Raw genomic sequence first — 72,089 nt, forward strand, 5'->3', positions numbered from 1 at the left:
TAACATGCTTCTGTAAAGATTTACAGCCTCGGAAAGCCTGTACACGGTCACTATGAGTTGGAACGACTCCACGGCACATAACCACTACCACCACCATGATCCCAGGTACAGTGCCAGATGCTGGCACACAGCTGTGAGCAAAGTCATTGTTCCTTTTCATTAGCACTTCATTCTAGTGGGAGCGGGACACAGTACAATACATTTAAACAAATATAGATATATGTGTGTGTGTATGTATATTGTTGTTAAGTGCTGTGGAGTTGGTTCTGACTCATAGTGACCCTGCATATAGTTTCCACTATGAAGATCCAAAGACAGCTGCCTTTGGATTGTACTCAGTGTAAAGAAAACAAAATTCCTCACAACTCAACCAATAAATAACAGCATCAAAAATGGAGAAAAGATTGAAGTTGTCAAAGACTTCATTTTGCTTGGATTCACCATCAACACTCGTGGAAGCAGCTGTCAAGAAATCAAACAACATATTGCGCTAGACAAATCTGCTGCACAAGACCTCTTAAAAGTGTTCAAGCTCAAAGGTATAAGTTTGAGGACTAAGGTGAGCCTGACCCAAGCCATGGTATTTTCAGTCCCCTCAAATGCATGTGAAAGTTGGACAATGGTAAGAAAATGGATGAATTTGAGTTATGGTGAAGAATTTTTTTAAAGTACTATGGACTGCAAGAAGAAAAAACAAATTTGTGTTTGAAGAAATATAGTCAGATTGTTTCTTGGAAACCCAGATGGTGAGTCTTCATCTCTCATGCTTTTGACGTGTTATCAGGAGGGACCAGTCCCTGGAGAAAGACAAGTGGAGGTAAAGTGGAGAGTTAGCAAAAAAGAGGAAGATGGATCGGCACAGCAATGGGTTCAACCATAGCAATGAATGTGACGATGGTGCGGAACTAAGCAGTGTTTCCTTCTGTTGTCGGAACCAACTCCATGACACCTAACAACAACAACAGTAAGGTTTCTGAGGAGCAGCTGGTGAGTTTGAACCACCAACCTAGCATTTAGCAGTCCAGTGCGTATCCTATAGTGCCACACCAGGACTCTATACACACAAGATATAACAAGTGGTAAAGGAGCTCTGGTCCCATAGTAATTACAACTCGGGCTGCTAACCTCAAGGTCAGCAGTTCTAAACTACCAGCCTTTCCAGGGGAGAAACATGAGGCTTTCTGTTCCCATAAAGATTTACTTATTTTTATTATTATTTTTTATTGTGAATTGAGTGATAGTTTACATCCCATAAAGATTTATAGCCTCAGAAACCCTATGCAGGGTTGCTATGAGTAGAAACTGACTCCATGGCACTTAACAAGAGCAACAACAACAAAGTACTGTGAAGAAAAAATAGATTAAGGTACTAGGGAGGCTGAGTATGTGGGGAGAATCAGACTGCCATGACCCATAGGGTTTGGGTTTGAAATCTGTTCAACATCAAAACAACATGCAAGTCTTTACTGCCAGACAGGTGGGGGTGGCACATGAGGAGCATTGAGTGGGAATTGAACCTGGGACTCTCACATGTAAGGCTAGAATTCTACCAGTGACCCACCACTGCCTTATTGTGAGTATGTATAGGGGTGATTAGTTTATATCCAGTGGCCCAGAGAGACATCTCTGATAAGATGACCTCTAAAGAGGTGAGAGGGGAGAAATTGCAACTTTTGGAGGGGAAAAGAATGTGCTCTGTGGAAGGAACAGTTATCAGAGAAGGAACATTCCAGAAAGCAGCTATAAGGTCAGAGTATGCAGCAGTCCTTGAGGTCTACTCCTTATCGGCATTATCAGCGGCTAGTTCTTCTGAACCATGTGGGCTAGGTAACCAGTCTTCACTAATCAAACATGGTGCATGCTATGACCAGGAGCCAAGTCCTAGAATTCACTCCCAGTGGAACCACTTTGGTCCCTTTTGACTAGTGCTGTCTTCTTCACTAGTACTGTTTTAGTGTCTTAGTACTGCTATAACACAAATGTCACAAGCTTTAAAGAACTGAAATGTGTCGTCTCACAGTTCAGGAAGCTAGAAGTTCAAATTCAGGGTACCGGATCTCTCTTTGTTTGCTCAACTGGTGTCTCAGTTTCTCCAGCTGATCATCCTTGGAGTGTCTGGGGTTATAGGCTGGTCAGCCTTCTCAATCTTCAGCTACTGTTGGTCTTCCTTGTGTCTGTTTTTTTTCTGTGCCCTGTGGAACAATCTGTTATTTTTTTATCTCCAAAGTGGCTGGTTTATAATATACTGATATGACCTCATTAGAATAACAAACAAAATCTATTCCCAGAAGGAAGTACAGTCACAGATAAAGGGGTTAGGATTTAGTTAAAACACATTTTGCAGAGACATAATTCAATCCCTAAGGATCTCTGGTAGCGTAGTGGTTACGAATCAGTCAGCTAATCTCACAGTCAGCAATTCAAAACTACCAGCTGTTATGCAGGAGAAAGATGAGGCTTTCTGCTCCCATAAAGATTTATAGCCTTGGAAACCCTGTACAGGGTCACTATGAGTTGTAACCGACTCAACAGCACATAAAAACAACAACAACAATTCCATCCCTGCCAGTTATACAAATAACACTGACCTCTGTTTAGCCTCTCCTCAGCGTAGATGAGCAGATGCCCTGATACACTTTGAAGGCCAGCTGGATGACTTAGAATCACACATCTGTCCTCCTCCTCAGTTGTAGCTTCTCCAGGGCAGGGGCATTGCAGGGGTGCATCTGTTGGAGCCTCTGTACCCCTTGACCTACACAGAGAGCAGGTACAGAGGATTACCTGTGCTCCTGTTTGCCTGTCAGATCATACATAGACTGTTGGTTAGCTGCCTGCTTTCACCAGTATTAAGTCATTTACCTCTTACAGTAGCCCGGTGGGATGGTGTTCTGCTATCCTCATTTTACAAAGATACACACATGTTAGTACCTTTCCCACAGCTAGAGAGGGGAAGGACCCAGCCAGTCTGGCTCCTGGGCACTTGCTGAAAATCCCTTTCTTTAAGGAAATAAAGTACTATTATGAAAAGCTTAAAGGTTTAAGATTTAAATAATGCTTCAAGTGTAGTCACAAGGCAACGTGGGTGACTAAAGATAGGAGAGTGGACTTAAGGACTCTTAAGGGCTGACTGTGGGTGAGCACAATGAAAGAAGTGCAGTGAGTCATGCAGAGAATGAGCCACTCAGGCCCAGAAGAGAAAGGAGATTGTTAAGAAGGCTCTGCGTGGTTTTGTTCACTAGACTTGACCACTAGCCAAGTGTGGAAGACAGAATGCTTCCATGGAGATTACAGCTGAGCAAACCCTATAGAGCAATTCTACTCTGCTTACAGAGTGTTGCTCTGAGTCGTAATCGAGTCAATGACAACAAACTTTTTACATATTTTTCTGTTGCTAAAGTAAGTTGTGGGATCTATGAGTTCTTTGAATGTAAAACTGATATGTTTGTAAACCTTCACCCAATTCACAATAAAAAGTTAAATAAATTTGTAGAAATTCAGAGGAAGGTTAGCAAAAATGTGTTTGAGTCACCCATAATCCATCTCTCAAGGATCACCACAATTAATATGCTTGTAACATTTTTCTTTGGTCAAATATGTTGGGTGGTTTTTATCTATGATAAAAGATTTATTTTTAATCATTTTCCTGGCAGTCAGTAGAAACACACGAGTCTCAATCATAAAAGGACAAATATTGTATGATTCTACTTACATAAAATATCTAGAATAGGCAAATGTATGTAGACCAAAGTTTAATAGGAGATTCTTGTTGCTGTTAAGTGCTGTGGAGTCGGTTCCAACTCACAGCGACCCTGTAGAAGGTTTCTGAGGCTTTAAATCTTTATGGGACCAGAAAGCCTCATCTTTCTCCCATGGAATGGCTGATGGTTTTGAACTTCTGACCTTGAGGTTAGCAGCCCAACTCGTAATCACTACAATACCAGAGTTCCTTTGATACTACATTAGAGTTTAAATTATAAAGCACTTGGCATGTGGGAACCCTAAATCCATTTTGAGTCTTGACCTAAGTTCAGGCATCTCTAGCTGTGGGAAAGGTACTAACATGTACCTGCAGGTCAAAAGGTTCTAGAATTGGCTCTGAGGCTTTGATCACCTGGCTACAAGGTGGTGGGGACATGATTCATGATATGTAACCCTGAGTCATAGTCACAAGACAATACTAGACCAGAATCTTTAGCTTAAATTGGATAACATACATCTGATTGGTTATTTTCAGTAAATGAGCAGGCAAATTCTCCAACCCTCTATGTGAGCATCTTTCTGCATACTAGGCTTGCCCAATGCTTGCCCACCACTGGCCATGCTTAGACAAATCATGTTGCCACCACCTTGTAGCCAGGTGCACAACCCAATCAGGATCCATTCCCTGAGTCTGTTACACTGATGGCTTGACTTGCCACCAGGCCTTGTCTTGTGATGAATTTTTTGTCCTCTCTCATATATAGTGACCTCTGTGACTTCCATCCAGCAGATTCCTTCAGCCTCTGTACTGGCTAATGCAAACGGTCTCTCTCATCTGGATGCCTGCGTTTATTTTTGTCTTTGTCCAATTGAAGGTTTAAGGTCCCTTTCCCTGAATGATTTTGCAAAAGAACCTTCTTTCCCCAGAAGTGCTGACTTTCAGAAGCTGCCAAACATATTCTCTGTTTTAGAATATACTCCATTTTAGAATGGTTTACTTCATGCCAGTTAAAATGAATGATACAACTATCTGACTAAGAAATTTATTTATTCTTCACTCAGCTTTTGAAGAAAAAAAATATTAACAGACATCTTACATTGTTTTTAAGGGTTTTCTTACTCATGAAACAAAATTTTAACTGTAAAAATTTCCTGAGCCAAAAATTAATCCTGTAGTGTTTCACCCAAATTTGCTCACCTTTCCTTTACTATTTGAAGTCAGCCTACTTATTTCAAGTTTCAAAAGGTATTATGGCTACAGATGGGTGGAAGGCTGGAGACTACCATATGACCAGAGGGCAGCTGATCTCAGTAAAAGGAGAAGGCAGCGTTCAACCAATCATGTTACGATAGTGAATGGACTTTTGGCGTGACACTGTAGGATAAGCACCAGATGGCTAACCCCAAGGTCAGCAGTTGAAATCCACCAATTGTTCTTTGGAAACCCTATATGGGGTCACTATGATTCAGAACCAATTTGACAGTACTTAACAACAAAGCTCATACAATTTGAGGACTTTCCTTTAAAAAAAAATTTTTTTTAGCTTTTTATTATGAATTGAATGAAAGTTTACAGACAAGATCATTAGTTTCACATTCAACAAATCCTATACTTTGTTTCATCTCAATGATTGTAATCCCTTCCATTCAACAATAGTTATCCCACTTCCTCTCTGTGGCTCCCATCTCCATTCCATCCACCTTCCCATCCCTTCTCACCTTTGTCCTTAGGTATATGTTGTCTCTTTGATAACTTTGAATGACGACCGTTCCATCTTTCATGAGGACCATACCTTATTAGTGTTGTTCCTCCCCCTATATAACTGTCTACTGCTTGGCTGAAAGTTGGGCTACAGGGTTGATTTCCTTTCTGTACCAGAAGGGTGGTCGAGAGCCATAGTCTCAGGTTCCTCCAGTCTCTTTTGGACCAGTAAGCCCAGTCTTTAAAAAACAAATAATTTTGAGTTTCTGCATATTCAGCTGTACTCTCCGGGACCTTCTAATGTGATCCCTTTCAGAGCAGTTGATAATGGTATCTGGGCACCATCTAGTTCTTCTAGTCTCAGAGTCATGGAGACTAGTGTTCACATTGGACTGATTCCAAGCATCTTCAGTTCTTATCACTTTTCTATCTTCTGCACATGGAGATACCAATAGCTGCACCTTAGATGCCCACTTATCAACTCTTAATATTCCAGATGCTACTCACCAAAGTAGGATGTAGAGCATTGTCTTTGTGGACTGTGTTGTGCCAACTGACCACGGTGTCCCCTGAGACTATGGTTTGAGGACCTTCTTCTAAAAAGAAGGTTAATGTGTTTGACTGCTGGCTGAAAGGTTGGAAGTTTGAGTCTACCTAGGGGATCTCAGAAGAAAGACCTGGTGAAAAATTAGCCATTGAAAACCCAATGGAGCACAGTTGTACTCGCATACTCATGGTGTTACCACCATGAGACAGAGTCAGCTCGAAGACCATTGACTAACCAGTCTTCTAGAGAAAAGAGCACAAATGGCCACAAGAATCCATGGGTAGGGCTTCTCCCAGGCCCTTGATAGGGACTTGTGTTAGAGAGGATCTCTAAAACATCTGTTTATTCAGCACCCCAGCTACTCTGTTCCTGGAATGAGGATGGAAAGTGGTGGACCACAGATGGTGTGTAATATCACTAAGGTGGCGTAGCAGATTGTCAGCACCCCTCCTATCCACTCAGAGCACCTGCACATAATTCTCCTGTGTTTGGCAGCCAGTCCTGAGTCTCTGCCTGTGGTCCTTCTTGGATCCAGGAGCCTTACCCTTCTCCTCACCTCCATCCCAGTAATGGGAGTGTCCCAGGACCAGTCCTCAACCAAAGAGGGACAGGAATTTGTGAAGCATATTCCACAGCTTCCTCATCCCATAGATTTTTTTTTTAATCTTGAATTGTAGGATTCTGTTCAGATACAGAAAAATACACGTGATAAATATACAGTTTAGTGAATTACTCAAAGGCAAACAACTCTGTCACCACTGGTGAGACTATTATAGGATGGGGTCCCCACTTATTCATGGGTTTTGTGTCATGGCAGCATGAACACTTCCCTTTGGGTCACCTTCTATCTTAGTCTGGGTTCGCTAGAGGAGCAATGCATACACGAGTGTATATATATATATATATATATAAAGACTTCCGGTATGGCATTGTAGGATCAGCACTGGACTGCGAACCACAAAGTCGGCAGTTCAAACCCACCAGCTGCTCCTCAGAAATCCCATATAGGGTCAATATGAGTCAGAACTGACTAGAATGCACTTAACAATTGGAGTTCTGGAGTAGGACTGTAGGATAAATACTGGACCTTAAGGTCGGTTTGAACTGCGAAGTTGAGAGTTCAAACCCACCAGCAGCTCTTTGGAAACCCTATGCAGGGTCGCTATGTGTCAGAACCAACTCAAGGGCACTTAACAACAGCAACAACAATTGCAGTCCTGGAAACATGGTGGCTTCATACAATAAGCACTGGATTGCAAACCACAAACTCTGTGGTTCAAGTTCGCTAGCTACTCTGTGGGAGAAAAATGAGGCTTTCTGCTCCCTGGAAGATTTTTTTTAAAGCCTCAGAGGCCTTTTAAGACTCATTAACAATCTGTGATATGCAGATGCTACAACGTTGCTTGCTGAAATTGAAGAGGACTTGAAATACTTACAGATGAAGATCAAAGACCACAGTGCTAGGTATCGGTTGCACCTCAATGTAAAAAAAAACAAGAATCCTCACCACTGGACCAATACATAACATCAAGGTGAATGGAGAAAAGATTGAAGTTGTCAAAGACTTCTTTTTTTCAGATCAACCATCAGCACTCATGGAAGCAGCAGTCAAGAAATCAAAATGACATATTGCATTAGGCAAATCTGCTGCACAAGACCTCTTTAAAGGGTTCAAGAACAGAGATGTCAGTTTGAAGACTAAGGTGCGCCTAACCCAAATCATGGTATTTTCAATAACCTCATATGCATGGGAAAGTTGGCCAATGAATAAAAAGACTGTAGTAGAAAAATCGGTACATATAAGTTATGGTACCATGGACTACCAGAAGAACAAACTGTTGTTAGAAGCACAGCCAGAATGCTCCTTGGATGATCAGACTTCATTTCTCGTACTATGGACATGCTATCAGGAGGAATCAGTCCCTGGAGAAGGACATCATGCTTGCTGAAGTGAAGGGTCAATAAAAAAGAGGAAGACACCCAAGGAGATAGATAGACACAGTGACAGCAGCATTGAGCTCAAGCACAACAATGTTGTGAGGTTGGCCCAGGACCAGGCAGTATTTCATTCTGTTGTGCTCAGGGTCGCTATGAGTCTGAGTTGGTACTGACTAGAAGGCACCTACCAACAGCAACAACAATTAGAAAGAGGATCCTGAATTAGAGGAAAATGTTCATTGCACGATCTTTGTTAAGAAATGCAAATGTAATGAACTCTTTTTTTTTAACCAATAGATTATCAATTTATTAAAATAGATGAATTAAGCATGTGCAATGGTGGCTTCTACCACTAGTCCAGGCTCAGTGCTGATGGAAGTGATTTGCTTAACCTTTTCAGAAGAACTATGCAAGTCAATGAGTCACGTGTAGATTCTCATCTGGAAATGTTCCCAGGTCTTAAGAATCTTTGCCACAGGTTTTCCTTGTAGTGATTGTGCGTCTTGGCAGGCATCCTTACCAGTTCCTTCATTTTCATGTTCTTCTTCTTTGTGCCTCTAATCAAGTCAGCACACCCATTTTTAGGGACTTTACATTGCGGCATGTTAGAAAGATTCTAATCAGATGAATGGTTTCATGGGTGTGTTTCCTTGTCCTTAAAAGCTATGGCGGTTGCACAGCTTCCTGGCTTATTTGTTCCTCTGGAATTCTAACAACATTGAGTCAGGAGCAGCTGCAACCACGTTTCCTCAAAATGCTGTCAAGACTTTTAATTTAGACACAAGTTTAGATATTTAGCCATGTAAGTTTAGACAAATTACTCAATTTGTTTCCTTGACTGCAAAATGAGCATAGTATCGATGTGAGATAAAGTAGTTCATACAAAGATTAGCATAGTGACTGGCATATGCTAGTAAGTTATTTACCACGGAGTTGGTTCCAACTCATAGTGACTCTGTCTAGGGTTTCCAAGGCGGTAAGTTTTTACAGGAGCAGAAAGTCTCACTTTTCTCCTGCAGAACCGCTGCTAATGTCAAACTGCTGACCTTGTGGTTAGCAACCCAACTGGTAACCACTACACTACCAGAGCTCCTTGGCATATAGTAGGAGGCCCATCAATATCATCAGTTCCCCAACTAGAACAGTCTGGTGTACGCAGGCTCATTTCTACACATGGTTCATTAGTCTTCAAAAATAGTTCAATTTCTTAACATGTAATTAATTCTATAAGGAACTCTGTAGCGTAGAGGTTACAAGTCGAGCTGCTAACCTCAAGGTCGGCAGTTCAAAACTATCAGCTGTTCCACAGGAGAAAGATAAGGCTTTCTGCTCCCGTAAAGATTTACAGCCTCGGAAACCCTGTATAGGGTCATTATGAGTCAGAACCGACTCCATGGTACTTAACAACAACAATTAATTCTATAAGCTATGTTAAAGTTCTTCCTATACCATTGTTTGTTTTGTTACTACACTCAGCTAACTTTTACAGAGCCAAGGTAGTCTTTAGCTGGCCAAGTCAAAATGGGCCTGGAGCAATGTTTCACCTTTCCCCTAACAGCGCAGCAATGAACTCAGCTGTTTGAGGAAGGCAATTATTGTGTCAGAAGCAGTTTCTCCAGGAATGTGGAGAGGTGACTGTGAGTGGCAGGGGGACAGACACTCTCCAGGCCAGCTCTTCTCAAAGAATGTCCTCTCAGTCACAGCCCTCAGGAGAGCATTCACAGACTGCAGGACTGCACTCTCATCTCCTATGAGAATACTCAGAAGTCCTCCACTGATAAGTGTTTAAAGGGAGTGATAGCAAGGACTAGGGCTTAGAGTGAAGCTAGTTCAAATCTGAGTTCTGGTTTTGCCACTACCTGATGATCAAACTGGCCCAGCAAATTAGTCTGACATCTTAGATTCTCAGTTTTCTCCTCCATGAGATGGAATAAGATGATCTACTTTACATTGTGTGTTATGAAAGGAGATAATTATGCTAAATTCTACTAAAATAAAAAGTCTTTCCTACAATACATGATTAAATTTGTTTCTGACCCTGTTTTTTAAAAAAAGATAAAAGAATAAAAGAAATTTGTCGAGTCCACAGCTGTCTACCAATTTCTTTGATTCTTTTGGTAGAGTTCACTGCTGTCAGTTCACAACTCGTCTGTAAGTTTGTTGTACTGTGTTGGCCTGTGTGTTGCTACGATTCTGGAAGAGATGTCACACTTAGTTTAAATACCAGCAGGGTCACCCATAGTGAACAGGCTTCAGCTGAGCTTCCAGGCGAAGCTAGCATAGGAAGAAGGAGAGATGGACTACTTCCAAATATTAGTCACTGAAAACCCTATGAAAGTTCAATATTCTGGTAGTTGAACACTGACAGCACCAGAATATTGAATACTGAAACAGGATGAGGAGCACCAGAATATTGCCAAATACAGTGCCGGAAGATGAAACCCTCAGGTCAGAAGAGCTGCCTCCTCAAAATAGAGTTGACATGAATGGAGTAAAGCCATCAGTACCTTCATTTGTTGATGGGGCACAACTCAAAATGAAAAGAAAGAGCTGTAAACATCCATTAATAATTGGAGCATGTAATCATCCATTAATAATTGGAGTATTAAGTACGAGTGTAGGAAAATTGGAAAATGTCAAAAATGAAATGGAATGCATAAACATCGATATCCTAGGCATTTGTTGTTGTTGTTAGGTGCCATCAAGTCGGTACCGACCCATAGCGACCTTATGCACAACAGAATGAAACACTGCCCAATCCTGGGTCAACCTCACTGTCGTTGCCATGCTTGAGTCCATCGATGCTGCCACTTGGCCAATCCATCTCATTGGGGTCTTCCTCTTTTTCTCTGACCCTCCACCTTACCAAACATGAACTCCTTCTCTAGTGACTGGTCCCTCTGACAACAATTTCGAAGTATGAGAGATGAAGTTTGGCCATCTTGGCCTCCAAGGAGCACTCTGGCTGCACTTCTTCCAAAATGGATCTATTGGTTCTTTTGGCAGCCCATGACACTTTCAATATTCTCCAACACCGTAACTCAAAAGCATCAATTCTTCTACGGTCTTCCTTATTCACTGCTGGAGATCACATGATAGTGTTTTGAAAACGTATTCATTGCGAATACCTTTTTTAAAAAACATAAAAAATGACTATACACATGGACCTCATCAGATGGAATACACAGAAATCAAATTTACTACATCTGTGGAAAAAGAAGTTGGAAAAACTCCCTATCATCAGCCAAAACAAGGCAAGGGGCAAACTGTGGAACAGACCATCAGTTGCTCATATGGAAGTTCAGACTGAAGTTGAAGAAAATGAAAACAAGCCCACAGGAGTTAAAATATGACCTTGAACATGGTGTGGTGGTGGTTATGTGCCGTGGAGTTGGTTCCAACGCATAGCGACCCTGTACAGGGTTTCCGAGGCTGTAGATCTTTACGGGAGCAGAAAACCTTATCTTTCCCCCACGGAACAGCTGGTAGGTTTAAACTGCTAACCTTGCAGTTCGCAGCCCAATTCGTAACCACTGCACTACCAGACTTAGAACATATCCCACCTGAATTTAGAGACCATCAGAAGAACAGATTTGATGCTTTAGACACTAAAGACCGAAGAAGACCAGAAAAGTTGTGGGATGACATTGAGAACATCATACAGGAAGAAAGCAAAAGATCATTAAGAAGACAAGAAAGAAGGAAAATCCCAAAATATATTTCAGAAGAGACTCTGAAACTTGCTCTTCAATGTAGAGATGCTAAACCAAATAGAAGAAATGAGGATGCAAAAGAGCTGAATAGAAACTTTCAAAGGTCAGCTCAAAAAGACAAAGTCAAATATTGTAACGAAATGTGCGAAGACCTCAAGTTAGAGAACCAAAAGGGAAGAATACGCTCAGCATTTCTCAAGCTGAGGGAATTTAAGAAAAAAATTCAAGCCTCAATTTACAATATTGAAGGATTCTATGGACAAAATATTGAATGATTCAGAAGATGGAAGGAATATACAAAGAAATGGTTGGTGTTCAGCCATTTCAAGAGATAGCCAATGATACTGAAGGAAGAATTCCAAGGTGCATTAAAGAACAAGGCACCAGGAATTGATGGAATACAAACTGAAATCTTTCAACAAAATGATACAGCACTGGAGGCACTCATTTATGTATGCCAAGAAATTCGAAAGACAACTCTCTGGCCCACTATCTGGAAGAGATCCATATTTGTGCCCATTCCAAAGAGAGGTAACCCAACGGAATGTGGAAATTAATCTCATTAGTAGCACATGCAAGTAAAATGTTACTAAAGAAAATGCAAAAATGACTGTAACCATACATTGACAGAGAAATTCCAGAGTTTCACGCTGGATTCAGGAAAGGACATGGAAGGAGGAATATCATTGTTGATGTCAGATAGATCTTGGTTTAAAGCAGAAAACACAAGAAAGATATTTATCTGTGCTTTGTTGACTACACAAAGAATTTAGATTATGTGGATCATGACAAGCTATGGACAGCACTGCAGAGAATAAGTATCCCAGAACACTTAATTGTGCTCATGAGGAACTTGTACATAGACCAAAAGGCAGTTGTTTGAACAGAACAAGGAAACTTCGAATGGTTTAAAATTAGGAAAGGTGTGTGCCAGGGTTGTATTCTTTCACCATACTTATTCAATCTCTATGCTGAGCAAATAATTTGAAAATTTGGGTTCTATGAAGAAAAACATGGCATCAGGATTGGAGGAAGACTCATAAACAACCTGCAATATGCAGATGATACAACCTTGCTTGCAGAAAGGGAAGAGGACTTAAAATACTTATTGATGAAGATCAAAGATTCCAGCCTTGGGTATGGGTTGCATCTCAATGTAAAGTAAACAAAAATCCTCCCCACTAGACCAATAAACAACATCCATGTAAATGAAGAGAAAATTGAAGTTGTCAAAGACTTCATTTTGCTTGGATCAATCAATACTTATGAAAGCAGCAGTCAAGAAATCAAGGGATGAATTGCATTAGGCAAATCTTTTATACAAGACCTCTTTAAGGCGTTCAAGAGCAAAGATGTCAGTTTGAGGACTAAGGTACATCTAACCCAAGCCATGGTATTTTTAATCTCATATGCACATGACAGCTGGACAGTGAATAAGGAAGACTGTAAAAGAATTGATGCATTTGAGTTATGGTGTTGGAGGAGAATATTGAAAGTACCATAGACTGCCAAAAGAACAAACCAATTTGTGTTGGAAGAACTACAGCCAGTGTTCCTTCAAAGCCAGGATGGCCAAACTTCATCTCTTATACTTTGGACATGTTATCAGGAGGTACCCGTGACTGGAGAAGGTGATCATGTTTAGTAAAGTGGAGGGTCAATGAAAAAGAAGAAGATCCCCAATGAGATAGATTGGCACAGTGGCAGCAATTGTGAGACTGGTGCAGGACCAGGCAGTATTTCATTCTGTTGTGCATAGGGTCACTATGATCAGTACCGACTTGATGGTACCTAACAACAACTACACAGCTGTCAGTTCCTGCCCTCCAGGAGCTCAGTATTGTGAGAAGTGTTGTCAATACCCCAGACACTGCCTTGGTCCCTCTTGGTTCTGTGGTCACCAATGAGTAATCATGAGTGCTTACAGCAAATGCTCAAGAAATCCAGCCTGCACTCATTTTAGAGAGAGTGAGGCTTTTTTAATTGTCTCAGTAGTCAACAGCACTTGGTAAGGGCCAGTCCAGCCCTGTACAACGGAAGACTGTCCTCTTTTCCAGATCTTGATTAGCACCAAGTCTCCCAACCAGAAGTAATGAAAGGTGAATTCGAGGGGAGGGGTTTGGGCCAGGAGTCCTTTTAACCTGAGGATTTACAGAGCAGAGGAAAGGGCCAGCACATAGTTCCTTAGGAATTGATCTTTAGTGGACAGGTCTGCGGTCCTTCCCAGGTAGGGGAGCTACAACAATAATTCATAAGGGAACATCCCTAGATCCCTCCTTGGAGCCATCTGTATTTTGAGGAAGGTTATAGGGAGGCATTTGGTCCATAAAATAATACAGAACCAACCAGGTTTGTACATCCCAAGATAAAATATCCTTTCAGAAACAAAGCATCAATTAAGGCAGGCATTCTCTGAAGATGAGATTTTCATCTTGCTGGGATAATGGATTCCCCAGGTTTTATGGTGGTACGGTGCCCTTTAACAGTGACTGCCATTCAACATTTAGGCTTCAAGATTCTGAGAGGAACTGGTCAACATTAACATGAAGATATTCAGGGAAACACACACCCACAACAGTAGTTACTACACTCTGCTTCCTCAAACTAAAAGAAACATTACCGGCTCTGTTATCCTTAATATACAGTACTTCACTTAATAGCTTATCAACAGAAATATTAATTCCATAAAAATTCTGGCTGTAAGAATAGCCAGTTTTCATTTCTTTAAACATACTCTAACATTATAACCTTGTCAAATGAACCGAAACTCTATCAACACTCACGGGTACAGTACAACATCCTTTTCTTCCTGTCTAACAAGATGAAATGCATACAGACAGGGTGGCCCAAATTTTAAGAAGTTACCAAAAATATGTTTCCAATTCAGAAAAAGTATTGGTACACCAAATATCTTTGAAGACAGTATTATATTCTCAGAAAATCTGAAACACTAGTAGATAAAATATACACACAATGTAAAACCGTATCTAACAATATAGTGTTAATTTAAGAATTTAAATGTATTTAAACTTATAAAAGGTGTTTTTCAAACGTAAAAACACACAAAGTCTTTGGCAATGTACAAATTTTAAAAATTAATATCATACCAGCCAGACAAATCCTTAGCCACTTTTTAAATGGATTCATTTATACCATTTTACTGTAGAGAGAATACAGAATTTTGCATTGTAAACTCAGATAGTTTATGTTTACATTTATTCTTTAAGAATTGCATTTGAAAACTACAATGCTAAAAACTAAGACATATATATACTTAAAACTTTAAAAAATATAAGACCATCTCTCACTTTGTTGTTGTTGTTAAGTGCCGTTGAATCAGTTCTGACCCATAGTGACCCTGTATTAGGGTTTCCAAGGAGCAACTGGTGAGCTTGAACCACCAACCTTGCAGTTCAAACAGTTTTGCAGTCTGGCGCATTTACCCACAGCGCCACACCAGGACTCCTACTAGGTAGGCTCTTTATTACTGGGTGCAGGGCCCTCCCCCCTTTAGAATTCTTATTACCACCTTCATCTGCCCCTCCTCCACCCCAATTTTAGGATTAGGCCTTGTCCCAAAGGATTCACCCCCCACCTCTGGGACATAGAGAAGCCTTTCTTCTACTTGATCTAGCCCTCTTCTGAGTGACACATTTTTCTTTAAATATAGGAATCTGGAACCTTTTGCTTTTAACTCCCTACACTATCAGTTTGTCTGATTATAGCTTGGTGCCGTTTGTCTGGCAGGTCAAGGAGAATCAGGCAGCCCCAGTGTCGATTTATCAAGGGTTTCTGGAGGGGCCCAGTCATAAGGAACCCCTGTTCCCCTCCTCCCCAAACCTCATCACTGTCTTTTGAAATGGCCTGTCTTCCCACAGTTACAGCATCCACTGGTGGTCTTGGGGTTCTGGACCAGCCCTCTCCTTCCTGTCTTCTGAGGAGGCTGAACACTATGACCACTGTCCCACTTCCCTCAAGGAGGGAAGTCTTGTACTAGCCTCTTATTATCTATGTTATCCACAGTAGATACCATGATTCTGACTTTCTGCTTTTGCTCCTCCTCTTTACAAAAACTTTCTGAGCTTCTCTTAACAGTTCATCAATGGGTCTGTCATTCCATCCCTCCGTCTTTTGTCATTTCTTTCTCATTTGATCCCTAAGTCTCTGGAGTAAAAGCCGATGGGGTTTTCCTTCTCTCTTGTTGGACTTCAAAAGCCTTGGCCACATTCTGGGCTCTGGGGATGGATTCTCTTATTATTTCTCTAAGTTATTCTTGGTCTCAGTCCCCTCACTATTTTCAGTTCCTGTCTCTTCCTGCCGTGTGGCATAAGGGAGTGGCAGGCAAGACAGAGATTCCCAAGAATTTGACTGAGGCTCCCCTTTTTCTTCTTTAAGTGGGGGACATCTTCTGAACTGATTCCACTCCCCTTGTTGTTGTTGTTGTTGTTAAGTGCCATCGAGTCGGGTCCGACCCATAGCGACCCTGTACAGGGTTTCCGAGGGTGTAAATCTTTACGGGAGTAGAAAGCCTCATCTTTCTCCCGCGGAGCGGCTGGTAGTTTCGAACCGCTGACCTTAAGGTTTGCAGCCCGATTCGTAACCACTACGCTACCAGAGCTCCCCTACTAACCAACAAAGAGCAGGCTATTTCTTCCTAAGAAGATTGAGTTCAGTCGTTTACACTGAAGACGAGAGCCTGATTCCCTGTGCTCTCAACCCCACTGATTTCTTGGAAGTTTCTTGCACACACCCCGACTTTTGTTTATCTTTTCCCCTGGTTTCAGGGACTGTCCCCACAAGCCCTCAACATTCTTCCCAAAGGACTGTCTTTGGGAGGAAGTCTTTGGGGGTCTCTCCCACTCCCTTTCTTCCTGTTTTCCTAGGCCTAGAATTTTCATTCCTCATTTTCTATTAGTCTTGGTGTCTGAGTTTCCCTGTGTGCTCAGCCCCCCTATTTCCTGGAGGTTTCTTGCACACCCTGTTTCCCTTGCAGAAGGACAAAACCACATATTAGGACTCTGCACTCACTTGGCATCACACACACACACTCGACCCCTGAAAATGCCTGACCACCAAGGCAATACTTACAGTCAAATTTTCCTACCCTGGCCTGTGCATGCATTGCTTGGTTGTGGTGGTTAGTCTGTTCTTAGCCCTTTGCATCTCTCACTCTCTTTTTTTTTTTTTCTAAGTTTTTATTGTGAATTGAGTGTTGGTGATAGTAGTTTACATGGGAAAACATCAGTATTACACTCATTGTTTCATTGCAAAGATTACAATCCCCTCCGTGGGTCATCATTCAACAGTATTTGCTTCTATTCCCTTTTTGTTGTTTTTTTTTCAAGGGGGGAAGGGGTGTACATCAAAACACTCAGAAATATATAATCATTTAAACAACAAAAGGGCATTCTGCAAGGCTGCTTCCTGGGCGCCAGCACACAGCCTTTCTCTTTCCATGAGTCTAGAGTGCTCAGCTGCTCCCTCTCCGTGTCCTCATCTCTGCCTCCATCTCTGGTATTGCTGCTTCTCTGGATAGGGTCCCACATTCTGCTTGTGCTCTTCTTCCTTGATGGTCCTAGGGTCCTCTGTTCCTGGACTGTAAGATTAACTACTCTACCCTTTATGTTAAAAAACTTCTACCTTTACAGTTGTGACAATAGCAATCAGTTCTGATAATTATTCACTCACTGTTGAATCATAAGAATCTTATCCCCATCTCTTTTCACCAAATCTGTCTAGACAACATAAAAACTATTCAGTGGGGATTTGACCTTCCCCCAACACTCTGAAACTAAACTCCATCTTGAAAACTTGTAAGCCAGTTACTTCATGCCTTTATTGTTGTTGTTGTTATGTGCTGTGGAGTCGGTTCCGACTCATAGTGACCCTGTACAGGGTTTCCAAGGCTATAAATCTTTACGGAGTGGAAAGCCTCATCTTTCTCCTGCAGAACAGCTGGTAGTTTCTGGTAGAAACAGCTGGTAAAACTGCTGTGAGAATAGCAGCCCGATTCGTAACTACTACACTACCAGAGCTCCTGTATGTTGTTGTTGTTGTTATGTGCCATCGAGTCGGTTCCGACCCATAGCGACCCTGTATAGGGTTTCCGAGGGTGTAAATCTTTACAGGAGTAGAAAGCCTCATCTTTCTCCCACGGAGCAGCTGGTAGTTTCGAACCGCTGACCTTAAGGTTCGCAGCCCGATTCGTAACCACTACGCTACCAGAGCTCCTTAGAGCTCCTGTATAGCACCACCTATTTTAGGTAGCCAGTGTCTAAGTTGCCCATCCCTATCAACCTGCATGCAAAGGGGATAGGATGAAGACTTCTTCCTTCTTTTTCAGCAGGGTGTTATTCAGTTTCCATATATTTGACTTTAGTTCCTTGGTCTTCCTATTGTTGATTTCTAATTTGATAGCATTGTGGTCTGAGAAGATGCTTTGTAAGTATTTTGATATCTGTAAATGTATGGAGGTTTGTTTTGTGGCCTAATACATGGTCTATTCTGGAGAATGTTCCATGTGCACTGGAAAAAAATATGAATTGTGCTGTTGTTGGGTTGAATGTTCTGTACACATCTATGAGGTCCAGATGGCCGATTGTGTTGTTTAGTTCTTCTGTGTCTTTGTCAAGTTTCTTTCTGGATTGTTCTATTCATTTTTGAAAGCAGTGTATTAAAATTGCCCATAATTATTGTATATTTGTCTATTTCTTTCTTCAAATCTATGAGAGTTTACTTTATATATTTTGGAGCTCTTTCATTGGGAGCATAGATATTTATTATGGTTATCTCATCTTGTTCAATTGTCCCTTTAGTCATGAGATAATGTCAATCTTTATTTATTATGTTGGGTTTTGCCTTGAAGTTTATTTTATCAGAGATTAGTATTGCCACTTCTGTTTGTTTTTTATTGCAATTAGCTTGGTTTATTTTTTTCCCATCCTTTGACTATTAATCTGTTTTTGTCTCTGTGTGTGAGATGTGTCTCTTGCAGACAGCATATTGAAGGATCTTGTTTTCTTACCCATTCTGCTACCCTCTATCTCTTAACTGGTGCATTTAATCCATTTACACTGACTGAGTATTATGGGGTTAACAATCTTTCCCAGATGTCGCCTTACCTTCCCTTGATGGTATCATTCTTATTTAAAGTTCCTAGTCATAGAATAGGTTCTTTCCCCCTCCTCCATTTCATCCTACTCAGATATCCCAGATGCATAGGTCACTGTTAATCAGCAATCTATATCTGGTCTAGCAATTTTCTGAACCCCCTTATTCCTGAAGATGGACCATCTTGAGAATTTATTTCTCACAGTATTGAAGTGCAAACTGGAGTCTCTGTTAAAATTCAAGCAGCGTTTTATTGAAGGAATCTCGTGATATTTGTAAAAATATCCATAAAGTTAGAGTTAGTTAAAATCTTATTATTCTATGGGTATTTTATGAGTGGACCTGAGTGAATGATCTTCCTGAGGGCATGCTGAAAGTGGAAGAGGGAGGAAGGAAGGAGGATTTCTGCAGGCTTCCTGAGCTGTCCTGGCTATCTGACTTTTGGAAGTTGGCTCAGAATAAGAAGCAAACATGAAAAAAAAAAAAAAAAAAGGAGTTCAATCTACTTTTGGCGGTTTTATTGACAGATCTGGAAGGCAGAGAGAGTCCCTCTCTGAAAGACTGTCTTGCCCTCTCCCATGGAGTCAGAAGGCCTATACCCCTCTAGGTATCAATCTAGCTGCATTGTTAGATTCTTTTCTCAGCATTTTCTGCCTCTCTTATCCTGGGGACACAGTTTATGTCACACTGAGTCTTTTCAGAAACCTTTGTCTTAAAGTTACATTCTTTTAAGGGCTAAGAGATTGTGGCCCTCCCTTCTTATCCTAGGTTTAAATCAACAGTCCAGCACTAAGTCCTTAATGGATATGTTCCTGCAGCACAGGGGAAAGTTTAGTCAGGGTAGTAACGATTGGGAACAATGATTAAAGGGTTTGAACAAGGAGGGAAAAAATTGATTAAAAACCCTTCTCTTATCTTTGGATTAGAAAATTACTGGTGTATAGGATTTAGAACCCAACACTGAAGGCAATTCCAGGCCTCCAGGCCTTTTTCACAAAGCATCTATTCTATTCTTTCCCCTATGATTACAAGTACAGGAATGCGTGCCTAGTAACAGTAACCCTCCTTTGATGCTACAAAAAAGTTATTTGTGTTTCTCTGGGTTCTACCCTTGGAAGAAAATTCTAGAGATATGTTCCCCATCCAAGAAGGGGCACTGTCTGCACACACTCTCCATGCAGCCAATTACAGAGGGACCTCCAGGACAATCCTTGGCTCTTAGATTCTGGTCTTTGTGCCTATTCAAGTAAGCTGTGAATTAACTACTTTCTGAACTGCAGGGAGGCATGTACTAGTTAGCACCTGGAACTCTCTTCCCTCAGCTGGGTTCAATTATTAGCTGCACGAGCTGTCCTACCAACAAAGATTAAATTCCCATGAACACAAAGCCTTTGGTAGATGATGCTCTGCTTTTCTTTCCTGCTCTGGTAGCGTAGTGGTTACGAATCGGGCTGCGAACCTTAAGATCAGCGGTTCGAAACTACCAGCCGCTCTGCGGGAGAAAGATAAGGCTTTCTACTCCCGTAAGGATTTACACCCTCGGAAACCCTGTACAGGGTCGCTATGGTTCGGAACCAACTCGACGGCACTTAACAACAACAACAACAACCATGTCATTAATTTTCTTTTCATTTTTTAATATTTTGTTGTGGTTTGGTTTAAAGTTTACACAGCAATTTGATTTTCCACTCAGCAATTTATACACATTTTGTTTCCTGACATTAGTTACAATCCCCTCAACGTAAGGGCACTCTTCCCACTTCCTCCCTAGGCTCTCCATTTCCATTCATTCATCTTTCCTGCCTTTCTTGCCTTCCGATCTTTGTTTTTGGGCAAATGCTGCCCATTTGTTCTCATCTGGTTGATTGTTCTGTTGAGCATGCTCTTTAGTTCACTTCATAGGCCTGTCTAGCTAAAAGGTGATCTCTGAGAGTGGATTCAGTTCCAGGTTTGAAAGGTATCTAAGGGCCATAGTCTCTGGGGTCCATCAGTCTCTGTCAGAGCAGTAAGTCTGGTGTTTTATATGAATGAGTTCTGTTCTACATTTCCACCCTCCGCCCACTCTGCAGACCTTCTATTGTGATCCTGATCAGAGCGGTCAGTAGTGGTATCTGGGCACTATCTAATTTCTCTGGTCTCAGACTAATGGAGAATGTGGTTTATGTGGTCCACTAGTCATCTAAAGTAATTGTTTCTTTAAGTCTTTGACTTTCTTTAGTCTTCCTTGCTCCAGACAGAAAGAGACCAAGAATTGTATCTTCGATTGTGGCTCACAGCTGTTTGTTGTTGTTGTTGTTATTCCTTAAATTTTTATTGTGGATTGAGTGAAAGTTTACAGGACAGATCATCAGTTTTACATTCAACAAATCATACAACTTGTTTCATCACAATGATTATAATCCCCTCCATGTACCATCAGTCAATAGTATTTCTCTCTATTCAATTTAGCACTTAAAAATACCAACAACACACTCAGGCATATGTAATAATTTACACCACCAAAGGGCACATTCTGCAAGTCTGCCTCCTGGCCGCCAGCTCTTAGTCCTTCTCTTCCCATGAATCTAGAGACATCAGCCGCTCCCCCTCTCTATGTCCCCATCTCTGCCTCCATCTCTGGTGTTGCTGTTTCTCTGGAAAAGGTCTCACATGTGCTCTTCTCCCTTGATGGTCCTAGGGTCCTTTGTTTCTGGACTGTAAGGTTAATTGCTCCCCCATTTTTGTTACAAACCTTCTACCTTTACAACTGTGACAGTCACAATTAGTCATGATAACACTCACTATTGAATTGTAATAATCTTATCCCCATCTCTTTTCACCAGACCCATCTAGATAAAATGAAAATTATTCAGTGGGGACTCTTTCTTCCCCCACACACTCTTAAATTAAACTCTCTCTTGAAACCTTGTAAGCCAGTTACTTCATGCCCTTATCACCCCCTCATTTTAGGTAGCCAGTGTCTAAGTTGCCCATCCCTATCTACCCTGTGTATAGAAAGGATAGCATTGATACTTGAAATGAAGACTCCGTCCCTTTCTGTTGGTATTTATAGTTACTACCACCATGAGTATAGGTCAGGTTCATCAAATTATAGCAATTTACCCTTGTTTCCTTTATCCAAAATTGTTTTTTTTGTTTTGTTTTGTTAAATCTTCCTCTAGTTGAGCTCTGATTATCAAGCCATCAAGGCTAGGTCAAATGGGTACTGTCTGCACATTTGGGTGTTCTTGTGCTCATCCTCTCACTCCGTATCAGCTGGATGCTTCACTTTTAACTCTAGCCCTCCATGGCTAGGTCCTTGTCCATGGGCTCAGGTGTCTCCAGGTCTCACCACACTTGGACCCACAAGCCCTTCCGTTTCTCTCTCTCATCTCCTGGACAATGGGAATCAATGGACCATGGTTGAACTCAGCCCATTTCTTCATTGTTACCTTTCCTCCTCTTCCACTCACCAGTAGACCAATGTGGTCACCAGCCAGCTTACATACCTGCTCATGTGTTCCCTTTAAGCTTCAGTCTTAGAAGAGGGTTTGTCCTGAAGGAACTTGATTGCTTGCAATGATGGCTTCCCATTGAACAGCTTGCTTATTCTTGCAGTAGCCAGTCATACTGATATTTTTGTTTTGGGTTTTCCCTGATGATCTTTCTTTGAAGATGTATCCTATGTCACGCTAGCTATTCCAGGTTGGTCTGCTTGCCCTTTCTAGTGGGAATGTCCCACGTCAGAAGGTTCTGGATGGGACTCAGGATTCCACCTAAGGTCCTATATTCTGCAAAAGCTCCACAGGAGGCCTATTTCAGTGGACAAGTTCTAGAACCCTTTTTAGGTATTCCAATCAGTTATAGGCTGAAGACAGGCTTACAAGTTTTCTGTAATTATATTTCCCAACTACCAGCTGCTTCGCAGGAAAAAGATAAGGCTTTCTGCTCCCATAAAGATTTACAGCCTCGGAAACCCTGTACAAGGTCGCTATGAGTCGGAACCGACTCCATGGCACTTAACAACATTACGAATGGAATGAGATGGTAATTTCATTGTTTTTGTGTCTTCTCTCTAACAGCTAATGATTGAGAACATTTCTTCATGTATTAGTTGATCACCTGCATGTATTCTTTGATAAGGTATCTCTTTGTGTTCTCTGCCATTTTAAAATTGGACTGTTCGTCTTTTTGGTGGTGAGGGTTTGAAGTTTTCTATAAAGTTTAGAGATTAGTCTCTTATCAGATATGTCCTTGTCAAACACCCTTTCCCAACCTGTGGATTCTCTTTTAGAGAACTCTTTTGATGTGCATATAGGCTTAATTTTGAGGAGGTTCCAATTGTCTATTTTATCTTCTGCTGTTTGTGAATTTGTTATATTTATGCCATGAATTAGAGCCCATAAATTTGCCCCTGTTCTTTCTTCCATGATCTTTATAGTTCTAGGCTTTACATTTAGGTCTTTATTCCATGTTGAGGTAATTTTTGTGAATGGTGTGAGATACTGGTCTTGTTTAAATTTTCTACAAATGGACTTCCAGTTTTGCAGGCACCATTTGTTGAAGAGACTACCTCTTCCCCATTTAATGTATTTTGGTCCTTTGTCAAATATCAACTGACCATAGGTGGATGGCTTCACTTCTGGGTTCTGTTCCATTGCCCTTTGTGTCAGTCACTGTAGTGGTAGCAGGCTGTTTTGACTACCACGGCTGTATAGTAGGTTCTGAGACTGGTGAGTAAAATGCCTCCTACTTCTCTGTTCTTCTTCTTTAGTAGTGCTTTGCTTATCCAAAGTCTCTTTCCTTTCCATATAAAGTTAGTGATTAGTTTTTCCATCTCCTAAAGAATGTTGATGGAAACTGTATAGTGCCTACATTGTATCTACAGCTTGCTTGGCTAGTATTGTCATTTTCCTATCCATAAGCATGGTATATTCTCACATTTATGTAGGTCTCCTTTGTTTCTTTCAATAACATTTTGTAGTTTTCTTTGTATAAGTTTTGTGTACACATTCTGAGGAATTTACCCTCTATTCCTAGTTTTCTGAAAGTTTGTATCAGGAAAGGGTGTTGGATTTTATCAAATGCTCTTATTGCATTGATTTATATGAAAAATTTGTTCCCTTTATTTTATGTGAGGGATTATGTTGAGCCATACTTACAAATCTGGTATAAATCTTATTTGGTCACAGTTAATTATTATTTTGATATGGTGTTGGGGGTCTAATGACTAGGATTATGTTGAGAATTTTTTGCATCTATCTTCTCGAGGGATATTGGTCTGTGATTTTCTTTTTTAGTGGCATCTTTGGCTTTGGTGTCAGTGTTATGCTTGCTTCGTTGAACAAATCTGGGAATGTTCCATCCTTTTCAATGTCTGGAAGAGTTTGAGTAGCATTGGTGTTGGGTAGAATTCTCCAGTGAGGCTAGCTAGTCCAGGGCTGTTGTTGTTGGGAATTTTTTTTTTTTATGACTTCTTCAATTTTTTCTTTTCTTATGTGTCTGTTCCAATTTTTTATCTCAGCCTGTGCTAGTTTAGGGAGCTAGTCATTAACTTTCTGAAAAATAATACCTACGTGATGTGACTTGTATACTTTCCTGTTCCTCTCCCTAAAGCAGGGCCCTCCCTTCTCAAGGTGAAGCTGTTACGACACCCTCTTTGTATACACCCTCAACTGGCATTACCCACATGTTCTGCAGAGCTCTGACTCTGATCCTATCTTGAAGCCTCTGTTTTCTGGCTTGCTCCCCTCTTTCTCCTCTGAGTCTCCTTTGCTGGGCACTCCAGTCATCCTGGCCCTCTATCTCACAACCAAATATACTGAGAGGGTCTTCAGAATTTATTAATATGCTTGAGTTTCTGGAGGTATAACTTTTTAGCACCCTTCCTGCCCTGCCCTGCATCATCAGATGCTCCTTGCTTAATTCTAAGTGACTAAGGCTTCCTGGACAATTTTCCTGACAAGAAACAACACATTTCTTGTCCAGACAAAGAGCTGAGGCAAGGGGAACAGCAGAAGCATAAGTCCTGACAGGCATCAACTCAGCTGTTCACCAGCTGTGTAACCCAAGGCCAATTACTTCATCTCTGAGCATCAGTTTCTCTTTCTTCATGTGAAAAATGTGGAGGATAACTCCTCTCTCACAAAGCTAACATGAATTAAAATGCTCATCTGCATGCAGTCTGGCCGAGCACTGGCCTTGATCAAAGATAACTGCTGCAGGGCTTCCCCAAACCCCTTCCGTGTCCCAGCCTCATGAGTTGTCTTTTTTTTAATGACTGAATTCCAATTTAATGTGCATCTCCCAGCTTTGGATCACAAACTCTTTAACTCAGGACTGTGATTTGTCATTATAGCCTCACTGCTTAGCTTCATGCTGGTAATAAATGAAGAAGTGAATAAACAAATGAATAAATATTTGCTGTGGATTTAAATAGAAATATTTCATTTTAGAATTATTGATTAGTAACAGTTAAAAGACTAAAAGACCTAAATATGCAAACCGAAACCTAGCTTTTAGCAATGGGTTGTCTAATATAATAGCAAAAGTACAAATAATGATAGACAAAATAGGACCTTATAAAAATTAAAAACTTTTGTTCATCAAAAGACTTCGAAGAAGGTGAACAGACAGGCTACACACTGGGAGAATATCTTTGGAAACCATATATCCAGTAATAATCTAGTAACCCAAACATACGAGTGAGTAAAAACTTACTCACATTCTGGCTGTAGAATTTAATGACCTTTTGAAAAGATTGTCAACACAATCTCCTTGCTTTTCAATACACTTTGTCCATCTGTCAATGAGCTTTCATATTCCCTTATTAAAAAATGTTTTAGGCTGAGCTGAGAGTCACGAATGCACTGCTGTCTTCACTTCTTCATCAGAAGTGAGTCTTCATCCTCAAAGGGCTGCTTCCAGGGGACCAAACAGGTGAAAGTCCAGTGTAACAAGATCAGGACTATAGGGAGGATGCTTTAACACCTCACAACGAAATGTTGGCAAAGTGTCAGCAGTGTGGGCAGAGGTGTGCAGACGTGCATTGTCATGCAGGTTCACAACACTCTTGGATAGTAGCCCTCTGCATTTAATCTGAAGTTTAAGCTTCAGCTTTTCAGTGAGCATCTCATTATAATGATCACTGTTGATTGTTAAATATTTTTACTGATAGTGTAACAATACTGGCCCTTGAGAATCCCAGAAAACTGTAAGCATCAAATTTCCAGCTGATGGTTGACTTTTAAACTTTTTCTTGGTTGGTAATTGAGAGTGTTTCCATCCTACTCTGCCATTTACTCTCAGGTTTGTAATGATAAATCCATGTCTCATCACCAGTAATAATTTTTTAAAAGAAACTTGTACATTCCTTTGAGTTGTTGTTGTTGTTGTTGTTGTTGTTAAGTGCCGTCGAGTCAGTTCTGACCCATAGTGACCCTGTACAGGATTTCCGAGGGTGTAAATCTTTACGGGAGTAGAAAGTCTCATCTTTCTCCCGCGGAGCGGCTGGTAGTTTCAAACCGCTGACCTTAAGGTTCGCAGCCCGATTCGTACTGGTACAAATTTTATTGCAGATGTCCAAAATGCATCTGTTTAGGTTCTTCCATGAGTTATTTCAGTACCCATCTTGTACAGACTTTTCAAAACCCAAGTCTGTCGTGGATGATTTCATAGGCAGAGCCATGGCTGGTTTGCAAATGATGTTGCTACAAATCCATTGTCTATTCGACAGAATCATTTCATGTGCACGCTCAATGTTATCATCAGCCATGGATGTGAACAGGTGTTTTAATATAACTGGAGTGGGAGTGCAGATAATTTTTTAAAAATAAGTTTTAAAGTTTTTATCATGATAGATAATTTGTGACTCACCCTCTTACACACACTTCAACAATTTAAAAGAAAGACAAATATAATCCAATCATGAAATGGACAAAGTACTTAGACATTACACCAAATAGGACATTCAAAGGCCACCAAGCACATGAAAAGAAGCTCAGTGTTATTAGCTATCAGATATATAAATCAAAATCACAATGAGATACCATTTCACACCCACTAGGATGGCTAAAATTAATACAAAACAAATGTTAGTTAGGGTCTCTCTCTGGTCCTCAGCCCCTTGGCCTGACCTCTCCCCTGCTCTGGCAATGTTAGACAAAGCTCTTTCAGGGCTGCTGATAAATGCTCACAGGACACACCACTCTACCATAAGCCTCAATCTGAAGGTACTTGGCTCTAACTCCGTTAGCTAGAAAATTTAGCACCCTAATTAAGTACCTAGAGGCACCCGACTCCACAAGTGAGCCTCCTGCCCAGTCCTTCAGCTTTACTTGCTCTGTGGGCTGGAAAGTCCACTGCTGTCTCGAGCTTGGGCTTCTGGTTCTTCTTCTGATGCTCCTCTGCCATTCCTCTGGTGTCACAGCTTTCTGTCCCTGGGTCAAGGAGATTCAGGGTATAGGGAAATTAAGGTCCAAAGGATGCTTTCCAATCTTAGTTCTTCTTCCTTGATGGTAGTGAGATTCCCCCATTCCTTTTTCTGAGATGCTTCATTAGAGTTTCAACATTTTACCATCAGTTAACTCTGTTAACATCCATATCATCGTACCAGTCAGTATCTTCTTACCCAGACTCATTATTAGTGGTTACCAGGGGTAAAAGGAAGTGGAGAAAGAGGAGTTATTGCTTACGGAGCATTATTTCAGTTTATGGTGGTAGAAAAATGCCTTTGTTAAAGGTGGTCTCCATAGCTGATTGTTGTAATTGCTGTCAATAAGTTGTACATCTATAAAAAGTAGAATTGGCAAAAAATGTGGAATAAACAATCATACACACACACAAAGTAGCTGCTGAGGCTGCTTATGTATAACCAAACACCTTATGGATTTGGTTCCTTGATTTGGAGGTTTAGGACCATGGTTGACCAAATTGTGTTTAGTGCTTTTGTTCTACGTCCAAGTTTGTTGCATAGTCTTAAAAGCCTAAGATCGGCCATCCAAGATACAGCAATTAGATTCTATTCACCAGGAGCATCAGAGGAAGGTCAGGAATAAGTGAGAATGGAATATATGGCTAATTGTCTCCATGAATAACTGTCTCTTTTGCCGTGAGGCCCAAGGAACTGGATGGGCCCTGCTACCATTACTATTTTGATAAAAGATTCTATAGGATAATCCTGATCCAATGGGGGTTAAGTGAAGATTAGAACTTCAAATGCACATGGACCGCAGTCTTCCTAGAGCCATGGAGGCTGGATGAACTTCTGAAACCATTGCTCTGAGATCATCTTTAAACCTTAAAACAAAATTATCCCTGAAGTCTTAAAACCAAACAGTGATTTTCTTAACTAGTTAAGAATGTCTGCCTCGAGCATTATCCTCTTTTAAGAACTTTCCATCTGAGATCAAACTGACAACTTGAAACACTATGAACCATTTATTAATGGTGTGGCACTGTGGGAGAAAGCACTACACTGCAAGGTTGGTTTGAACCGCAAGTACAGAAGTTCATACTCACTAGCCGCTCCTCAGAAACCCTATACAGTGTTGCTATGAGTCAGAATTGACTCAGCAGCACTTAACATTTATTAATGGAGGCAGTGAGTTTATTTAATAGGGACAACTCAAAAAAAGGAGGGTGACAATGATATACCACTCAAAGAATTAAATCAAGTCACTGAGTTGTGCATGCAGAAACTGTTGAATTGATATGTGTGCATTCGCAACAATAAATAAAATGGAAAAAAGTTAAAAGGCAAGTTAAATTTCTTGGGTAGTACAAATGGTTAAGACACCATTAAAAATTTGATGGAGCACAGCTCTATTCTAACACACATGGTGTCACCCTAAGATGAAGTTGACTTGATAGCAACTGCTTTTTTTGTTGTTGAAACTCCTCACCCCCCCACCCCCACCCCACCCCCCGAGACCTAGTCAAGACTGTGGGCACAAGGAAGGTGGTCAGTGAGACACATAATTGCTAGTTCATGGGAACACATGGCATGCTCTTCCTTTCTCATTCCTGTTCCAGGGCCGGGTTCTTAGGCAAGTCAAGTGAAGCAGTGGTGGAGATTTGGCTCTGGAGTGACACAGTCATCTGAATTTCAGATTTTGTCTCTGCAACTTATTAAGTATGACCTTGGACTAGTTATTCAGCCTCGAGGTAAGTAGATGAGCCTACATTTTCTGATATTACAGTATGGAAATATTGTGAGTTAAATAAACAAAAGCAAACACTTTTTGATACAGGGCTTGGTGAAAAGTAGGGATTCTAAGGAGATACCTGTTTTTCTGAATGACTTTATTTAAATACCTTTATTTACAGGTTGCGGGGCACTGGTGGTTCTGTGGTAGAATTCTCACCTTTACAACTCAGCTAAAATGTACTCTTTCACTGAATTTGTATTTGTAAAGCATACCCAAGGATTTAGTGCTAGGCATTAGGCAGATTACAGCCTCTCATCATCCCTCAACTCCCTTCATTTGCGTGCAGTGAAAGGCTGTGGTTCAATTCTCATCAGGGTACCTCATGCACAACCACCAACTGGCTGTAGGAAGAATGGCCTGGGGACACACATATGAAAGTCAGCCTGATCTACAAGGGGATGATGCAGGGTCAGGCAGTGTTGCCCTGTGTTTAGGGTTGCTGTGGGTTGGCTTTTTGGCCACTAACATTTCAAGGTTATCCAAATGTCCAGTCTTTTGCTTTTTGTTTGATATGAAACCTCTCAAATTCAGGCACTAGTTCTTGAGTTCTTCAATTGTTTAATTTTATTTTAAACCAAGCATTGACCCATGGAGTCGGTTCCAGCTCATAGTGACCCTGTACAGGGTTTCCAAGGCTGTGAATCTTTACAGGAGCAGAGAACCTCATCGTTCTCCCGCGGAATGGTTGGTATTTTCATACTGCTGACCTCGAGGTTAGCAAGCAACCTGACTTGTAATCACTATGCTACCAGAGGTCCTGATTGACCCTGCTAGGTCTGGGGAATAGAGAAACAAGATCTATTCTCCATAGGTGGGGGAAGCAGATGGTACAAATGGCTAGGGCCATGAATGAGGTAATCACTGTCTCTGGGAGTAAAAGTGGGTGGAAAAGGCTGTCATAAGCCTTGAAGGACAAGCTAACCAGTCCAGAAATAGGTAAGAGACCCAGGTAGAACAGAAGACTTGTGCATTTACTGGAGGCTAAAACTTCCATATTGGCAAGAAGTGGTATGTAGCGGATTTGGGGTAGGATGATGATGATCTAACTATGAATCCAGCAGGTAGTGGAGTTCAGAGGTTGAGCTGACTGGTGATCTGGACGTCTTCAGTATTATGTGGCAGTTTAGTCATCGGCCACAGTTCTGTAGGTGGAAAAATAAGCAAGCAAACAAGGGGAGTTGAGGGATGGTGAGAGACCGTAATCTGCCTAATACCTAGCACTAAATCCATGGATACGCTTTACAAATACCTTTTCAGTGACAGAGTACGTTTGAGCTGAGTTGTAAAGGTGGTTGGTTCTATCATCAGTCTAAACTTTCAATCCATGGTTCTTAAAAAGTTTATTCAAGGATACTACCAATTTTTCCAGGAAGAGAGTCAGGAAGGGAATGTAAGATTCTTTGGAGATGAAATGAGATCTGTGAAGTGGGAGTTCTACTCTTCATCCAACCTCAGCAGTCTGGTGTTGCTTTAAACATCATGAACTGCAATCAAACTGATACTTAAAAAAAAGGAATTTATGATAACTTGTATTAAAGATGTCTGAGTGTTAGTTCATGTAAACCACAGACCATTATAATTTTAGATACCATAAAAGTTCAAAAAGATGATGGAAAATGGAATGGAAAAACACTAAAATTTTCCCATGGACTTCTGGAAGCCCCCTTTTATAATTTTTAAAGTGCGCCGCATTTTCTAACCCTAAATTTGTAACCAAGGCATACATTTCAGGTAATCAGACTGCCAGCTTATTATTCCATGATTCTTGGGACCAACTATCCATCCTCAAACTTCAACCAGTTTCCACTGCAATGAAGTAACATGAAATTATCAGCTGAAAGGTTTATAGTTAGAGCATCAATGCAACTGAAAGAGGAAGTTGAATGTTGGCCATGATGAAATTAAATAAGCACTTTCCTCCCGAGTAAGCCAGAAAAGGACTCAGCAGTGACTAAGTTAGGTCCCATGAGTACAGTAGTAAAATTTAAAATGAGATTTAGCTTGTAGAATAATAAGATGTTTCCACCTCAGCCTTGTATGACTCAGGCCTTTCTCTCCACACCCCACACCCCCAAATTTTCAGTCAATGTATCCAATAACCAGGTTACCACATTAGACAATAATGTGGGCAGAAATATAAAGTATCATAAATACAAATATATTGTGATTTATAGTTGTTTATTAGCTAGTTTAGTAAAGCTTTACAGTGAAAATAATGTTAGAAACAGCTTTTTAAAAGCTTTTTTATATGCTTACAAAGTGACAGACACTGGGGAAAACATCCTAGACTGTGACAATCCCAGGAGGAAGTGCCCTTGCAGTGTGATGAGACACTGCAGACAGGCCGAGTGGGTAAAGCCAGGCTAGCTTCTTGAAAGCCTACTGTGAAACCACCAGGGTAGCTTCAAAACATCATTGGTCTGAAGTTCAATAGCACAAAAATTCCAATTCATCAGCTACTTTACAGTTTCAGAGAAGAATTCCTTTGGCTACAAGGACTCTCAATCCTGGACCACCTGCCCTTTTTGATGCCTCTTTACTCTTGAGTAGGGACTTATTGTATCATCCATCACAAAATCATATAGTACTTTTGTCCAGGAATTATAGTGGGGTAGGTTGTCATAGTATTCAGCAGCAATCTTCCTTACCTAGAAAGGAAAAATTACAGCAAGATGAATACAGGTACTACCAGGTCTTGTTCAAGATTATAGAGAATGTTACCCTGAAAATACTTAAAAAGGGAGCCTAGGAAATCTTTTATCCTACTCCTGTAAAAGGTGGGATGGGGATACTTTCAGGATTCTAAACAAAATGTCTGCATTTCAACAGTTAAATACAAATGACCTCCCACCATTACTGACTCTCTCCAATCAAGCTTTGAGGGACAAATGTCTGGTTTATTTGTAAAATGTGACACTTGGATTCTTTAATGAGTACATGCAACTGTATTAATTTAGCATTTTAAAGCACATACCATGTGAGTGACGAAGCCCTAGTAGACTAGTGGGTTATGAGCTAGGCTGCTAACTACAAGGTCAGTAGTTCAAATCTACAAGCTACTCCATGGGAGAAAGCTGAGGCTTTCTGTTCCCATAAAAATTTACAGTCTCAGAAGCCCTATACGGGGTCACTATGAGTCAGAACTGACTCCGTGGTATGCCGCCACCACCACCACTATGTGGCATTGTAGGGTATGAAGATAACACCTGACCCCCACCTGTAAAGGGCTTGCAAATACTGAATTCTTGTGAAATGTGCTTATCAAGCATACAAGTCTGCCATCCAAAGGGGCAGTACCTTGGACCCCAGACCTTCAAAATTCTTACAGAAGAAGGATCTAGAGGTCACACAGTACCAATGCCCTACAAGTGCAGCACTGCCCATCTGTCAGTGGAGGCATGCGAGCTGCTCTGATGCTGAGCAGGTTTCAGAGGAGCTTCCCGACTAAGACAGACTAGGAAGAATGATCTGGTGATCTATTTCCCATACCAACCAATGAACACTTTATGGAAAGGCCCAATCTTGCTGTGTACAGGGTCTCTAAGAGGAAGGGGCTCAACAACAGCTAACAGAACACAGACCACACATGCCCACACTGAATTTACAACACCAAAGCCAGTAGCAGTCTATTTATCTAACAGCCAGAGCAAAGACAGGGGCAATTTAGGTCCTGAATAAGCATTTGGAGTCAAAATACTCCTTATGTCTAAAAATACAAGGTATATCATAGTGTAAAAACAAGCTAAACTTGATAATTTATGAGCTTTTTTAAAGACCTAAGGCCAAAAATCAACAAAGGCCCTAAAACTAGAAATTAGAAAACCTGGGGAGACGTGTCCAGTTGGATTGAAATACTGACATTTAATAATAAGTACCTAGATGTCTTGCTGGGAGCACTATGGCTCCACAGGATAAGCACCGACAGTGAATCACAAGGATGGCGGTTCAAACCCACCAGTTACTCCATGGGAGAAAGTTGAATTTTCTGCACCCGCAAAAGATTTAAAGCCTCAGATAATTTTATATAGGGTTGCTATTAGGTGAAACAGATCCCAGAGTTCTTACAACAAGATGTCTTGCTATCTACTTTAAGTTATCTACTTACTTTTCTATTTGTGAGCAAATAGAAAAATATACTCAAAAGTGTTTTGTAGGGAGAAAGATGATGTTTTCTGCTCTTGCAAAGATTTAAAGCCTTAGAAACCCTATACAGGGCCACTATGAGCCAGAAACGATTTGGCAGCATTTAACAATAACAATGACAAAGTGTTTTGTGAATAGCAAAGCAAAAAGTAAGGTATTAAATTTAAAATGATGAAAATGTTCTAAAATTGACTGTGGTAGCAGTTGGTTGTTCAACCCCGTGGATATACCAAAAACCACTGAGTTATATCTTGTTATATCTATTAGCTAACTTAGTCCCAAGTATGTATCAATGAAAACAGAACAGGACTCTCCTTGGTACTCTGTAGAAAAGACAGGTCAGGGATTGCTATCTACAGACAGAATGTTGTGAGTAGGCAAAGGAGTAAAACCAGATGGGATGAAATAGGTAATAAACTGTCATTGATGCACCACGACCCTGAAGTCAGTAATGTCCAAACTGAATGACGTTTCTGTTCTGGTGCAGTTCAAAGGAAATTACATGTGGCTCATGTTGGAGACAATTATTTTGCTCAAAGGGTGATTGACTTGGTCTTTACACTTTCTCCAAAATCCTTTAAAAATAAAAACAAAAATTCACTCCCCTGTTTAGAAGAAGGCAAACAAAGGTTGCACATTTGCCATTCACTCTTGACACTTACAGGCTGACCTAGAGTAGCTATATGCTAGCTTCCCAATACATTTAATTTGGAAAATTTTAAACCTACAGAAAAGTCAAAAGAATAGTAAAAGGAATATCCGTAAGTCCTTCACCTAGGCTCATCATTTAATAACACTACATCACAGTCTCCCTGTCTCTATACATACACCCAGTTTTCTTTGCTGATTTTTTAAAAAGTGAATTGTGGACATTATATGACAATATTTCACCTCTAAATATTTCAACATGTACCTGACACAATGTTATATAATCTAAAACCATTTAAAACCATCTCCATTGCACCTCTTCTGTCCTCATTTAAAGAGTCAATCAAGAAGCATGTGATATTTGGTTGTCATGTTGTGTATCGAGTTTTTAAACGGCCACCACTTAAAACCTAAGAGGAAGCCTACCAAAGTTAATTGGGTGGGTGTGGCAACATAAAAACAATATACTATGGTTCCCTTGTATTTAAAAAATACTAATATTATATTTTATAGTCTATTACCCTTCTTTAGAATTATGGAAACAATTTTTTTTTAAATAATAGAACTGCAAAAGCTGCCCATTTCAAGGATGGGTAGGCTCCTGAGAGAATTCACTGGGAAGATAAAAAGCTAGGAAAGTGGTCATTTTAGAAAGGATGAGGATCAAAATGTCTTCTTTCATTTATTCCACAAAGGGTGTACGAAATGTCTACTGTCAAGGGAAACAAACATTAATTACCCCTGCTGCTCTCGACAAGTTTTGTAGTATTGGAAATTGATGTTCATTTATTTTTAAGCCGATGAATTACATGGCATGTCTGTGTTTTTAAATAAACCACAATATAAGGCTTGGTTAAGCCTTTTTAGTTTACTGGTGATGTAGGCTACCAAAGCTTTTGCTTATTTCAGAGGGATTTCATTTTCTGTTCTGAATTGCTTCACAAATCAGCAGATTCTACAGCTCCTTCAACGTTTTAAAAGCCTAAGTGGTTTTAACCACTAGGCCCAGGGACCCAAGAGAGGAAACCCTTTGCAAAATTAAATTGAGAAACTCAGGATCCACTCTTATGATTCTCTTGATGAGCAACCTAGACAAGACATACTACATTCCTTTTAAAATAAGCAAGTCAAGCCCAATTTTAATTATAAAACCATCAGAAGTTAGAATAATATATTAATTCTTTACTTACCAGTGGAAGGCTTTTGCCAGGAATGTTGGGGAAGTCATGATGTTCGTTATGATAACCCACATTAAAAGTGATTAAATTCAGAGGCCCATAATATGAGTAAGTTTCATGTCCCTTTAAGAACATGTAATGTTCAGCTATAAAATGTCCAGAAATTGGGTGCAAACCCAGACCAAGTAAGGATGCTGCCAACATGTAGACCAAAGATTTAATTCCCAAAAAGTAGTAAACTGTAATATTAAAACAAATCTGGAGAACAGTATTGATCATCTCCAGATAGGAAATTGGTTTGGGGTTGATGAATACAGGTCGAAAAGCATAAAAGAGAGGCTGAAGAATAACCCATACAAGCTTTCTGAAGGTGGTACAGAAAAACCAGCCCTCAAAATCGGTAGGTATATCCACATCGATGCCATCACCTCCGAGGTACCGATGGTGATCCATGTGATACCTCTTGAAAGAAATGGAATACGGAACACCAATAGGAAAATTGGCAAACATTCCAAACCAGCGATTCCACATAGCTTTGCAGTTGCCAAAGGCACTATTGTGGGAAATCTCATGAATTGCCAGAGTCATTGAGTGATTAATGCAGCTGCCAAATGTATACGCCCAAAATATGACCCACTTCCAGTCCAAGTCTTTGACTAAATAAAATGCAATCAACTGGATGAAGACCATCATAGCTGTAATCCATATCAGGTTGGAATCAGGCTTCATCAAGGATTTTATCTCTGGGTACTTTGCTGTAAAGAAAAAGATAAGCAAATCAGGAACTGAGAAAATTACATACTATTTCAGCAATTCTCATTAAGGTAACATTTAAATGTTATTAATTTCCTGTTCCACATTATTATAATCTACCGATTAGAGATGTTATCACTTATTTATCTGCTAAGCAAAGGAATGTAGTTTTGTAGCAAAGTTACTAATACCATATAACACTGAGAATTTATGTAAGAAAAATTAGCCTCAAACTCTAGAATTTCCTTATTAACAGGATGGGCAAATTGACCAAAAAAAGAGTCAAGATTTCACCCTCTCCAATTCCTTTTATGTGTGTGGTAGATTTTTTAAAATTCTAGAGAAGATGGACACAACAAAACATACACCAATTCAAAATTTCTACATTTATGATTCAGTGACAGTGATTACATTCTACAAATGATATAACTATTCTCTAGATCCTTTTCTAAGTTATTCCTTTGGACCCCTAACAAAATACTATTATATTACATCTATATATTTACAATGTTACAATCCCACCACTCGTCTGTCAGTTTGTTGTGATAGCATTCTGCAAGACCAATGCCTTGTTCATTGCAAATACCTTTTTTAAACAACATAAAAGACAAAAATACACATGGGCCTCACTATATGGAATACACAGAAATCAAACTGGCTACATCTGTGGAAAGACATGGTGGAAAGCTCCATATCGTCAGTCAAAACAGGCCAGGGGCAGACTGTGAAACAGACCATTAATTGTTCATACCCAAGTTCAGGCTGAAACTGAAGAAAATTAAAACAAGTCCCCAAGAGCCAAAATATGACCTTGAATATATCCCACCTGAATTTAGAGATCATCTGAAGAACAGATTTGATGCATTAGACACTAAAGACCAAAGACCACATGAGTTGTGGGATGGCGTGAAGAGCGTCATACAGAATGAAAGCAAAAGGTCATTAAGAAAATAAGAGAGAAGGAAAAGACCGAAATGGGTATCAGAAGAGACTCTAAAACTTGCTGCAATTACAGATGCTAAAGCAAATGTAAGAAGCTAGGAGGTACAAGAGCTAAGTAGAGAATTTCAAAGGTCAGCTTGAAAGACAAAGTCAAGTATTGTAACAATATGTGCAAAGACCCGGCGTTAGGAAACCAAAAGGGAAGAACATGTTCAGCATTTCTCAAGCTAGAGAACTGAAGGAAAAATTCAAGCCTCAACTTGGGGTATTGAGGGACTCTATGGGCAAAATAGGAGCTCTGGTAGCGTAGTGGTTACGAATCGGGCTGCGAACAGCAAGGTCAGCAGTTCGAAACTACCTGCTGTTCCGCGGGAGAAAGATGAGGCTTTCTGCTCCCGTAAAGATTTACAGCCTGGGAAACCCTGTACAGGGTCGCTATGAGTCGGAACCAACTCCACGGCACATAACAAAAACAACATGGGCAAAATACTAAATGATGCAGAAAGCATCAAAAGAAGATACAAGGAATATACATAGTCACTGTAAAAAAAAAAAGTGGTCGATGTTCAACCATTTCAAGAGGTAGCATATGATTAAGAGAAGAAAGAAGTCCAAGGTGCATTGAAGGAATTGGCAAAGAACAAAGCACTGGTAATAGATGGAATACAAACTGAATCTTTCAACAAACTGATGCAGCACTGGAGGCACTCATTCATCTATGTCAAGCAATTTGGAAGACAACTACCTGGCAACTGACTAGAAAAGATCTGTATTTGTGCCCATTCCCAAGAGAGACGATCCAACAGAATGTGGAAATCACCGGACAGTATCAATGATATCCCATGTGAGTCAAGTTTTACCAAAGATAATACAAAAACAGCTGCAACCATACATTGACAGAGAACTTCCAGAGGTTCAAGCCAGATTCAGAAGAGGGCATGGAATAAGGGTTATTATTGTTGATGTCAAAAGGATCTTGGTTGAAAGTAGAGAATACCAGAAAGATATTTTCCTTTACTGACTATGCAAAGGCTTTCAATTGTATAGATCATGACAACCTATGGACAACATTGCGGAGAATGCGTATTCTGGAATACTTAATTGTTCTCATGAGGAACCTGTACATGGACCAAGGGGCAGTTGTTCGAAAAGAACATGGGAACACTGTATAGTTTAAAATTAGGAAAGGTGTGCACCAGGGTTGTAGAATTCACCATACTTGTCCAATGTGTACACTGAGCAAATAATTCAATTATTTGAAGAAGAATGTGGCATCAGGATTGGAGGAAGACTCATTAACAACCTTGTACATACAGATGATATAACTTTACTTGCTGAAAGCAAAGAGGACTTAAAATACTTACTGGTGTAGATGAAAGATCACAGCCTTAGATATGGTTTGCATCTCAATGGAAAGAAAACAAAAATCCTCACCACTTGACCAATAAATAGCATCACGATAAATGGCAAAAAGACTGAAGTGGTCAAAAGACTTCATTTTATTTGGATTGACCATTGACACTCATGGAAGCAGCAGTCAAGAAATCAAACGACATATTGCATTGGGAAAATCTGCTGCAGAAGTCCTCTTTAAAGTGTTGAAGAGCAACCCAAGCCATGGTATGTTTCATAACCGCATATGCATGCAAAAGTTGGTGACTGCATAAGAAAGACCGTAGAAGAACTGATGTATTTGAGCTATGGTGGTGGTGGAGAATATTAAAAGTACCATAGATTGCCCAAAGAACAAACCACTCTGTGTTGGGAGAAGTAGTCAGATTGCTCCCTGGTAGCCAGGATGCCCCCCTTATACTTTGGATATATTATCAGGAAGGACTAGTCTCTGGAGAAGGATATCATGTTTGGTAAAGTGGAGGGTCGGAGAAAAACAGTAAGACCCCCAAGGAGATGGGTTGGCATATTGGTAAAAACGATGGATTTGTTGTGAGGTTGGCCTAGGACCCAACACAGTGTTTTGTTCTGTTATGCATAGGGTTGCTATGAGTTGGTAGCAACTCGATGGCACCTAACAACAACAACATTACAATCACAATGCTAGTTAAATCTTACTATAATAAGCACAATATATTACAGTTGACCACTCAATGATTAAGAAAAAATGCTGTATGCTGCTAATGATCTCTGAGTGAGGACAGCAGTTTACTCTCCAGTAAACTGCATATCATTGTTGTTGATAACTGCTCAGTTCCAACTCATAGCCACCCTGTATAGGGTTTCCAAGGAGCAGCTGGTGGGTTTGAACTGCCAGCCTTGTGATCCAGTACATTATCTGGTAGTATCTCTTCATATGTACATATATAAACTTTACTGGTTGTGCTTCTCTAGAGATTCTAGCCTAAGTCATTTGGTATCAGGAGTGATGCTAGAGACAAAATCGTACAGATAGGTTTTCTAAATTGGTTCTCAAATCTGACTAGTTTTAATGGCACTGACAACTCTGCTTCTATTAGTAAAGACAGTGCTGCTAATCATGGCATGAGGTGGCAATGTTAGCATGCAAAGTATCACCAGCTGTACATCAAATATTGGTGACAAGTGAGATTCTGGGTAATTGTGTGCTTGATACTTTTCTGACATCTATGCAGGATGAGAAATATAGGGAAGCAGTTTGGCTGGTCCAACTGACAACAGACCAAGTGGTAAAAAAGCGACCAACTCAGGGCATCCAAGTTATAGCTCAAGCAACATATAGTTACCACTTATGCCCTGAGCGAAGGCCTTATTTCTTGTAGTAACAGAGCTAATATTGCCCAAACCCAAACCCAGTGTCTTTTCATAACTGTGGCTGAATTACTACACCAACCAAGTTCCCAATTTCAAATAGCTTCTGGTGTTAAATTGAGGGCATTCATTCTGGTAGCGTAGTGGTTACGAATCAGGCTGCGAACCTTAAGGTCAGCGGTTCAAAACTACCAGCCGCTCCGCGGGAGAAAGATGAGGCTTTCTACTCCCATAAAGATTTACACCCTCGGAAACCCTGTACAGGGTCGCTATGGGTCGGACCCGACTCGATGGCACTTAACAACAACAACAACAATTAGGAAGAAATGGGATCCTGAAACTTAAGATGGGAACACAGTTGTTGTTAAGTGTGGTCAGTTGGTTTCGACTGATAGTTACCCTGTATGTGGTTTCCGAGGAGTGGCTCCTTAGTTTGAACCGCAGATAATCAAGAAGCTGGCGAGATAGAGCCTGTGAATTCCATTGAATCGCTCTTGCCAAAAGCCCTACCCCTCCCATCTGAAGATATTATTCCATTATCAGTAAAAACATTTTCTCTTCTGCCCACACGTGAGATCAGCCCAGCTGTGCCTGCTGAGATGATGCCTGAGGCATTGTTCTGGGGCATCACCTAAGAAGGCAGACGTCTTGCAAGACATTGCCAAATGTTCTCAGGAAACACCTCCATCATTTATTGTTTCTAGACCTATGTAACCAGATTTAAGTACCAGCAAGCCCAAAAGGTAAAGTATAGATTGTGAGGCAGGAAGAAATACGCTACATTCCAAAAGAACTGCTTGATTTTTCTAATATATATAAAAAGAAACCTAGGGAATATTATAGCAATGGTTATTAAGGGCGTGGAACAATGGTGCAAGGTACATAAAGATGGACCAGTCTGAGTTTATTGATGTTGTTAGGTACCATCAAGTCTATTCCAACTCATAGTGATCCCATGCACAACAGAATGAAGCACTGCCTGGTCCTGCACCATCCTCACAAATGTAATGTCTAAGCCCACTGCTGCAGCCACTCTGCCAATCCACCTTGTTAGGCATCTTCCTCCCTTTCGCTGACCCTCCACATGATCAAGCATTATGTCCTTCTCCAGGATCTGGTCCCTCCTGATAACATGTCCAAAGTATGAGCTTACTGATATGGGCCCAAGCCGGATTCAGAAGAGGACTTGGAATGAGGATACCATTGTCGATGTCTGATGGATCTTGGTTGAAAGCAGAGAATACCAGAAAGATGTTTACCTGTGCTTTATTGACTACGCAAAGGCTTTCGATTATGTGGACCAAGATAAGCTACGGACAACATTGCTAAGTATGAGTATTCCAGAACACTTAATTGTGCTCATGAAGAATCTGAACATGGACCAAGAGGCACAACAGTGAGGAACAAATCTGTCTGTGAAGCATCCTTGGAGACTACTGTGATTGCTATTTTATAAAATCCAAATTCGACACTCAGAACTGCCCTAGTTGAATCAAGATACATAATCACAATGGGCTGGGCTCCAAAGTGGTAGGGGCCAAGTGGCAGCACCTAATAGACAAAGATAAGGTAGGCGAGGCTACCATAACGGACAACAGAAGTAGTAATCACAGTATTCTGACTCTTGTGGACTCATTGTATTGGCTGAATTCATCTGGTAGTGATTTCCCCAGTTCCAGCAACTGGCAGAACCCCACACTGGATCCCTGAAATGTCGAATAAGGGCTATTATGGTAAGAAAACTATATGGAAGCCATTAGAACTGCTCTACATACAAAAATAGAGTCCTGGTGTGGTGCTGCGGGTTAATGAACCAGTCTGCAAAGCCGTTTGTACTGTAAGGTCAGCAGTTAAAGCTCACCAGCTGCTTCTCGGAAACCCTATACAGGGTTGCTATGGGTCAGAACCAACTCAATGTTACTTAGCAATACCACCTATAAAAATAGTAAACCAAAAGCAATACTGCATTCATTGCTACAATGAAGTAAATCATACTTGAAGGGTGCAGGGGTAAGTTGATTCCCACTACCCACATCCTCCATGTAACTCACCTATCTGGCCTATGCAAAAACAGATGGATCTTGGAGAACAATAGATTATCATGAACTTAACCAAGTGGTGACTCCAACTGCAGCTGCTGTTCCAGATGTTGTTTCATTGCTTGAACAAATGAATACATCTCCTAGTATTTGATATACAGCTATTTATCTGGCCAATGCCTTTTTTTCTCATTTTCAGTTTTGAAGGATCACCAGAGACAGTTTGAGTTCAGTTGGCAAGACCAACCATACTCCTTTTCTCTGTCCTACCTTAAGGGTAAATCAACTCTGCAGCACTATATCATAATTTAGTCTGCAAGGGACCCTGACTGCCTTTCCCTGCCCCAAGACATCATCACACTGGTCCATTCCACTGATGCTGATTGGGCATAGGAGGAAGAAGTATTAATGACTCTAGACTTATTGGTAAAATCTGCATGCTTAAGGGTGGAATATTAACCCAACAAAAATGCAGGCACCTTCAGTGAAATATCTAGGCGTCCAATGGTCCCACAAAAGTGTAGGATAAGTTATTGCATCTGGTCCCTCCCACAACTAAAAAGGAGGCACAATGCCTCACGGTCCTCTTTGGATTCTGGAAACAACGTAACCCTCACTTGGGTGTGTTATTCTGGCCTATTTACAAAGTGACTCAAAAAGTTGTTAGTTTTGAGTGGGGGCCCAGAACAAGAGAAGGCTCTGCAACAAATTCAGGCTGCTGGACAAGCTGCTCTGCCCCTTGGACCATATGATCCAGCTGATCCAAGGGTGTGTGAAGTGTCAGCAGCAGATAGAGATGCAGTTTGGAGTCTTTGGCAGGTCCCTATTGGTGAATCACAGTGTAGACCTTAGAATTTTGGAGCATGTTTTGTAGATATAACTACTCTCCTTTTGAGAAACAGTTTTTGGCTTGTAACTGAGACTTAGTAGACTGAACACCGAAACATGGACCACCAAGTCACCGTGAGACCTGAGCTACCCACCATAAACTGGGTGTTATCTAACTCAAACTGAGTCAAAGTTGGACGTGCACAGCAGCACTCCATCATTAAAAGGAAGTATGTATGAGACCAGGTTCAAGCAGGGCCTGAAGTCAAGAGGAAGTGGCCCAAATGCCCATGGTCTTCACTCCTGTCACATGACCTCCCCTCTCCCAGTCTACACGAATGGCCTCAGGGGGAGTTCCTTATGATCAGTTGGGTGAAGAAGAGAAAATTCACACTTGGTTACACGCACTATAACCCCCTTCTGGAGCTTCCCTGAAGGACAGTTGTTGTTGTGGTTAGGTGCCATTGAGTCGGTACTGAATCATCACGACCCTGTGCACAACAGAATAAAACACTGCCCAGTCCTTGGCCAACCTCATAATTGTTGCCACGCTTGAGTCCATTGATGCTGCTACTTTGCATGCATCGGACACCATGAATGATATCTCTTGCTCCACGTCCTCTTCTGAATTTGGCTTGAACCTCTGGAAATTCTCTGTCAATATAGGCTTGCAGCCGTTTCTGTATTACCTTTAGTAAAACTTAACTTTCATGGATATCAAAGATATTGTCCCATGATTTCCATATTCCGTTGGGTCACCTCTCTTTGGAATGGGCGCAAATATAGATCTCTTCCAATCAGCTGGCCAGATAGTTGTCTTCCAAATTTCTTGGCACAGGTGAGTGAGTGCCTCCAGTGCCGCCTCGCTTTCTTGAAAGATTTCTATTTGTATTCCATCAATTCCTGGGGCCTTGTTCTTTGCCAATTCCTTCAGTATCATTGGCTCTTGATCATACACTACATCTTGAAACAGTTGAACATCAACAATTTCCTTTTGGTACAGTGACTCTGTGTATTCCTTCCATCTTCTTCTGATGCTTTCTGGGTCATTCAGTAATTTGAGAATCCTTCAAAAATGAAAATTGAGGCTTGAATTTTTTCTTCAGATCCCCCAGCTTGAGAAATGCTGAGAGTGTTCTTCTCTTTTGGTTTTCTGATTCCAGATCTTTGCACATTTTGTTGTAATATCTGACTTTGTCTTCTTGAGCTGACCTTTGAAATTTTCTGTTCAGCTCTTGTACCTCCTCACTTCTTCCATTTGCTTTAGCATCTCTATGCTGGAGAGCAAGTTTCAGAGTCTCTTCTGACATCCATTTTGGCCTTTTCCTTCTTTCTTGTCTTCTTAATGACTTTTTGCTTTCTTCCTTTATGATGTTCTTGATGTCATCCCTCAACTCTTCTGGTCTTCAGTCTTTAGTGTTTAATGTATCAAATCCGTTCTTCAGATGATCTCTAAATTCAGCTGGGATATATTCAAGGTCATATTTGGCTCTCATGGTATTGTTTTCATTTTCTTCAGCTTCAGTTTGAATTTGTATATGAGCAATTGATGGTCTGTTCCACAATCTGCCCCTGGCCTTGTTTTGACTGATGATATTGAGCTTTTCCACTGTCTCTTTCCACAGATGTAGTCAATTCGATTTCTGTGTATTCCATCTCTTATGCGGTCTAAAGAAGGTATTTGCAATGAACAAGTCATTGGTTTTGCAGAATTCTATCATGTGATCTCCAGCATAACTTCTATCACCAAGGCCACATTTTCCAACTACTGGTCCTTCCTCTTTGTTCCCATCCTTTGCATTCCAATCACCACTAATGATCAATATATCTTGATTGCATGTTTGATAAATTTCAGATTGAAGAAGTTGGTAGAATTCTTCTATTTCATCCTCACTGGCTTTAGTGGTTGGTGCATAAATTTGAGTAACAGTGGTATTACCTGGTCTTCCCTGTAGGTGCATAGATATTATCCTATCACAGACAGCACTGATCTTGATATGTTCTTTTTGACGATGAATACAACACCTTTCCTCTTCAATTTGTCACTTCCGGCATAGTAAACCATGTGCTCACCAGATTCAAAATGGCCAATACCAGTCTATTTCAGCTCACTGATGCCTAGGATATCGATGTTCATGCGTTCCATTTCATTTTTGACAATTTCCAATTTTCCCAGATTCATACTTCATACAGTCTAACTATTAATGGGTGTTTACAGCTGTTTCTCTTCATTTTGAGTTGTGCCCCATCAGTAAATGAAGATCCTGAGGGCTTTACTCCATTTGCGTCATCATGGTCAACTGTACTTTGAGGAGTCAGCTCTTCCCCAGTCACATTTTGAGTGCCTTCCAATCTGAGGGGCTCATTTTCCAGCACTATATCTTACAGTGTTTCTCTGTTATTCATAAAGTTCTCAGTGACTAAATATTCAGAAGCAGTTCGTCTCTCCTTCTTCCTAGTCTGTCTTCATCTGGAAGCTCATCTGAAACCTGTCCACTGTGGGTGACCCTGCTGGTATTTAAAATACCCGTGGCATAGCTTCCATAATCACAGCAACGCACAACCCACCACAGTAGGACAAACTGACAGACGAGTGGTGGTGAAGGGAAATCCTCCCAATGGGCAGAACTTTGAGGCACTTACTCTCGATATCAATTTGCCTTCCCCACACACAATGCTTCTGCCAAAACTCCCATCTGTGGACTTACAGAATGCTTCATCCAGTGTCATGGTACCCCACACAGCATCGCCTCAGATCAAGGGACTCACTTCACAGCTAATGAAGTGCATCAATGGGCTATGAGGGCCTATGATCAGAAAATCACTGGTCTTATCATGCTCTGCATCATCTTGAAGCAGCTGGCTTCATCGGAAAATGAAATGGCCTATTAAAGACACAATCATGGCACCAGCCAGGTGGCTACACCACGCAGGGTTGAGGCAATGCTCTCCAGGAGGCTGTATATGCTCTAAACCAACATCCAATATATGGTGCTGTTTTTCCAATAGCCAGGATTCATGGGTCCAGGAACCGAGCAGTGGAAATGGGAGTGGCACCACTCACTATTACTCCTAGTGATCCACTAGCAGAACGTTTGCTTCCTGTCCTTGTAACCCTATGCTCTTTGGGTCCAGATGTTTTCATTTCAAAAGAGAGGAATACTCCCACCTGGAGACCCAGCACTGATTGCACCAAAGTGGAAGTTAAGAATGCCCCCGGGCTATTTAGGGTTCCTCATGCCTCTGGATCAACAGGCAAAGAAGGAGTTACTGTACTGGGTGGCGTGATTAATCCTGATTAATCAAGGAGAAATCAGATAGACATTACATAATGAAGGTAAAGAAGAGGATGTGTGGAATCCAGAGATTCCTCAGGACATCTTTTAATACTACTATGTCCTGTGAATAAAGTCAATGGGAAACTACAGCAACCCAAATTCAGTATGACTACTACTCGATGGCACTTAACAACAACAACAACAACAACAACTAATGGTCTAGACCCTTCAGGAATAATGAAGTTTCATGTCACTCAATCAATCATGACCAGCTGAGGTGTTTGCTGAGGGCAAAGGGAATATGGAACGGACAGTCGAAGAAGGTAGTTCTAAAACCAGTTGCAGAAATGAGGGCTGTAATTGTTACGAGTATTGGGTTTTGACTTGGTTTTTTTGTTTGTTTGTATGTATCAAATACATTTGCTTTGTCCATTTGTAAAATATATTACTGGGGTCAGTGCATTTTCTGTTGTACACATGTCAGTTACATCATGTGAGGCATAAGTATGACTTCACAACTGTCTTATTTAGAGATTATGAATATGGTTTAAAGAGACATGTACAGGTGACAAGGGTGGATGGTTTTGTGTCAACTTAACTGCATCAGGATTTTCAGTGGGTTGGCCGTTGAAATGGAGTGAGCCCCCTTGATGAGATTTAACTACATATGAACTCTATAATGAAGTTGGCTATGAGCAGCCCAGCAACTGAAATTACGTTTCCTAGGGCATGTGGCCTGCCCCAGGATACTGGACACTGAGGCAAAGCTGGCTTGCTCTCTGCTGGGTCTAGATCTTACATTTGACCTGTTTTCCAACCTCTGGTTCTTTGACCTGCCAATCCTGGGAGTCCTCAGCAGCCTGTTTTCTCACCTGCTAGATCTGCTTGCCTGTCTGCCATCTGACCTGCTGACTGTGGTTTATCATCCTCACAGCAACATGAGTCAGAAGCTTCCAACCTGACATTTACCCCAAGGACCTGACACTGACCAACTCTACAACTATGTGAGCCACTTGTGGATGTAAATCTCACCTTACATATATATATATAAACTTCATTGGAGTTCTGGTGTGGCACTGTATGAAAAGCACTGTACTGGTAACCGTAAGGTAGGTGGTTCAAACCCACCAACCACTCCTCAGAAACCCTATACAGAGTTGCTATGAGTCAGAACTGACTCAACAGCACGTAACAACAAATAAAACAAACTTCACTGGTTTTCCTTCTCTAGAGAACCCAGCCTAAGACAGTAACTTTGTTTTCCTCTGTTGAATAATTTACTTAGGATAATTTCCAATTAATTCTCCTGATTTACAATGCTACTTTCCTTACTAATTATTTTGCTGGACAATTCCAGCATTAATTAATCTGTAGGAACTGACTTGATGGCACTTAACAACAACAACAACAACATTGGATTCTCAGTGTTGAAATCTACAAGCACATTTCCAAATATTATGGAAAAGACAACTGACAAAAAGTTTGCATTTCAGGTGGGGGTCCTATAATGACAAAATGAAGATTTTTCTCCATATATCATCATCTTAAAAGGCATACAGTATAGATACAATGTATAATCTATACTATATGTGGACTCCTGGTGTGGCGCTGTAGGATCAGCATTGGACTACGAACCACAAGGCCAGCAGTTCAAAGTTACCAGCTGCTCCTCGGAAACCCCAAACAGGGTCGCTATGAGTCGGAACCGACTCAACAGACTTAACAACAACAACATATTATACAATGACAACAATACTATACGTGGAGTATAGACAAAGTCTTTGGCTTTTTGTGGTGTCAAGTATGTTGGGCCCAGAACGGCATATGGGAAAATCTTTTTCCTGAAATAGGCTACTTAGAACGCTTTTACAAAAATAAAGGGTATTCAGCGGAATGCAGGACCTTATCCAGAGAAGCAGCAACACCAGAGACGGAGGCAGAAATGGGGACATGGAGAGATGGAGTAGCTGAGGACTCTAGATTCCTGGGAAGAAAGGGACTAAGAGCTGGCGGCCAGGAGGCAGACATGCAGAATGTGCCCTTTGGTGGTATAAATTATTATACATGCCTGAGTGTTTAAAAAAACAAAAACAAAAAACTGCTAAAATGAATAGAGAGAAATAGTGTTAACTGATGTTACATGGCAGGGATTATAACTATTGTAATGAAACAAAGTATATGATTTGTTTAATATAAAACTGATGATCTGCTCTGTAAACTTTCACTCAATTCACAATAAAAACTTTAAAATAAAGGGTAGAGGGCAGCATCATCCTCTTTTCTAAAAATGTGGGCAAATACCAGCATAGAGGAATTCAATGAAAGCTTAAAATGCAAGACAGGAAGTAATTTAAGTCCAGCTTTACATACAAGAAAAAGGGTCATGTGAATTCAAGTTAAATAACACCCTTTTAATATTTTTTCCTTTTCCTTTTTCTCTCTGCACTTTGAATCTTTGTTGATATAAACTCATTTTATCAAATGTATCTGATTTGATAAATTGCCCAATTTTGTAGGCAATAAACTAAAAGTAAAGGGAAAAAATATCAGGATCAGAAACAAATTAGTCTACAACTAATTTTTCTGGTATAAATGAGGAGTTCTCCATTAAAGCAGCATTTTTAAGCAACTCTCCAATAAAAGAACACCAATTTATTGGTAGATTAGTGATAATTCTTTTATATTAAAAATCTGTTAGTTATACTTAGACAGTGCTCTAGCATCTTTATCATATATAAAAATTAAACTGACAGATCTGACAAAGGGTTGAAAATACACATTTTATAGTTAAGTAAATTTAAGTAAAATCATGGAACTTAAACATTCCCTAGAACAGAAATTATCCCATGTAGTCATCTTTAAATAACAGTTTAATTCACTTAGTAAAGAATATTTGCTTTGAGCATTATGCTCTCTTTAAGAATTATATGAAGTAAAATTGACAACAGTAACTCTAAAGCAGGGATGACCACTTTAAAAGGCAGACAGTCTAAGTTAATAGTGATAAAGTACTCACAGACTGGGGAAAATTTTTTTCAACAACATATCAGACAAGGGCTAATGCCTAAAATTTATAGAAAATTACAAGAAAAAAGACAAACAACTCAATAAATGTGCACAGCCCTTTGGTTGCTAAAATGATTATATATTCCTGAATGTTTTTGTGTACATAAAAAACAAAACAAAACAGGGAATAGAAGCAAATACTGTTAACTGATGGTGCATGGAGATTGTAATTGCAATGAAAACCTGATGATCTCCCATGTAAACACTATCACTCAATTCACAATAAAAGCTTAAAAAAAAAAAAAAAAAAAAGACACAGGACATGAACAGACACTCCACCAAGAAAGAAATTCAGACAGCCAACAAACATATAGAGAAGTGTTCATGATTGTTAGCCATTGTTGTTGTTGTTAAGTGCTGTCAGTCGGTTCTGACTCACAGCGACCCAGTATAAGGTTTCTGAGAAGCAAATGGTGAGTTTGTGACATTGTGGTTCAAACCAACCTTGTAGTCCTGCACCTACCCTACAGCATCACACCAGAAATCCACTGTTGCTGTTAGGAGCTGTTGAGTCGATTTTGAATCATACTGATCTTGTAGAGGATTTCTGAGAAGCAGCGGGTGAATTTGAGCCACAGACCTTGTGGTTCAAACTGACCTTGCAGTCCAGTGCATTATCCCAAAGTGCCGCACCAGGACTCTGTTGTTGGTGGTAGTTATGTGCTGTGGAGTTAGTTCCGATTCATAACAACCCTGTAAGATTTCTGAGGCTGTAAATCTTTATGGGAGCAGAAAGCCTCATCTTTCTCCCACAGAACAGATGGTAGTTTCAAACTGCTGACCTGGAGGTAAGCAGTCCGACTCATAACCACTATGCTACCAGAGTTCCTTAGGACACCATTGTTGTTGTTGTTGTTGTTAAGTGCCATCGAGTCAGTTCTGACCCATAGTGACCCTGTCTAGGGTTTCCGAGGAGCAGCTGTGAGCTGGAACTGCCAACCTTGCAGTTCAAATGGCTTTGCAGTCTGGTGCATTAACCCACAGTGCCACACCAGGACTCCTAGGACACCATTGTTGTTGTTAGGTGCCGTTGAGTCAGTTCAGACCCATAGCGACCCTGTACAGGGTTTCCGAGGCTGTAAATCTTTACGGGAGTAGAAAGCCTCATCTTTCTCCCGCGGAGCCACTGGTAGTTTCGAACTGCTGACCTTAAGGTTCACAGCCCGATTCGTAACCACTACGCTATCAGAGCTCCTTTATAGAGATGCAAATCAAAACAACAATGAGACATCATCACATAAAGCATCAACAGTGAAGTTCAAAAAACAGAAAATAACAAATGCTGGTCAGGGTATGGAGAGACTGGGACCCTCCTTTGTTGATAGGGATGTAAAATGGTTCTACCACTAAGGAAAACATTATGGCACCTCCTCAGAAAATTGGAAATACAAATATCTTGTTGTTGTTAAGTGCCATCGAGTTGGTGCCAACCCATAGAGACCCTGTATAGGGTTTCCAAGGCGCAGTTGCTGAGCTTGAAATGCTGATCTTGCAGTTCAAATGGCTTTGCAGTCTGGCACATTAATCCACAGCACCACACAAGGACTCCAGAAATATCTTAGGACCCAGCAATTCCTCTACTTGTTATATGTTGTCGCTATTAGGTGCTATCAAGTTGATTCCAACTCATAGTGACCCTGGACAGGAGCAGCTGGTGGGTTTGAACCAACAACCTTGTGGTTCACAGTCCAGTGCTTATCCTACAGCACTACAGCAATACGAGTTAGGACACAAGAAGATATATGCACACTGATCATGGCAGCACTATTCACAACAGCAAAAAGATGGAGACAGACAAAGTCTGTCCATCAATGGAAGAATGAATAAACAATTTGGTATATACACACAATGGAATACTATGTAACCTTTAAGAATAATAAATCTGCAAAACACCTCATAACATGGATGAACCTGGAGGACATTATGCTGAGTGAAATTAGTCAATCACAAAACGACAAATAATTTATGAGCCCATTATTGTAAAAGCTTAAGAAAAGGTTTCCACACTAACAGGAGTATTCTTTGATGGTTACCAGGGGTGGGAGGGTGGTGGTGGTGGTTAGGGTGGGAGCGCTGACAGGAAGGGCAATATACAAGAATGGGGAGGGCAATAAACAAGAAAAGGGAGGGTGGCAGAAGAATGAAGATGGGTGAAGACACAGGGAGGTATGCATGGTTTTAAGGGAACAGATGTAAATACACAAACTTTGAACAACAGTGGTCTGTGTGAAGATACACAGACTGAGACATAGGCTGAATGGGTAAGGGAGGAAGAATGGAATATATGTTTATTATTTATATATTCCATACATATATTAAGCGTTCAAAAGCATATATTTGTACATTAGTATTTACCTTTCCTGCAATTACAACTATGAATGTGGTAGAGCATACAGCAGGCAAAATGAAAACTTCTTAGATGTTATCAAATAGCATAAAGCAATGAGTCTCTGGGCCTGGTGGCTCAGGACCAGAGTCTCAGAGGACTCCATGGCCAGTTGGCATAACATAGTCCACAAAGACAATGTTCTATATCCTGCTTGGGTGAGCAGCAACTGGAATCTTGAAAGTTCATAAGGGGTCATCTTAGGTGCAGGTATTGGTCTCTCTATGTGTGGAAGAAAGAATAGTGGTAAGAATTTGAAGAGGTTTGGAATCGATCAGTCCAACAGATTAATGGAATATGTGAACACCAGTCTCCATGTTTCTGAGACCAGTAGAACTAGATGGTATTCAGCTACCACTACCAATGGCCCTGAAAGGAATCACAGTAGGGGTGGGATCCTGGATACAGTGGGAGAAAATATGCAACTCAAAATTACTTAATAATAATAATAAAGGACCAGGTTTACTGGCTATAAAGAGACTGGAGGAACCTAAGACTATGGCCCTCAACTACCTTCACAGGTCTGGGAAGGAACTCCCTCTCATGGCCCAATTTTCAACCAAGCAGTAGACAGGTATATAGGGGGTGGACAACAACACTAGTAAGATATGCTCACCATGGAATGGTCAATCATTCAAAATCAAAAGAGCAACATTTTCCTAAGGACAAAGTTGAGAAGGGATGGGAAGGTGAGCAGAATGGAGACAGATATCATAGGAGGAAATGGGATAAATTTTGTTGCATGGAGAAGATTATATCACTGAGATAAAAACAAAGAGTATGATTTATTGAATGTAAAAACTGATGACCTTGTCTGGAAATCTTCACTCAATTCACAATAAAAAAAAAAAAAAAATTAAAAAACAAAACAAAAAAATCAGTGATAAAACAGTATGTATGGAAAACAAAACAAAAAATATGTATGGAAAAGCTAGACAATGAATACAGAAGACTGGAAAATTGATGCATTTAAATGTTGGTATTGCCAAAAAATATTGAAAATACCATGGACTGCCAGAAGAACAAATAAATCTGTCTTGGAGGAAGCACAGCCAGAATGTTCCTTAAAAGCAAGTTGATGTTCTCCTATGTAAACGACCACTCAGTTCACAATAAAACAATAAAACAGCAACAAAAAAATCAAGTATGGCGAGACTTTGTCTCACGTACTTTACACATGCTATCAGCAACGGCCACTCCTTGGAAAAGAACATCATGTTTGGTCAAGTAGAGGCTCATTAAGGTCACGAAAATTTATACTTGTTTTCTTCTAAGAGTTTTATCATTTTAGCTTTTCCTATTATGTCTCTGAAACATAGGATATCCTAGCTCATACCACATTCAAAAATTAACTTAATGTGTAAATTTTCGTGACCTTCATGATTTCTTATAAGACTGTACCAAAAGCATTATTTGTTGAAGAGACTATTCTTTCACTGTTAAATCGAACTGTCATCCTTGTCAAAAGCCAATTAATTGACTATCTTGTTTATCAATGCAGTAAAATCTGTTCCAACTCATATACAAACCTATATAGGAGTCCTGGTGTGGCACTATGGGATAATGCACTGGACTGCAAGGTTGATTTGAACAGCAAGGTCGGCGGTTCAAATTCACCAGCCACTCCTTGGAAACCTTATACAGGGTCGCTATGAGTCGAAACCAACTTGAAGGCAGTTAACAACACCAAGGGTTTCCGAGGAGCGGCTAAGAGTTTGAACCTCTGAGCTTGTGGCTAGCAGTCCAGTGCTTACCCTACAGTGCCACGTAAGGGGTCCAACTGGCCATAGATGTATCAAATAAGTGCTTATTATATCAATTTTATACTCTCACTGTAAATTTAACAGTTTACAGTTGTTGGTAAACAGATACATTTTCTATTATGCCTTCCTAAAAAGCTGACAGAAATGTCAGAAATATCTCAACATTTAAGTGCAAACACATTCCCAGGTTATCATATTTCCTAAGGTTATTCCATATCCCAGCCCTGGGAAGGAAATTTGAATAGTAGTTTGAGGAAGATGTAGTCCTTTTCTTCCTAGTTAAATGGCTCAGTGATAAGTTCTTGGAAAAAAAGCTCAGTGTTGATATAAGTATCAATAAGCACCTTTTCTACTTTTTTGACTTTCTGAATATTACATACATAGCTAAATGTTAGTATTCAGGAGTTTGTTTTGTAAGACTGGATATCAAATTATTCTTAACCAACATGTTTATAAGACATAGACAATATGCATCACATGCTATCTCATATCAAGTATGTACAAGTGATTTGCAAACTAGGTTTTAATTAAAAAAAACAAAAACGGGGGGGGGGTGCAAAAACCAAAGTAACTCTTAATTTCGGGATTCTATTTCTTAAATCCATTTTAGTGGGATCTATTAGACAACACTTAACAACAACTAACTTCTTTAGAGACCTGGTATGGTACTGTAGGATAAGCACTGGAATGCAAGACCTTCTGAAACGTAGGTCTGTAGTTCAGACTCACCAGCTGATCCTCAGAAACCCTACACAGGGTTACTATGAGTGGAAACAGACTAAATGGCACTTAACAATAACGAGCTTTGATGGACTCCAGGTGTGGCACTGGAGTGTTAACTGCAAAGCCAGCAGATCAAACCCACCAACTGCTCCTTGGAAACTTTATACAGGGTCACTATGAGTTGGAACAGACTCCACAGCACTTAACAACAGCTAGATTCTATGGGCAACACAGTGGCTCTGTAGAATAAGCATTAGACTGGGAAACACAAGGCTGGCAGTTCCAGCCCACCAGCGAGTAAGATGAAGCTTTCTGCTCCTGCAAACATTTACAACCTCAGAAACTCTATACAGGATCACTATGAGTTGGAAATGACTCCACTAAAGAACGTGCTGTTGCTAAGTGCTGTAGAGTCAATTCAGACTCAGAGGGACCCTTATAGGGTTTCTGAGGAGCGGCAGATGAACTTGAACCGCCGACCTTCAGGTTTAAAACGATGTTGCAGCCCAGTGCATTATCCTGCAGCGCCACACCAGGGCTCCTAGCTTCTATTTTTGAAACATGAAATTTTCATGTTTACATAATCCTGCAAAAATCGGTGCTTGCTTTTTCTTCCCACAGGGAAAATGGATGAAAAGAAAAAGTAGGGAAACACTGGTATGAGAAAGAATTCCTCACAAGTACTCCACCCCACCCCCAATTAAATTCCCTGATTTTTGAAGTAATAGCAAAAAAATTAAAAGCGCACATACTTTTTTAAGGCAATCTAATTCGGATTTGAATTCCTGCTCTACCATTTATTTACTCATTAGCTTTTATCTCATTTTTGAAAACAGGGATAATTCCGACCTAGCTGAGTTACTGGGAGGATTAAATTGGATGTTTGTAAAGCATCAACACAATGCATATCATTCTGAATAACCCGGGGGGAAATGTCAGAACTCAAGTAGCCAACTGCCTTCCATCTCTAAAGAGCTAAAGGCCTAGACTGTCTGGTGGAAAAGGCCCTAAATGAGCAGTCAGGAAGCAGAAAAGGTAAATTTGGCAAGCTGTTCAATCTTTTCCATATTCCACTGCTTTTCATCCACAAAATTAGGATGGAGGAAAAATACATATGAATCTGCCCTACTTTCGTCTCAGGGCCAAAAGAAAAAGCGGCGTGAGTGCACTAAGCAGGCACCCAAGCCTTGACCGCATCTACTAGAAGCCCCCTGGAGCCACACGACACGGGTGGGGTCCAGGCCCCTTCTCCGGAGTCTGGGTGGGGGAGAACCTCACCAGCATGGCTTACTGGCTGTCACCGCGTCAGCGAGGTTACCGTGTCGGCCCCTGTAGTCCCCCAGCACCTTCTGCGGCTCCCTGGGTTCGGAGACCACACCCTGCCTCGCACACGTTCGTACCCCGGGCTCTCCCGGGCACCCTGCTGGCCCGGGCCCGCTCAGGATGAAGAGGAGGAAAGAGCGCCCACCCGCGGGCAAAGGAATCTTCACACAAAAGGGTCAGCCCAGACGGGGAACAGGATGGGAAATGAGCTCTGAGAAAGCCTTCGCCCAATCACCCGGCGGGGCCCGGAGGGGCAGCCCCGCGCCTGTGCCTCTCCGCGGAATGGCTGGCGGCGGCACGCGGGCTCCCATCTTTTCCCTCCCGGACCCGAGTAGGGCGCCGCGGCCCGCACCTCGCCTCGGCCTGTACAGCGCGAGCCGGACGCTACGGAGCCGGCTCGTAACGGGCCCCCCCCACCTCCGGCGCCTCCCGGCCGAGCAGGGCCCATCGGGGAAAGCGCGCCCCGGCGGCGGGAGGCTGCGTACGCACATAACGGGGCGCCAGGCGAGACCTCACCCAGGATCTCCCGGCGCCGATCGGCGTGCGGCTGGTCGGTGTAGACCCACTCAAAATCATCTCGCGAAACGCGGTTCCCCATGGCGGCGGCGGAGGCGGCTCAAGGGCCCACTTCCAGCTCTCGCTCCCGGCCGGGGATCTAGTGGCTTCGGCTCCTAAGAGGCAAAGGCGAAGGCAACTGCTTGCCAGCTCATGTCCGCCCGCTGCGGGCGGAGGCGGAGCCCCGAGGCCCCGCCCCGCCGCCTCGACCCCCCCACCCCCGGACTCCTGGGCCGAGCGCTGCTTGGCTGGCTGGCCTGGCGGCCTAGTGGCCCGGCGACCGTGGGGTGGCGGCTCGGGCGAGCTCGGAGCGGCTTCCGTGGGGTTGTGAGCTCCTGCGAGTCCCCGAGGAGAAGGTGAAAAAGGAAGGAAAAGTCTCAAGTTAGATAAGTTAGGTAAGGCTGCTGATTCAGCGGCTTGGTGGGTGGAATACCACGGGAAGTCTGGAGCTCTGTCAACTCATCGGGACCCTTGACCATTAGCAGCTGATCCAACTTTTGTTCATTTTGAAAAGCAAAGTATTCAATGAGTCGGCTCTCGTGGGAATCGACTCCACGGCAGTGGGTTTTTGGTTTTTTGTGTGTGTGTGTGAAATAATACTTCAAGCTAGGTCTTCCAGGAAAAATTGCAGAATGTGTGGCAGTTAATAGCTAATAAAAAGAGAGAAAACACTGTTGTTGAAAAGTGAAAAGATGTGGAATTAGCTTATTTTGTCTGAATTATTCTGGTGTAACCATTTCTTTTACAAGATGATTTCTCAACCTTGCATTTCTCTCACAGCTGAGCCACAATCGCTTCCTGAAAGAGGGGACATTTTGTTTCAAAATTCGTCAGCATTTATTCATCAAAAAAGAAAGTTTGACTAAGATTATTAAAAAAAAAAAAAAAAAAAGGTAAGCAGACATGGTATGCCTTCCAATACAACAACATACCACTACCAAAAAATTTTTTTAAATATAGCTGAATCTAATCAACCCGCTAATTCTAATATATGTTGTTGTAAGGTGTCAGCCAGTCAGTTTCGACTCAGCGATCCTATGCACCCCACAACGAAACACTGTCCAGTCCTACACCAGTCTCACAGTGGTTGTAACACTTGAGCCCATTAGTGCTGCCACTGTGCCAATCTATCCCTTAGGGAGTCTTCTTTTTCTCTGACCTGCCACTTTACCTGGCATGATACCCTTCTCCAGGGACTGGTCCCTCCTGATAACGTGTCTGAAGCTTGAGAGACAAGTCTCACCATGCTGGCTGTGCCTTCTGAACCTTCTGGCTGTACTTTCAACACAGATTTATTTGTTGTTCTGGCAGTCCATGGTACTTTTAATATTCTTCTCCATAAAGACTGTTAGGAAATACCATGACTTGGGTCAGGACATCTTTGCAAGAGGTTTGCCTAAAGCAATACGTTGTTTGATTTCTTCCATGATATTGATAGTGGACCCAAGCAAAATGATGTCTTTGCTAACTTCAATCTTTTCTCCATTTATCGTGATGTTATTTATTGGTCCAGTGGTCAGGATTTTGTTTACTCTGAAGTGCAATCCATACTGAAGGCTATCGTCTTCAATCTTCATCACTAAGTATTTTAAGTTCTCTTGTCTTTCAGCAAGGAAGGTTGTATCATCTGCATATTGCAGGTTTCTAATGAGTCTTCCTCCAAACCTGATGTCATGCTCTTCTTCGTATAATAGGAAACAGAAAGAACATGTTAAACTACACCACAAGGATGCAATAGAAAGCTCCCTATAGGAAGTTATAGGTTACAAACCTGGGTTCTTTAAGAAATAAAAAAATAAGGAAAGTAGGGGAAGCTTAAAGATTTATATTTATATACTTATAAACTTATAGAAGCTTAAAAGAGTATGATGTTTTTGTTACATGGCATATATTCAGTTCTGACTCAGCAACCCTGTATAAGATTTCCAAGGAGCAGCTGGTAGGTTTGAACCACCAACCTTGAGGTTAATAGTCCAGTGCTTATCCTACAGTGCCACACCAAGATTCTAAAAGAGTATGTTGTTACTGTTAAGTGCCTTTGAGTCAGTTATGACTCATAGGGATCCTGTATAGGGTTTCCAAGAAGTAGCTGATAGGCTTGAACCACCACTTTGAGGTTCTAATAGACTTTGTGGTTTAGTGCCTACAGTGCCACACCAGGACTCCTCTAAGGAATAAAAGTTGACTTTACTTAGATTCTGATTAGAATAATCAGTTGGGTTTTTTTAATGGACATTTATGTGATAATTCAGCGAATAACTGGAAATGTGATCATTTTGTTAAGTGTGTTATGATTATAATTTTCCAAAGAGTCCTTATCTTTTAGAGATTCATAAAAAACAACCCAACCCACTAAACTAAAAAATGCACAATTATGGTATATGCAATTAACCATACAAAGTTATTCTATGCCACCACTAAAATAAAATGGACGAGAAAGTTCAGAACTACTAACATTTCTGCTAGCAGTAAAGCACTTAACCTTTTGTGCTTGTTCTTGTTGTTAAGTGCAGTCAAGTATGTTCTGATTCATAGGGATGTGCGTAGGGTTTCTGAGGCTTGAAATCTTTGTGGGAGCAGAAAACCTCATCTTTCTCCTGTGGAGCAGCTGGTGGGCTAGAACGGTGGGCCTCGTAGTTCTCAGTCCAGTACTTAGCCTATGGCATCATTGTGCTCCTTTTCACCACCTGGGGACTTCTTATAAGGAATCTCTTTATGTATTTTATGAATTGACCCCCAAAGTATATTTTATAAATATACATGTTTCCTTGGATATGCATAAAACATATTTAGAAGTTGGTTTTGGTTGCATATCGTTTGGTCAGTTCTGACTCATAGTGACCCTGTATAGGGTTTCTGAGGCTATAAATCTTTTTTTTTACCTCCAAGATCATCAACTTTACTTTCAGCCAATCATACATTTTGTTTCATCTCAATGATTACGCTCCCTTCCTACAATGACAGTTAATCCAGTTTGCACCCTGTGGCTTCCCTTTTACATCTTATTTTTCACAAATGAACAAAGCAAAAATATTTGATGTACACATACAAAACAAAATACATATATTAATTTAAATGTCCAAAGGACACATTTTGCAAGCCAGCCTCCTGCCCACAGATAGGCACATAGCCTTTCGCAGTCAATGGGCCTAGAGTTCTGAGGCTATAAATATTTATGGGAGCAGAAAGCCTCATCTTTCTCCCAAAGAGCGGCCGGTGGATTTGAACAGCTGACCTTGCTAGTTAGCACTCCAACTTGTAACCCACTACACTAACAGGGCTCCTATGTTTAGAAAGACACCCAAAACATGTTTGTATTGTGGGAGAGTAAATGGGATTCTAGGGGAAACCAGGTAGGAGGGAATTTTTTTCATTTAAACCCTATTGTAGCTTTCACATTTGAATTGAATGTGGATTTTGACATTCTGAAGAAAAGGAAAACAATTTGAGCTACGGGATTATTGTGGAATTGACAAAGATTTTAATTACACATAAGTATGCTTCTTATAAGGAGCTCTGGTAGCGTAGTGGTTACGAATTGGGCTGCGAACCACACGGTCAGCAGTTCGAAACTACCAGCTGCTCCGCGGGAGAAAGGTGAGGCTTTCTGCTCCCGTAAAGATTTACAGCCTCAGAAACCCTGTACAGGGTCGCTATGAGTCGGAACCAACTCCACGGCACATAACAACAACAACAACAACAACATGCTTCTTATGGAGTCCTGGTGTGGCGCTGTGGGTTAATGCGCTGGACTGCAAAGTCAGTTTGAACTTCAAGGACGGTGGTTCAAGCTCACCAGCTGCTCCTTGCAAACCCTATACGGGTCGCTGTGGGTCAGAACCGACTCAATGGTGCTTAACAAAAACAACAGTGCTTCTTATATTTGAACTTTTAAGAGTTCTTCATGTTTTAGGCTTGGTTCTCCTGAGGAACAAAACCAGTGAAATATGTGTATGTATGTGTGTGTGTGTGTGTGCGTGTGTGCATGTGTGAGTGAAGGAGCTATGGTAGCATAGTGGTTATAAGTCAGGCTGTTAACCTCAAGATTAGCTGTTCGAAACTACCAGCAGTTCCGTGGCAGAAAGGTGAGGCTTTCTGCTCCCGTAAAGATTTACAGCCTCAGAAACCTTATACAGGGTCGCTATGAGTCGGAACCGACTCTGCGGCACCCTGCCACCACCATATATGTGTGTGTGTGTGTACAAATATATATTGAGAGAGACTCTTGTTATTAAGTGCCATCAAGTCAATTCAGACCCATAAGGTTTCCAAAGAGCAGCTGGTGGGTTAGCAGTCCAGTGCTTAATCTACAGCACCACACCAAGACTTCAAATCTATGGATCAAGTGTTGGACTGGAGGCTTCTAACTCAGGTGGTTGCAGGGGCTGACAAACCCAAAATTAGAAGGTCAGATGGCAGGCTGCTAGTTTATGGGGTTGTGGGAAAGGGTGAATCCTAAAATCCTCAAGGCCAGGTGGCAAGCTGCTAATTTTTCCCAAGAACCAGATGTCAGACAATAATAGGTTGAATGTAGAAGAGAGATGGAGAAAGAGAGAGAAAGAACTTTGCCAGGAAATTTATATACATACTGGATACAAACCACACTCCTACAGAAACTCCCCTTACATCAGATCACAAACATGGAGACTGATTATATAATACTGAGAATCATGGTCTAGCCAAATTAACTTGTAACATTAACCATGACACTTCTCTTCACATCATTTCTTACTCTTGCCAAGTAATTTGCCTTACTGCAACCATACCAGTTATTCTGGAAAGACACTACCCAGTCTGCTGGTGAATGCATTGAATGCATTATGGTGATGTTATAAAATTTATGATGAGGTTGCTTTCAGATGAGGACTGGATATTTTAAAGTCAAGCAAGGTGTTTCTTCATATAGATTTTCATTTATTTGTTTGTGACTAGGTGATTCTTCTTTTTATTGTGAATTAGGTGAAGGTTTACAGTGAAGATCAGTTTTCCTTTCAACAATTCATACACATTTTGTTTCATCTCATAGACTACAGTCCCCAGAAGGAAACATCACTTATCCCCCACTTCCTCCCTGTATTTACTGTTCCCATTGTTTCTTCTTTCCAGACTCTTGTGAATTTTGTCTTTGTGTAAATGCCACCATTTTTTATTTCAAATGGTTGCTTATTCTAACGTGTGCATACTTCCCTGGTATTATTGTTCCCCTGAGAGGCCTGTCTATGGCTTCAGTTTAAATAACCGTACTCTGGCAGAGTCCTGGTGTGGAGCTGTGGGTTTAATGCACTGGACTGCAAAATAGGTTTGAACCACAAGGTCGGCAGTCCAAACTCAACAGCCACTCCTTGGAAACACTATACAGGGTCACTATGGGTCAGAATTGACTCAACAACACTGAACAATAACAAACAACAACATAGTTTGACTGAAAATTGAACCGTGGGGGTGAGATCATTTCTGGTCATCAAGGGTGGCTAAGGGCTGTTGTCTCTGGGGTTCTACTGGTCTCTGTCCAGTAAGCCTGGTCTTTTTTATGATTTTGAATGTTGCTTGACATTTCCTCCCCCTCTATCCATTTCTAAAGTGACCCCTTTAAGAGCAGTTTGTAATGGTTCTTCTGATTTCAGGGTTGTGGTGACTGATATTCATGTGGTCTGTTAGCTCATTGGACTAATTGGTGCTGTGGGAAATTCTTTTTAAAGACCATTTTGATAATGAAACACTTAAGATCTATAATGGGATTGAAAGATAGCTTTCTAAAATTGAATTCAGAGGACAGTAACTATAGAAGACCATCTGTATTCACTTTGTTGTTGTTAAGTGCCATGGAGTCAGTTTCGACTCGTAGTGACCCTGTATAGTGTTTCTGAGGAGCAGCTGGTGGGTTTGAACTGCCAACCATGTAGCTAGAAGTCCAGTGCTTATCATACTGTGCTACACCAGGACTTTAAATGAACTTTAATCATAATAACTTTTTTTGTTGTTTTTGTTGCTAAGTGCCATCAAGTAGAGTTCAACTTATCGCGACCCTGTATAGGGTTTCCAAGGCTTTAAATCTTCAAGGGAGCAGAAAGCTTCATCTTTCTCTCATGGAGTGAATGGCAAATTTGAACCACGGTCCCTGTGCTTTGAAGTCCAGTGCTTATTGTGTGGAGCCACAGTGTTCCCTAATAATCTTTACCAACCTATTTCTTGACCCTAAATGACAAAGTTAACTCCCCCCGTCAGTACTTAATTGCCAATAAATATCTTTCTTATTTATGTTAAGTGTATCACTTAATTAGAAAATTGTTGTTGTTAAGTGCCATTGAGTCGATTCTGACTCATGTAAGAGTTTCCGAGGAGTGGCTGGTGAGCTTGAATCGCAGATCTTTCAGTTCAAACTGACCTTGCAGCAAGTATAAATTCACAATTAAAGCAGTTCGTAGACGTGTCTATAGCTGAACTAACTTAACTGGGGCATAACACTTAAGTATTTGATTGTCAAATTCTTAGCAATTCAAGTACCACTAATAGCTCTGTGGAAGACAGACCTGGCAATCCACTTCCCATTAATATCACAGCCTAGAAAGCCCTGGTACTGGTTATGTGCCATGGAGTCGGTTCCAACTCATAGTGACCCTGAACAGGGTTTCCAAGGCTATAAATCTTTACGGGAGCAGAAAGAGCAGAAAACTTTCTCCCGCAGAACAGCTGGTAGTTTCGTAACAACTACACTACCAGAGCTCCTTCTAGAAAGCCCTAGTGGGTTGTTGTTGCTGTTGCTATCCATTCAAGTCCCACTTATAACAACCTCATGTGAGAGAGTAAATACCCACTAGAAAGCCCTCTCACGTGAGGTTGTTATAAGTGGAACTTGAATGGATAGCAACAGCAATAACAAAGTTAACATAGTATGGTAGGGGAAACGCTACACCTCACTTGGCCCATTCTCTACCCCTGCTGGCCTCACTCAGTGTAGCTGGTCCTGCCCAGTCTTGGGGGCATTGTTTGTTCTTGTTATTGTTAAGTGCCTTGGAGTTGGTTCGATTCATATCAACCCTATATAGGGTTTCCAAGGAGTGACTGGTAAGTTTCAATTCCCGACTTTGTAGTTCAAATTGACCTTGTGGTCCAGAGCTTATCCTACAGCACCACATGAAGGGATATACTAGTTCCCATTTAATGTTGATATCTTGGGTCCCACATTATTCTTCAGTTTCAGAGTCCATATCCTGCCCTTTTCCCCTGGATTCCAAGTTTCTTCTAATCCACAGCCTTCTAAACCTCACCCTTTTAGAGAGATGAGAGCTCTCAATAGATTTCTTCATCCATGAAAGGTCGCTCGGGATTCTGTGGGTTTGTTCTCAGACCATCTGCTTAAATATCTTGCTAGAAGCTGTTCTCCCTCTAAGATTCACAGTCTCTCTGGTTCTTCCAAACAGTCTAGGCAATCATACTTTCTTCTTCTATGCCTCTCGATTGATCTGGAATGCTAGCTTGAGAGAAAGACAGATTAAAAAGAGGAAAATTATATAATCATTTCAAAAGAAGCAAGAAAAGGGCTTAATAAAATTCATTTGGCAATAGCCATGTGGAAAAACCTTAAGAATTTACAGACAGATTATTAGAATAAAAGAAGAGAATTTAGCAAGATTGCCAGATAGAAAATTCATGCTTAAAAACAATTTGTACTTATATAAAACAGCAGTGGTATACTTTAGAAGTACAACCAAATAGAAGATAGCATCTAGGAACACAAAGTAAACAAACACTACTGCCACTAGGTAGGTTCCAACTTATACTGACCTGGAATAGGATTTCTGAGGCTGGAAATCTTTACAGGAGCAGACAGCTTCATCTTTTCCCACAGAGTGTCTGGTGGCTTTGAATTAATTACCGACCTTACTGTTAGTAATTAAGTGCTTACCCTACAGTGCCACCAGGCCTCATTAACAGAAAAACACACCCAGAAACAAATCTAATAAAAGATGTATATGTCCCTGTTGTTTCTGTTGTTAACTGCCATGGAGTCCGTTCCAACTCATAGCTTCTCTCTATAGGGTTTCTGAGGAGCAGCTGGTGAGTTTGAACCACTGGCCTTGTGTTTAAACCCACTTTGGGGTTCAGTGCTTTATCCCGCAGCGCCACACCAGGAAAAGTCGCTGGGTGCCACAAATAGTTAAGGTCTTTATTACTAACCAAAAGGTTGGTGGTTTGAATCCCTTTAGAGGCAACTTCCGAGAACTTTACCCTGTCCACATCATCAAGGTCAAATGATGTTATTGCATTGGCTAAATCTGCTGCAATAGATCTTTTGAAAGTGTTCTAAAGCAAAGATGTAGCTTGGAAGACTAAGGAATGGCTGATGCAAGTCATGGTATTTTCAATTGCCTTATATGCATGCAAAAACTGGGTACTGAATAAGGAGGACCAAAGAAAACTTGATGTCTTTGAATTTTGGTGTTAGCAAATAGTATTTGCAGTGCAGTGAATTACTTCATAAGGTTCTTCTATCCATAGTCTTTGTAACTTCCACCAAACAACGTTTTTGTCCTGGTGGGTCTGGGTAAGAGAAGGTGGTGGTAAGATGCTGATGAATTCAGTTGTGAGTGATTGTTAACAGAATTCATTGTGGTTATAAAAACCTGGAATTCTAACATAGGTACAAAACGAGCCATCTCAGAAGCAGGAGGGGAGGGGGTATCTCTCTACAATAAAAGAATAAGAGCCAGGAGTGATGCAAATCCTATGGACCCCCAAATCCCACTGCATTGAATCTCCTTGCTCCAGGGATAGAACGCTGTGACAGAGGAGCAGCAGCAGAACAACCATAAGTCAGAGCACGAGACAGAGCATGGGCCTCCTAGCCCACAGAGCAAGTATAGCTGAGTGACTTTGGGCAGAAAGATTACTTGCAGAGTGGACAGCCTCCAGGCACTCACTTGGGAGAGCTAGGTTTGCTGACCCATGGAGCTAGAGTTGAACATTTTCAGGATGAGGTTTATGGTAGAGTGAGCATTTTATCAGCAGCCCCCAAAGAGCTCTGTAACATTGCCAGAGTAATGCAGAGGCCAGCCCAAGGGCTGAGGGCCAGAAAGAGGCCTGCCTATAGGATGGTTGGGGACAGGCTATCCTGACTGGAAGAACTGTGCCCTGAGCATTTCTGACCTTGAATTGCAGCCTGCTAACTTCTCTAATAAGCCCCATAACTGTGAGTTCTGTGTGGCCACTGCAATGAATTATGTAACCCAGCTGAGTAGAGAGTGCTGCAGGAGGGATGGTGAATACCATTTTTTTTTGCAATATTAAATATACTATGGACTGCCAGAAAAATGAACAGATATGTGTTGGAAGAAGTATAGCCATTCTTAGAAGCAATGATGGAGAGTTTTTTCTCATGTACTTTGGACAGATCAAAAGAGACCAGTCCCTGGAAGGACACCATGCTTGGTGAAGTAGAGGATCAGTGAAAAAGAGGAAGACTCTCTGCATGAGGTATTGATAAAGTGACTGCTACAATGAGCTCACACATAGCAACAATTGTGAGGATGACATGGGACCAGGTAAGTGTTTTGTTTTGTTTTGTTGTTCATAGGGTAACTGTGAATCAGAACCAATCTGATGGCATGTAACAGTAACAATAATACCATACTGATTTTTATGTGTTTTATACATCTTATCTCTCCAACTGAATGATCAACTCTGAGATCAGTCTTCTTTGTATATCACACATTATACAAAGTATATGCTCAATAATTGTAGAGTGATTGAATGAATCTTCAAGTTTCACTGTATGCAGGCAGACATCATTAACTACAGTAAACATGACTAAAAAGTTAAAAAGCATCCTGAATATATGTAAATCAAATCCTTTATGTCATACATTTCTGACTGTATGTTTAAAAAGATGCCTGCCTCTCTTCCGTGGGGGAGTACTGAGCTTCCATCTTTTTTATATGGCTGGGTCCTGCCACATAGATGTCCTTTATAGCATGGTTATGTAATATGGTCTAGTATGCACAGAGCTACAAAACATAGAATTGTACCATTAGCCTTGTTGTGTTGCACTAAGGGTTACAAGCACTGAAAGGCTGCATACAGGAAAGAAAGGGCAATCAAGTACTCATGGTATCTAATATTTGAAATAGTAAATGATACATGTGGTTGTTGTTAAGCGCCATCGAATCAGTTCTGACTCATAGCCACCCAGTAAATGGTTTCTGAGGAGCAGCTGGTGGGTTTGAACAGCCAACCTTGTGGTGGTTCAAACTGACCTTGTGGCCCAGTGTTTATCCTTTAGCACCACATACATAGTACAGGCCAAAAAAAAAAGGGTCAACTCTACTCTGAGGAGGCAGCTCTTTCTCAGACAATTTTGAGTGCCTTTCAATCTGAGGGCTTCATCTTCTGGATTGATATCAGACAATGTTCCACTGATATTCATGAGGTTTTCACAGACCAGTGTTTTAAGAAGTAGATAGTTGGGCTGGGCTTTCTTTCTTTTGGGCCATTCATTTGTTGATGGGGTACAACTCAAAATGAGAAGGCACAGCTGCAAACACCCGTTAATAATTAGAATGTGGAATGTATGAAATGTGAATCTAGGAAAAATGAAAGTCACCAAAGATGAAATGGAACATACAAAGATCAATATCCTAGAAACCAGGGAGTTGAAATGGCCTAGTATTGAATTAGATAATTCAACCATTTTGAATTAGATAATCATATGGTCTACTATACCAGGAATGACAAATTGAAGAGGCATGACCTGGTATTCATCAAAAAGACTCTTTCAATATCTATCCTGAAGTATGATATTGTCTATGTTAGAATAATAGTCATGCATCTAAAGGAAGACCACTTAATTGGACTATTATTCAAATATACATATCAATCTTTAATGCCAAAAATGAATAAATTGGAATTTTACCAGCTTTGGCAGACTGAAATTGATCAAACTTGCAATTAAGATGAATTGATCATTACTGATGATTTAAATGAGAAAGTTAGAAATGAAAGCATACCAGTAGCTGAAAATGTATGACTTTGGTGATAACAATGATGCAAGAGATCACATGTGTGATAGTTAAGGTTTTGTGTCAATATGACTGGGCAGGTAAGACGTAGTTATCCCTCATGATGAGATCCAATACAGTGGAATCAATTCCATGATGAGATCTGCTGTGAGTAGCCAATAAACTGAAAGGAAGTTTCCCCAAGGGTGTGGCTTACTTCCAAAATGTTGGACAGTCAGGCAAAGCTTGCTTGCTTTCTGCTGGGTCTGGATCCCGCTTCTCACTCATCATCTGACTTGTAGTTCTTTGGATTTGAGCCAGTGGCTTCCTTTCTTGTCTGCCGATCTTGGGAGTCATCATCAGCCTGCAATCTTACCGGCCCAATCCATCTACCTGCTTTCTGACTTGCCAATCTTGGTTCATCTGGTTCACTGACTTCGCAGTTGCCCACCTCTACAACTGTGTGAGCCGTTTCCATGATATAAAATTCTCTTTATATATACATATGTAAGTTTCACTGGTTTTGCTCATCTAGAGAACCCAGCCTAAGACAGCCTGATAGAATTTTGTGTGGTCAATGACATACTCATTGGAAGTAGTTTTTCAACGACATAAATAGTAACCACACACGTGGACCTAACTAGTGGGAATGCATAGGAATCAAATCAACTATATGTGTGGAAAGTAATCATGGAAACGTTCAATAACATCAGTCAGAACAAGGCCAGGAACTGACTGCAGAACAGACCATCAGTTGCTCATACGTAAATTCAAATTGAAGCTGAGGAAAATTAAAACAGGTCCCTGAGAGCCAAACTACAACCTTGAGAATATCCTACCTTACTTTAGACATCATCTGAAGAATAGATTTGACTCTTTGAACACTAGTCACCAAAGACCAGATGAGTATGGAATGGCATCAAGGACATCATACACAAAAAAAGCAAAAGATAATTAAAAAGAGAGGAAAGAAAGAGGAGACTCTGAAATTTGCTCTTGAATGTAGATTGGTAGTCAGTGGTTGTGTGCCATGGAGTCAGTTCTGACACATAGCAGACCTGCATAGGATTTCCAGGCTGTAATTCTTTACAGGAGTAGAAAACCTTGTTTTTCTCCCACAGAGCAGCTGGTAGATTCTAACAAACAAATCTGTGTTAGAAGAGGTACAGCCAGATGTTCCTGAGTAGCCAAGATGGTGTGACTTCGCCTCTCATACTTTGGACAGGTTATCAGGATCAGTCCCTAGAGAAGGACATCATGCTTGGGAAAGCAGTGGGTAACAAAAAAAGGAAGACCCCAGATGAGATGGATTGGCACAGTGGCAGCAGCAATAGGCTCAAGTGTAGCAACAATTGTGAAGTTGGCACAGGACTGCGCAGTGTTTCATTTTGCTGTGCATAGGATCCGACTTCGAGTTGGAACCGACTCGAAGGCACCTAATAGTAACAGCAACAACAAGGACAAGATATTGAACAATGCAGGAAACATCAAAGGACAATGGAAGGAATATACAGAATGACAGTAACAAAAATAATTTGTTGGTATGCAGTCATTTCAGGAGGTAGCATATGATTAAGAACCTATAGTATTGAAGGAAGAAGTCCAAGCTGCTGTAAAGGCATTGGTGAAAAACAAGGCTCCAGGAACTGATATAACACCATTTGAAATACTTAAACACATGATGTAATGGTGGTAATGTTCACTCATCTATATCAAGAAATTTGTAAGACAACTACCTTGCCAACAAGTGAAAGAGATCCATATTTATGCTCATTTCAAAGAAAGGTGATACAATAGCATACAGGAATAATCAAATAATATCATTAATATCACACACAAGTGAAGCTTTGCTGAAAATAATTCAAAGGCAGTTGTAGCAGTACATCACAGGGAACTTCCAGAATTTCAAGCCAAATTCAGAAGAGAACATGTAATGAGGGATCTCATTGCTGACATCAGATGGATTTTGGCTGAAAGCAGAGAAAACCAGAAATATGCTAACCTGTATTTTATTGACTGCAAAGGCACTTGACAGCATGTTGTTGTTGTTGTTAAGTGCCGTCGAGTCGGTTCCGACCCATAGCGACCCTGTACAGGGTTTCCGAGGGTGTGGATCACGACAAATTATGGATAACAATGCAAGAATGGGAATTCCAGATCACTTAATTGCGCTTGTGCAGAACTGTACATAGACAGTCATTCAAACAGAACACAGTGCATGATTTAAAAACAGGAAAGGTGTGTGTCAGAGTTGGGTCCTTTCACTATGCTTATTCAATCTGTATGCTGAGGAAATAGTCTTAAGAAACTGCGCTATGTAAAGATAATGACATCAGGATCATATCATAGGAAGGCTTATTAAAAACCTGCAATATACAGATGATACAATCTTGCTTGCTAAAAGTGAAGAGTGCTTGAAGCACTTATTGATAAAGATCAAAGACTACAGCCTTCTGTATGGATTACATACACCTCAAGATAAAGACAACAAAAATCCTTACAACATACCAATAAGTAACATCATTTTAAGCTGAAAAAAGATTGAAGTCAAGGATTTCATTTTATTTAGATCCACAATCAACGGGAACAGCAGTCAAGAAATAAAATGTACTGCATTGCACAAGTCAGATGCAAAAGGTCACTTCAAAGAGCTAAAAAGCAAAAATGTCATTTTGAGGACTAAGGTGAGTCTAGCCCAAGTCATGCTGTTTTCAATTGCCTATATGCATATGAAGGAACTCTGGTAGCATAGTGGTAATGAGTCAGGCTGCTAACCTCAGGGTCAGCAGTTCAAAACTATCAGCTGTTCCATGGGAGAAAGATGAAGCTTTCTGCTCCCGTAAAGATTTACAGCCTCAGAAACTCTATACAGGGTCGCTATAAGTCGGAACCAACTCGACGGCACACTACCATCACCATATGCATATGAGGAGTCCTGGTGTGGTGCTGTGGGTTAATGTGCTGAACTGCAAGGTCGATGGTTCAAGCTCACCAGCTGCTCCTTGGAAACCCTATACAGGGTCGCTATGAGTCAGAACTGACTTGATGGCACTTAACAACAACAACAATATTCATATGAAAATTTGTAGAAGGATATCAAGAACATCACACATAAAGAAAGCAAAAGGTCGTTAAAAAGACAGGAAAGAAAAGACCAAAATGGATTTCAGAAGAGACTCTGAAACTTGCTCTTGAGAGTAGAGAATCTAGAGCTAATGGAAGAAATAAGCAAATGAAAAAGCTGAACAGAAAATGTCAAAGGAAAGTTCGAAAAGACAGAGTAAAATATTATAATGTCTCCAGTTCTTCATCTATTTTGTTAGTTTTTGTTCTATTTTCCTCAATCTTTCGGTCATTCATTTGGAGGTACCTAAATATCATTCTCTTGAATTCTTTTTCAGATATTTCCAGTGCCTTTTTATCCCTCAAATATATTTTCTAGTTCTGTCTCTTAGTCACTTGTTTGATCCACTGTCTTATTTATTTGTGTGAACAGAAATTGTTTGTTGCATCCAAGACACTGTGGTGGGTTGTATTTATATTAAATTGAAGATCATATGTTAGTGTATTTTTTAAGCACTCACCAACTGCCTCCTGGTGTGTGTGATTAAGGAATGGAAGCATGTGTACTACTCTCTGTTTGCCATTCATGCAGTCCTGTTTAGGATGGGTTTGGTTGATGTTTGTTATTGTCGTTGAACAGCTGTATAGCAGCTGGTATTGACTCTTGCCCAGTGGGTGGTGCTATACATGATATAGTTGTGGCTGGGCTGTACGGGCACAATTGCTGTTCCCTCCCTGTTGGGTGAGACAAGAAGAGAAAACACACACACAAGAGAAAAAGAAAACAAAAGCAAGCAAACAACAGTGAAAGAATAAAATAGTAAAGGAAAAAAAAAAAAAAAGCAACAGCTAGAAAAAGAATACAAAATCCAAAAGGAGAAAAGAGAGCAAGAAGAAAACACCCATGGAAGAGAAAATCAAGAGAGAAAGGAAAAACACTAAACACAATTAGGGAGAGGAATGAGTGAAAGAGAAAGAGGCTAAAAAGTAATAAAGGGGGAAAAAAAGCATCAGTGGGGGAGGGGTGGAGCATTAATGAAGAGAAGTAGTGAAAAAGAAGAAATGAAAGCGGAGATAGAAGAATAAAAAGCAAGGTCAGATAAAGTGAGGAAGAGGATAAGAAAAAAATAACAAACAAAAACAATGAAAGGAAAAACCAGGGTAGGTGCCAGACCCAGAGAGAGAAAATTCTGGGATCTTCTGCAAGCCGAGGAGCTCATGTGGAAGGTGAGCAAGAAATGAGAGTGTAATACTTCCCGCCAAGATGGAGTTCCTAGAGACCTAAGTGTTGTCAGTTCTGGCCCCCAATCTAGAGTAGTCTGTGCAGACTCCAAAGGAGCTGGGGGGTCAGGGTATTTCTGTCCCAGAGGGCAGCCAAGGGCAAGAGTTCCCGCTAGTCCAGGGCTGCCCAGAACCAGCTCTGTAGATTCAGAGCAGGCCACACCTGATTCCAGGCACCAGGGTGAGTGCTGCTCGTTCTCAACTCACATTGCTGTGGTTCACAGCTGCATTGCTCATCACTGTGTGGTTCCAGCCACCAGGAGAATAGGAACTTCACTGGGAGTGTACATGGGTGGGGGCTGGACATGCCTCTGGTCACCATGGTATAAGAAAAAATTTTGCACCTTATTCTGTGTGGATAAGCAGTATGTCTCTGTGTCATCAACTGCCCTCAAAACCACCCTTGAAATTCAAGAGGGCCATGTTGTTAGTGATTGGTTGGCAAAGATCATCAGTCTCCTTCTGCTCTGCCCCCGCATCTGTTTAGCTATTTCTCCTAGTGGGGGCTAGTCCAGGGCTTCCCCAGACTGACTCTGTAGGTTTGGTGCAGGGCTCACCTGAATCCAGGTGCTGAGGTTAGTGTGAATATCTCCTGATGCACTTTCCTGGGGTTCACAAGTGTGTTGTTCACCACCATACAGCTCCGATTACTGGGAGAGCAGGAGCTTCACTGGGAGCATATGTGGGTGGGAGCTGGTCATGCCTCTGGTTACCAGAGAAGTGTGGGAAATAAGAAAAATATTGCACTTTTATCTCTGCGAGTCACTGGTAAGTCTCTGCAATGCCAATATGCTGTCATTTCTCTAGAGCCGCTCACCAAAGTTTTAAGCGCTGCCTGTTGTCAACCAACACTATCACAGGTCACCAGTCTGTCTCCTTCCTTTGCCACATCTGTTCAGTTCTCTCTCCTAGTCAATGTTCAATCCACTTGTCTATTCCTTCACTGGAAGCTCAGGGTTCCAGGCCTATCATCTGCATAGGTTTCATTTGGTTTTCCATATCTCTGTTGTAGAGGGTCTGTGTAGTGTCTCTCCCTAGTTCTCCATCTTGCAGCCTCTTTTGTAAAGTATTATAATGAAATGTGCAAAGACATGGAGTTAGAAAAGAAACAAGAAGAACATGCTCAGCATTTCTCAAGCTGAAAGGACTGAAGAAAAAAAAAATCAATATTTGGGTTGCAATATTGAAGGATTCTATGGGCAGAATTTTGAATGACTCAAATGACAATGGAAAGAATACGCAGAGTCACTGTATCAAAAGAATTGGTCGCTATTCAACCATTTTAAGAGACAACATATGATCAAGAATCAAAGATATTGATGAAGCCCAAGTTGCACTGACAGCATTGATGAAAACAAAACTCCAGACATTGATTGAACATGAACTGAAATGTTTCAACTAACTGATACAGCTCTGGAGGTGCTCATTCATCTATGCCAAGAAATTTGGGAGAGAGCTACCTGGCCAACCAATTGTAAGTGATCCATA

At 41.0% G+C, this 72,089-nt stretch overlaps 1 protein-coding gene across 1 annotated transcript; it reads right to left on the reverse strand.

The window, feature by feature from the left end:
• Positions 1-31,342: 31,342 nt before the first annotated feature.
• Positions 31,343-55,359, reverse strand: DEGS1 (delta(4)-desaturase, sphingolipid 1). The gene is made up of 3 exons (XM_006871142.1): positions 55,225-55,359; positions 34,878-35,620; positions 31,343-31,544 (listed from the first exon to the last, which is right to left on the reverse strand). The coding sequence occupies exons 1-3, from the start codon at positions 55,304-55,306 to the stop codon at positions 31,398-31,400; spliced, it is 972 nt and encodes a 323-aa protein (XP_006871204.1). The 5' UTR covers positions 55,307-55,359; the 3' UTR covers positions 31,343-31,397.
• Positions 55,360-72,089: the final 16,730 nt, after the last annotated feature.

The sequence above is a fragment of the Chrysochloris asiatica genome, unplaced genomic scaffold (assembly GCF_000296735.1).
Source record: "Chrysochloris asiatica unplaced genomic scaffold, ChrAsi1.0 scaffold00161, whole genome shotgun sequence".
NCBI lineage: Eukaryota > Metazoa > Chordata > Mammalia > Afrosoricida > Chrysochloridae > Chrysochloris > Chrysochloris asiatica.

What these genes read in the sequence shown, in the direction of transcription:
- DEGS1 (XM_006871142.1), bottom strand. Translation starts at nt 55,306, where the DNA reads ATGGGGAACCGCGTTTCGCGAGATGATTTTGAGTGGGTCTACACCGAC. An exon ending in TCGGCGCCGGGAGATCCTGG is followed by an intron (nt 35,621 to 55,224) that starts GTGAGGTCTCGC and finishes TTTTCTTTACAG; the next exon opens with CAAAGTACCCAGAGATAAAA. An exon ending in CTGGCAAAAGCCTTCCACTG is followed by an intron (nt 31,545 to 34,877) that starts GTAAGTAAAGAA and finishes TTTCCTTTCTAG; the next exon opens with GTAAGGAAGATTGCTGCTGA.